This window comes from Folsomia candida, unplaced genomic scaffold (genome assembly GCF_002217175.1).
Source record: "Folsomia candida strain VU population unplaced genomic scaffold, ASM221717v1 Fcan01_Sc014, whole genome shotgun sequence".
Classification (NCBI taxonomy): domain Eukaryota; kingdom Metazoa; phylum Arthropoda; class Collembola; order Entomobryomorpha; family Isotomidae; genus Folsomia; species Folsomia candida.
The window spans coordinates 3,324,342-3,396,430 of NW_019091206.1; the positions used below are offsets into that span (position 1 = coordinate 3,324,342).

Here is a 72,089-nt window from a genome sequence, read left to right on the forward strand (position 1 = left end):
TTTGTCAATTTTAATCATTAATTTGATGTAATAGATCAACCACTTCAAGTTTGTTCGTACTACGAACTTCGTAGGCAAAAAATAATTTTTGAAATTGAGGTTAGTTTCAGCAATTTAAAAAAAATCTGAAAATGTAGAATGTCATCTTCAAATCGTAAATATGACTAATTTGTTTAACTTTATTATTTTTAAATTACACCAAATTAGTATATATTAAGCGTCACATTAAAATTTTTCTGAATATTTAGCACTGTTTTGAAATAACAGATGACGGTTCTCAGCTATGTTGTAGGTTAAAATTATTTTTTGAAATAAAAGTAAAATGTAAAAACTAAAAAATTTCTGGAAATGTAAAATCCCTTTTTCCGAATCACGAATAATTGTTTTTTGTTTGTTGTTTTTTTGTTTTTTGAACAGGTATGTGTGTAATGCGTCGTATTAAAATGTTTGTAAATGTTGAGCATCAATTTTAAGTACTAAATAAGTTTGTTGATTGTTCTCCTAGGTCAAAATCAATTTTTGAAATAGAAATAAATTATGAAATTTTAAAAATTCTGAAAGTAAAATGTGTAATTAAGCAAATAATTGTTGATGTATTTTTTTAGTTTGTTCACAAATGTGAAACCAGTATATGCAAAAAGGCAGCCTTTTGCTTTTTCTGCATGCCTTTTTGCCGTTTTGCCTTTTTCAATGCCCTTTTGCCTTTTTCAATGCCCTTTTGCCTTTTTTCGTGCCTTTTTGCCTTTTTGATGCCCTTTTGCCGGTTTCATGCCTTTTTCCTCGATTTTTGACGATTGAACCCGATTTATTGTCGTTTATAACGTATTAAAGAAATTTCAGAATCTGCAATACGTTTTTAAAATTGTATTGGAGGGTTCTGACTTTCATCAATACTCCAAATTAGTTGAATACTTTTCACTAGATATCTTCAGCGTTGTTTCTACATCGCTATCAGCATAATTTATCAAGTTTTGACTCTGATGATCATATTTGGAAAAGTATAAAAAATACCATGAATAACTTTCACTTTAATTTTATCACGGGCTCTCGTCTCATCTCGCCCCAAATTAGCAAAAAGGCAAAAAGGCAAAGAGGCAGGCAAAAAGGCACTGACTGCCTTTTTGCTCTGCACACACTGTGTGAAACTAACCTTGGATAAAATTATTATTCGTCAATTACAACGAAATCGTTAATGTAATGCGTCGTATTAAAATTTATATAAATGTTAAGCATCGATTTTAACTACTAGATGAATTTGCTAATAGGTCTCCTAGGTCAAAATTAGTTTTTGAAATAGAAATAAATTTCTAAAATTTTTAAAAATCTGGAAACGTAGAATGTCCAATAATCAATAATTGTTAATGTATTTTTTAAAATTTCTTAAATGCAAATTTTTAAAAATCTGGAAACGTAGAATGTCCAATAATCAATAATTGTTAATGTATTTTTTAAAATTTCTTAAATGCAAATGTAACACTAAATTTGATATTTCTCAGTTACAACGAATTTGTTAATATTATGCGTCACACCGAAATTTTTGGAAATGCTGGTTAAAAATTTGAAATAATAGATAGGGTTGAAAAAATTTAAAATTTCGATATTTTGTGCGAAATTGTATATGTATGTACTTAGCTCAAAATTATTTTTTGAAATCGAAGTAGATTCCAAAAATATTTTAATTTCTGAAAATATTAGATGTCTAATGATCAATAATTATTTCTCAATACGTATCCTTTAAATATCTTAGGTATGATTGTGACTCTAAATTTTGCTAACAATGGAACCTTTTTCAAGCTTGACCGGGATTATCTGGCGAGTTATAACAAAAAATTAAGCCAAAAATTAGGAATCAAATGGCGCTTATTAGCTCACCCTGCGTAGCATGAGAGCTATTGAATTCCTCTTGTCTGTCCGTCTGTCTGTCCGTCTGTTAACGAGTTTTTTGCATCAATTGATGCTATTTAAAACCCCCTTTACCATTATAGAATAAGTTAGGCGCACCATTGGTATTGAACAAACCGAATCGAATTTTTTAATAAATTAATAGCACCGTTAATATCTAACAACACAAAATGATGCGAAATAATTGGGACAAGGGATGCAAAACGCACCAATAGTGCAAAATATCCGAGAGAAATGGTCATACAATTTTGACAAAGTTTTCAAAATTATGGATCCCGAATGGTCGCTAATGCTGCAGTAATGGTGCAACGGCTAGCCGTCGTTGTTGCACCATGGGTGCAAGAATATATACGAGTTATGATCTGTTTTGCCGGCTTATTCCGCACCTTCGGTGCAAAGTTCTGTCTAATCATTATGACAGGGTGAGCTACTTCTAACGTTACTACGGTTTATTATCATTCCGTTGAATTTTTCCTAATTATTTTATTTGCGAGTTTACTCTCGCAAAAAAAAAATGTTAAAAAATGGTTTTTAAGTAATGCCAGTGGGAATTAGTAAAAATCTGTGATTCTTTTTAGCAAGTAAATTTTGCCAAGTTTTTTATCCTGCTTTTACTCTAGCAAAAATGCTAAATTAATTACAGATACTCCAAAAAAAGACATTCACAATACAACCTTTTTTCAAGCTATACCGGGATTGTGTAGCGAGTTATATAAAAAAAAATCAGGCCAAAAATTATGAATCACGTGGCGCTTATCATTCCGTTGCATGGCCCATTTGAAGAAAAATATTGGCGGGAAGGTTCAATTTATTAGAATAAAAGTAAATTCCATAAACTAATAAAATTCTGAAACTATTAAAAGTATTTTTCTAATTATCAAAAATTACGTCTTTATGAAATATTAATATGAGTTTAAAATTTGTTAAAGTTATTATTTCTTAATTAAAGGGAATTTGTTAAAATTATGCGTCGCACTGAAATTTTGTCACTGTGGAAGATTTATTTTAAACAATAGATCTGGCAGGGATACAGGCTTGATTATTTTCGTGAGTCAAAATTATTTGTTTTGTAATTATTTTTATATAAGTATTGTTTTATTTATGACTTTATATTAAAAAATGATAATTTTCTTTTATATTTTGATTAATTATTTTTATGTAAGTGATTTCACCGAATTTTGATTTCGTTAGCCAAATTATTAGCTGAATTAATTATTAATTTCCCTTTTCTACTGCTTATTATCGTAACTGCAACTGCGCCACCGAATTGACAGTGGCCGCGGAAGCGTGTGGACAGAGGGACAATGTCCCCAAGGTTATTCGATCTGAACATGTTATGTAAACCCTTCCTTGTCCTATCCGACCGACAATGACAATGTCCCCAGCATACCTGTTCACATTCATTCATTTGACTGGTTACGATAGTGAATGAAAATCAAATTCCTGCAATTTGACTAAAAATGATTGAAAGGATTCCGTCATTTCAGATGAGTGACTGTGAATGAAAGGATTTTTCACTCATTTCATTTTTCACCAAATGCTTAATACAAGGGGCGAAGTAAGAAATGAAGTCGGATGAACTGAAATGAAATGAATTTGAACCAAAATGACTGAATCAGGGTTGCAGAAATCTCATCTCACCTTCATAAATCTCATCTCACTGAGATATAGTGAGAAATAGTGAGACATGAGAAATATGAGAAATAGTGAGATTTATGAGCCATGCACTAGCGCCACCTAGCGGACGGGGTTATGAACTACAAGTTTATCTCATTATTTCTCATATTTCTCACTCAGCCCCAACTGAGATAAATGATATAAATCATTAAATCTCACTAAATGTCACTCAGTGATATATATCCCTTGTAACCCAGGACTGAATGTGAATGAAAATCTTCAGTCAAAAATTGGGATGACTGAACTTTGAATGAAAAAAGTTTTTTGAACAGGTGTAGTCACACCTGTTCCAATTATTTTTTGTTTTCCAATTACACAAATAAAATAATGTTCACGTTATGCGTCACATTTAAATTTTTGTCAATATTGAAGGTTAAATTGAAATTATAGATGAAATTATCAAGAAATTAATTAAAATTGTACGTACGATTTTTTCATAGCTCAAAATTATTATTTGAACTAGAAATAAATTCCAAAATTAAAAAATTCTGAAAATGAAAAGTATTTTTTTTTCTTCTAATAATCAATAATTGGCTTTTATTTTAATTTGTAATCTCTCTAAGGAGGAGAGCTTCACCACCTGCCCCTCTCAGATCTTGATGTGCTTTTGATATGTGGTAGGGTCCTATGAGTGTACTATAACCCTGAAGTGGTTTGACTCCATGGCCACATTTGGGCCCGCCACACCCACTCAAAGGGATGAAAACCACAAAAGTTACCAACTTCAAAAATCCACCAAAAATCCAATTTTGCTCGGATTTTGGTAAAATTGACATTTTTGTAATCCCAGATACTTGTTTGATCATATCCAGTAGCAATCTCAACTTTTTTGAAATTTTCGAAATTTTCGGGCATTTACCAAAATATGAATATAAGATGAATTATTCGAAAAAATTCAAAATTTCAAAAAAGTTGAGATTGCTACTGGATATGATCAAGCAAGTATCTGGGATTACAAAAATGTCAATTTTACCAAAATCCGAGCAAAATTGGATTTTTGGCGAGGGTTTGAACAAGTGAAAACAGGGCTTTTTTCGTGTTTTTGGCGTCTTTGAGTGGGTGAGGGGGGCTTAACTGTGGCCATGGAGTCAAACCACTTCAGGGTTATAGTACACTCATAGGACCCTACCACATATCAAAAGCACATCAAGATCTGAGAGGGGCAGGTGGTGAAGCTCCCCTCCTAAGTTTTGTTAAATTCATTATTTCTTATTATTAAATTATTCATTATTTTTTTTTTTTAATTTAGTAGTTCTTAATTATTACGAGCTAACATTATACGTCACACTGAAATTTTTGTAGATATTCAGTACGGTTTTGAAATAACAGGTAAATTCTAAGTTATGCACTTGGTTAAAACATTTTTTTGAAATAAAAGTTAATTCCAAAAATTAAAAAGAATCTGAAAGTGTAAAATCTTTTTTCAGAATCACGAATAACTGTTATAAAAATGTGTCTTTTAAGTATAAATGTTAACATTAAATGTGTAAAATTTGTTATTTTTCAAGCTCAACAAATTTGTGCTTCCAAATTTTTTAAAAATTAATTATTTTTTCAATTATAACGAAATTGTTAATATCATCCGTCACAGTAGCTTTTTTCAAATATTGAGCATCAATTTTAAACAATAGATGAATCATAAAGTTTTTCATAGGTCAAAATTTGGTTTTGAAACAGAAATAAATTCCAAAAATTTAAAAATTCTGAAGAAGTAAAATGTTTTTTAAAAATCTAATAATCGATAATTGTTAACGCATTTTTAAAATTTTTAAATAAATCGTACCTCTAAATTTTTTACGATTAATTATTTTTTCATTAGAACGATATTGTTGATATTATCCGTCGCAGTAAAATTTTTGCCAGCTAGGATAATTAATTTAAAATAATAGATAGATCGGTCGTAGGTCAAATTTATTTGTTGGAATAAAAGTAAATTTCAAAAACTAATAAAATTACAATTCTGAAAGTATTAAACGTCTTTTTCTAATTACCACAAATTGCCATTAAAAATTACATCTTTTTAAATATGAAGATGACTCTAAATTTTATTAAATTTATTATTTCTTAATTAACACGAATTTGTTAATGTTACGCGTCGCATCACATTTTTGACGAAGAAGATTTATGTGAAACAATAGATCAAGTATGACGGTACTTCGATTGACAATCGGCGATTGTTTTCGTTGGCTTTCAAAATAAATAAAAAATTTTTTAATTTCAAATTTGTTAAGTAATCGTGCTAGTGTATTTCAAATTTTATTTACTATATTTCTCCAAAAATAAATTATTTATTTATTTATTTATTTTGGTTAATTATTTTTATGTAAGTGATTTCACCAAATTTTAATTTTGTCAGTTAAATGATTAACCGAATTAGAGATTACTTTCCTCCTCATTTCCATTTTTGTAATGCTTATCGTAACTGTCCCACCGAGCTGCACAGTGACCGCGGAAGGGTGTGGACAGAGGGACAATGTCCCCACGGTTGCTCCATGTCCCCTATCATCTCCTCATGTTATGTAAACCTCTCCATCCCCTATCCTACAATGTTAATGTCCCCACAGCTTCCGCAGCCATTGGGAGAAAATTATATTTCCTAAGAATGAAGGTCTCCCAGCGTATGCTCTCCAATTTTGACGAAATTTTGAGTTTTTTTAATTTTTAATTTTTAATTTTTATTTTTATTTTATTTTTTATTTTTTTCCAATTTTTAATTTTTCCAAAATGACGTCAATCGATCACAAATTAAGACAGGATCCCCCAATGGGCACGTCTGGCGCAGATATTTGCATAATTAATTTCAGATAAATACAACTTTTTCTACTTTACTGGCACGTCAATTTTTGAAATTTGAAATGAAATTCCTATTCACCGTGTACTTGGTAAAAGTTAAAAAAACGTGGATTTTATGCATTGCATAAAATTTTGCACGTTTCATTTGCATCGATTAATATAAGTAAGTCAGGTCTGTATTTGCTTCCTTCTACGTGAATAACATAGTCTCATCTTGCCTCGTTCGTGACAGACTTTATCTAAATACTTCATTTTTTTCATGTTACATACTCTTGTCATAAAATTTTGTATAAACATAAGGGACTTTAAGCATACCTGTTCAAAAAAGCTTTTTTCATTCAGATTTCAGTCATTTCATTTCACTTCATCGGACTTCATTTCTTACTTCGCCCCATGTATTAAGCATAGGTGAAAAATGAAAGAAGTGAGAAATAATTTCATTCACAGTCACTCATCTGAAATGCCTGAATCTTTCATTCATTTTCATTCAAATCACAGGAAATTCATTTTCATTCGCTATAATTCTCTATCATAATCAGTCAAATGAATGAAAGTGAACTTAAGGTTCCATTGCTTGTGGGTTTTGAATTTAAATTTATCTAATAATCAATAATTGTGAACGTGCTTTTTAAAATTTTAAAATTTGTAAAATTGGGTATTTTTCAATTTCAACAAACATCTTTGTTAATTTATATCATCGTTGAGAATTAATTTTAAATAACAGACGAGACACTTATTCTGCTCGGCTAGGTAAAAATTATTTTTCGAAATAGAAGTAAGTTCCAAAAATTAAAAAATTTTGAAAAGTATCAAAGAGCACTTTTCTAATCACAGACGATTGCTGTAAAACTTACGTGTTTTTTTAAAATTTGAATATGACTCGTAAGGTTTTAACATTTTTGATTTCTACCTTACAACAAACTCGTTACTGTAATGCGTCGTACCAAAATTTTTGTAAATTTTGAGCATGAATTTTAAGTGCTAGATACATTTGTTATAGTTCTCACAGGTCAAAATTATTTTTTTGAAATAGAAATAAATTCCTAAAATTTTAAAAATTCTGAAAACGTAGAATGTCTAATAATCGATAATTGTTAACGAATTAAAAAAAAAATTCTTCAGTATGATTGTGGCCAAATTTATTGTTTGTCAATTAAAACCAAATTGTTAATCTTATGCGTCACACCGAAATTTTTGGAAATGTTGGTTACCAATTTGAAATAATAGATAGGGCTGAACAAAAAATTGAAATTTAGATATTAATGCAATAATCTGAAATTTTGTATGTATGGATTAAATCAAAATTATTTTTTAAAGTAAATTCAAAAACTTAATAAATGTCGAATAATCAATAATTGTTTTTTTAAATGTCTTAAGTATGGATCTGACTCTAAATTTTGCCAAAAATTATTATTTGTCAATTACAACGAATTAGTAAATATTATACATCACAATAAAATTTGAAAGTACAGATAAAATGTTCACTTCCGTAGCTATTTTTTGAAATCGAAGTAAATTCCAAAAATTTACAAAATTCTGAAAACTAAAAAATACCCTTTTGCTAATTATCAATAATTTCTATCAAAGTTTTTTAAATTTGAATATGATTTTAAATTTTTGAAAATTATTCTTTCTCAATTACAACGAATTTGTAAGTATAATACGTCAAACTAATTTTTTTTTAATTTTGAGCATTAATTGGAAGTAATAGATAACTTGATTCCGCGTTTCAATCGTAGGACAAAATTATTTTTTGAAATACAAATAAATTCCAAAAATTAAAAAATTCTGATTAAAAAAATTATTATTTCTCAATTACAACAAATTTGTTAATGTGATTCGTCGCACTAAATTTTTATCAGCGTTGAGAATTAATTTGCTGGAACAGATTCGATTGAAGTCCTTCAAATTTGCCATAGATGAAAATTGAAATATTAATAGAAGTAAAATCCAAAAATTCTGAAAACTAATAAAGTCTTTTTTTAATTAGCAATAATTTCTATGAAAGTTACGTTTTTTTTAAAATTTCAATGCGGGTATTCACGTCAACTTCGTAAAAGCCGTTACGAATTTTACCGATATATCATACGGACATATATATATATATATATATATATATATACATATATCATATACGAATTTTATCAATAATGTCGCTTTGCAACATATCTTCGCAAGTTTGCGATGTTTGCGAAGAGTTGCGATGCGACAACCAATCAGATTGCTTTATTTTTTTACGAAATATGCGAAGCAAAAGGGCTTCTATTATCGTCGTAAACTATTTTTCACAAACTCGTCGTCAAGTGAAATTTTATTTTCTCCTCATTTTTGGAAATGTTGCCAGACAACCTTACGCTTTTTCGTCAAATGAATTATTTTTTGCAAATAATTTAATTTACGCATTTTCATGTAAAATCAGTCGTTCACGTCACCGATTTCGCAAACACCGCAAAGTTGCGAAGATGTGTTGCGAAGCGACGTTTTTTAGTGACGTGAATACCCACATTATGATTCTAAATTTTTGAAATTTATTGTTTCTTAGTTACGATTCTACATTTTTGTAATTTATTGTTTCTCAGTTACCATGAATTTGTTAGTATAATACGTCAAACTAAAATATTTGGTAATTTTAAACATTTATTAAAAAGAATAAAATAGATGATATATTTCCGCATTTTCAATCTTAGGACAAAATTATTTTTCGAAATAGAAGTAAATTCCAAAAAAAAGTAAAAAATTCTGAAAACTAAAAAATGTATTTTTCTAATCACCACTAATTGTTCAAATAGTTAGGTTCTTTTAAAATTTGAATATCAAAATTCGAAAAAACTGATTTATTGAGATTATTGAGAAAAAACCAAAATCTCACTTCTAATTAGCGTTAAAAGTTACGTTTTTTGTAAAAACAATTTGAAAGCCTAAAATCTCTAATAATCAACAATTGTTGACGGTTTTAAATTTCTGAATTATGAATGTTATTAAATTTTTAAATTTGTTAATTCTCCATTACAACAAAATTGTTCATATTATGCGTCACAATAAAATTTTTGTTAATTTTGAGCATCAACTTTAATTTATAGATAAAGCTCTCAGTTCGAATTCTTTTCGTAGCTCAAAATTATTATTCAAATTCCTAAAACTAATAAAAATTGAAAACCTATTTCTAATTACTATAAAAATTACGTGTTTTTATGTATGAACATTATTAATTTTTTTAATTCATTCTTACAACGAATTTCTTAAAGTATTTAATTTGTCATTTTTTCAGAATAAATTTCCTGAAAGATGAATCCGCAATTTTTTTAAAACTGATAACTTTGTACTACCAAGAAGTAATTTTGCCTTAAAAAACAAAAGTTGCATTCATCTCAAAATTCATGAAATTGATGCCATCTTAGAAATTTACATGAAAAATAATTGAATGAGATTAAAAATCTGTGCTCCGTTAACTCGTCATCCATAAGATAACTCATCTTAATAAGATCTTCGATAAGACAAGACAATCGATAACAGGATATCTTCAATAACAATATAAGGTCTGGTGTCACTTTGCATAACGCATTTTGCATACAAAATTATCCCCTAACGCATTTAACCTAAATGGTCACTTTGCATACAAGGTCATTTCCCATACCGCTGCTTTGCATACCACTCGTTCATCTTTTCTCTATTCACAAACTCCACCCGATAAAATATTTAATAATCAAGTGATTCAGTAAAATTTCTGGGTTCGTCCATGACACCTACGTTGGATTTGAGTACGACGTCCGATAATTTTATGGAATAGTTACACAAGTTTTGAAAATTCCACTCCTTGTACCAATATGGCTGTAGTGGCTTGGCATTTTCGAATGAAAACAATTTGCAATCGGTCTCATCAAAGTATGTGGAATTGTGCCTAAATTTTGAAGTCTGGTCAGATTGGAGGTTAAAAATTGGAGGTTCAACAATTACATGGTGGGTATCAGGTTAATTAATATTGTTGAAATTTATAATGCTACAGTTGATATGCTGCAATATTTTCGACCAATTTCGTATTGTCTACACAATTTTAGTTTCCATTAATCAGAAATTGTTTTTTTCACAATTTATGAGAAAATGTATTATGGAAAGTGGTTGTTTATACCATGTGACTTTTATGGGATAAAAATTCTGCAATATAACCGTTATGGAAAAGGGATTATGCAAAGTGACCGGAGACGACAATATAATAATCTTGGATAAGACATGATGATGTTCAAAAGTGAGATTCTGGTTGTTTTACATAAATAAAATAAGAGTGTTTACAATTGTCACCGACTAAATATGAAGTTTCACCGACCTGGTATTAAATTGTCACCAGAGCTAATAAATTGATAACCAGTTGGTGACAAAGTCATAACCAGGGCGGTAGAGTCATATACGTTTATTTTTTGGTTATTATCGTAACCCCATTTCTAAGAGTGTACCTAACCCCGTCTCGCCTTTCCTCATCATGTCTTGGTCACAACCTGTGTATACAAAAATAAGATAAGTGTCATCTTGGATAAGTAAGATGATACAAAAAAGTGATAAAATAAAATATGGGGATGAAAGTGTAGTACAAATCCTGTTTAAAAATATGGCGATTTTTTTACATATCAAGAAATTTATTTATTTCGAATGAAATTTCTTTTATCCCAGAAATTCAGCATTTCATAACCGAATTTGGATCATTTTTCGCTTCAAAAAGTGAAAAAGATGGTAAATTGTAACGACAAGTAAAAAAAAGAGTTGCATTAGTGGTTTTATTTTCAGAAATTTTGTAAGCATTTTTGTCCATACATTAAAAACATATTTCAGCGATTTTTCGTAAGTACATCAATGGAAATATGTCCATATTTTGAAGAAATTATTTATATTTCGGAGAATTTTTTTATTAAGTGTTAGCTATATTTGATGTTAAACCAATCCTCATAAATCACATAGTGGCGAAACTGATGAACTCGGTGGGGTATAAAGTTCACAAGTTTCGGTGGGAATTTTGAATTTTTTGCAAAAAACTGCAAATATCATCTGGATTTGTTTACATTTTTAGTGGTTTCCAGTGGGAAGAGTATGTGTGGTAGGAACTTCCCACTACACATACTCTATGACCAGTTGAGACGAGTCACAAAAAGTGGTTAAATTTTGATGTTATTTTCACTTTGCGAGTTTCAAAGTGCATGCAAAAGTTTGAAATTTTCACAATATGATTATCAATAGTTTTGAAACAAACTACCTTGGACCGATTAGCAATTTTGATGATAGTTTTATTTATATTAATCAATATTTCTGTGATATTGGGATTATTGATTAATATAAATAAAACTATCATCAAAATTGCTAATCGGTCCAAGGTAGTTTCTTGCAAAACTATTGATAATTATATTGTGAAAATTTCAAACTTTTGCGTGCACTTTGAAACTCGCAAAGTGAAAAATCAGGTCATATTTCTGGACCCATGCGTAACATGGTGAGGAAATGCAGAGCGAGAGCTCTTCTCGCTCAATAGAGCGACGAGAAAAAATATAACGCAGGCTTAAGAACTGTATCGTCCATTCGAAGAAGTAATTAAATGAATTTGACTTCCAGACTTGGACGGGTTTAGTAAAAGAAAATATGCTTAATTAATGCTTATTATCGTAACTGTAACTGCGCCACCGAATTGACAGTGGCCGCGGAAGCGTGTGGACAGAGGGACAATGTCCCCAAGGTTATTCGATCTTAACATGTTATGTAAACCCTTCCTTGTTTTATCCGACCGACAATGACAATGTCCCCAGCATACCTGTTCACATTCATTCATTTGACTGGTTACGATATTGAATGAAAATCAAATTCCTGAAATTTGACTGGAAATGATTGAAAGGATTCAGTCATTTCAGATGAGTGACTGTGAATGAAAGGATTTCTCACTCATTTCATTTTTCCCCTATTCTTAATCAATGGGGAAAGTAAGAAATGAAGTCCGATGAAGTGAAATGAAATGAATTTGAAACAAAATGAGTGAACGTGAATGAAAATCTTCACTCAGAAATTGGGATGACTGAACTTTGAATGAAAAAAGTTTTTTTGAATGGGTATGGTCCCCTGCTGTCCCTACGGCTTCCGCGGCCACTGAATCCAACTGCAGGTAGTGCAATGCAATATAATAAATGTGACCACTCTTCCCTGATTTCACACAATTGCAACGTCTCATAAAATTCGTTTCCATTCCTTTATATACAGTGGCCGCGGAAGGGTGTGGACGGAGGGGCAATGTCCCCACGGCTAATCGATGTCCCCATCATCTGGCCATGTTATGCAAACCCGGCTCCAATGTTAACGTCCCCAGATGTCTCCACGGGTTCCGCGGCCACTGTGAGAAAATTATAGTCGCTAAGAATAGAGGTCTCCCGGCTTATGCGATCCGATTTTGACCAAATTAGTCTCAATCGATGGCAAATTTAATTAGGAGAAAATTTGCGAAAGACACGACCTCCCGATGGGCACGTTTGGCAGAGATATTTGCATCCCAAGAGGAGTAAAGTCGACAAATTTACACTTCCAAAATTTACAGCGCGTTTTCTCCTCTTGAGATGCAAATATCTCTGCCAAACGTGCCCAGGGGGAGGTCGTGTCTTTCGCAAATTTCGTCCTAATTAAATTTGAAAATAAAATATGCTACATAATTATTCCATGAAGTTCAGGTTCATCGTGAACTTTGTAAAGTGGCAAAACCACGTGGATTTGCATTTTGCATGTTTTACTTTACATTAAATGTAAAGTTGTATTTGTTTCTAATTTTGTAAGGAGTAATGAAAAGTAAGGTCTGCATTATTTCTCTTTTTTTCACTGAAAACTTTATAAAGTGAGCAAACAACGTATATTTTATGTATACTCGTGACGCCGTTTTGCACGTTTTGCTTTACATTTGCAACGAATAATAATAATTAGGTCTGGATTTCCTCTACCATAATCTCCTCTTGCCTCGGGATCAACACTCACAATAAGGTAGTAATGAATCATTACCATGCGGAATGACTATGTAGCTCTACCACGTCGGTAACGATTTGTCGTAGAAATGGTAACGATAAGTTCAAATTTAATACATAATGGTATTAACTTCCTTAATATTTGGTAATGAATTTGAATTTCCCTGAAATTATTATTACCATTTCTACGACAAATCGTAACTGACGTGGTAGAGACACATAGTCATTCCGCATGGTAATGATTCATTACTACCTTATTTTGAGTGAACTTTACTGCATCTTTTTGCGTATTTTTATTACACTTTTGTCGTAAATTTTCACCGTGAACTTGGTAAAAGAAGAATAAACCTGTATTTTATGGGTGAACCTCGTAACGCCGGTTTACGACAAGCACACCTGTTCAAAAATTTTTTTTTCATTCAAAATTCAGTCATCCCGATTTCTGAGTGAAGATTTTCATTCACATTCAGTCATTTTCTTTCAAACTCATTTCATTTCACTTCATCGGACTTCAGTTCTTACTTCGTCCCATGTATTAAGCATAGGGTGCAAAATGAAATGAGTGAGAAATCCTGTCATTCATTTGACATGGCAGAATCTTTCAGTCATTTTCATTCAAGTGATGGAAAATTCATTCATTTTCAGTCATCATCATTCACATTGTCATAATCCGTCAAATGAATGAAAGTGAACAGGTATGGTTGACCGTGTGACTTCACCCCTTTGCTACATTTCGTTTGCAACGGTTTATTATTTATCAATTTCGATGAATTTGTTAATGTTACGCGTCAGACTAAATTTTTTATCAGAGTTGAATATTAATTCGGAAATATAACAGATGAGATTGCTTTCTGCACGGATCTCCGTAGGTGAAAGTCTTATTTCTTGAATTAGAAATAAGATCAAAAAGTTTGAATATTTTGAAAACTAATAAGTGAATTTTGTAATAACGAATAATTAATGTAAAACTTGCATGTTTTTTTAAATTTTGAATATTTATGACTCTGAATTTTTAAAATTTATTATTTCTGAATTGCAACGAAATCGTTAATGTAATGCGTCGTACTAAAATTTTTGTAAATGTTGAGCATCAATTTTAAATAAGTACTAGATGACTTTTGTGATACTTTTCCTAGGTCAAAATTATTTTTTGAAATAGAGGTCAATTCCTAAAAATTCCAAAATTCTAAAAAATGTCTAATAATCAATAATTGTTCATGTATTTCTTCAAATTTCTTAAATACAAACATGCCTGTTCAAAAATTTAGTTCTCATTCAAAAGTCAGTCACTCCGATTTATGACGGAAGATTTTCATTCACATTCAGTCATTTTCTTAAAATTCATTTCACTTCATCCGACTTCATTTCTTACTTCGCCCCATGTATTAAGCATCAGGTAAAAAATGAAATGAGTGAGAAATCCTTTCACTCACAGTCATTCATCTGAAATGACGGAATCATTTCCTTTCATTTTCATTCAAATCGCAGGAAATTCATTTTCTTTCACTATCACTAAGCATCATAATTACACAAATGAATGAAAGTGAACAGGTAAATATGACACTAACTTTGGGTAAAGTTATTATTTGTGAATTACAACGAAGTTGTTAAGATTATGTGCCACACCGAAATTTTTATAAATGTTGGTTACTAATTTGAAACAATAGATCTAGTGTTTTGAGAAAATTTGAAGGTAAGATATCAATCCAAGGATCTGATATTTTGTGGGTTTAAGTCAAAATTGAATTTTGAAATAAAGGTAAATTTCAAAATTTTTTTATTTATTTTGAAAGCGTCTAATAATCAACAATTATTCAGGTATCTTTAAAATTTCTAAAGTGTGATTGTGACTTTGAATTTTGAGTTTTTCAATTACGAACAATTCGTTAACATTATGCGCCAGAATAAAATTTTTGACAAATTTGAACATTGATTTGAAATTATAGATTAAGGGGAAATCTGACACAGCTTCACCGATCTCTATCCGCTGTGTTTGAACTACGTCCACCCTCACAATACATAAGCCTTCGTGTAAATCGTTTTTTGACAAACATTGTAAACTTATGGGTTACAGACTATCAAATTGGTATATCTTGGTGTCATTCTCTTCATAAATTTATATTCAACAATAGTACGACCACAGTTGCGAGAACATATATGTCAATCTATGGAGAATTGGCTCTTTGCCATTTTTGCGGAATTCGCCACGTCAGTGGGCCACCTTAATATTTCCAATAGGCAACTGGTCGTACTATTGTAGTACAACTATTAATGATTCCAAAAATATCAAAACACTCGAGTTGGAAGGATTATTCGCAAAGAAATTAGAGTTTGAAGATAAAAAAATGCGTTTTTTCAAATTCCTGTAAGAGTTCCACTGAGTCCGCGTTACATTAGCCAAATGATCTGAATTACTCATTGTTTAACATCACATTTTTTTATTTTGGCGTTTATATTATTCAATTTTGTATGATTTCTACGCAAAATAGAAAAAAGTGGTGTTAAATAATAGGATAATTCGGATCATTCGGCTAATGTAACGCGGATCACTGCTTTAGTCAGGTAATTTGAAAGTGAAAATTTGCCTCACAATCGCCATCTGGTGACCGGCGAGTTGAGACAATATAGTTAACCCATCAGCCACTCGATGACATACTCTCCAAGACCCTCTTCTCCCACCCCCCTTAAGGAACGTTTCCAAGGAATGAATGTTTTTTTTTATTCCAAGAATTTATAAAATTCTGAAAACGTGAAATGTCTAAAACTTGGTAAAATAAGACAACGTACATTACATACACGTTACGCCGTTTTGCATATTTTACTTTTCATTTGCAATAAACAATAAAAGTCAGGTCAGTCTCAGATAAATTAATAACATAGTCTCATCTTGCCTCCATGACCAATTTTACTGCAACTTTTATATATTAATAAAATTTTTATCGTAAGCTTGGTAAAATAAAACAAAATGTATTTTATGTGACACCTTTTGTATGTTTTACTTTGTATTTGCATAAATTAATGAAAATTAGGTTAAGACTAGATGAGATGAGATGATGTGAGCATACCTGTTCAAAAATTTGATATTCATTCAAAAGTCAGTCATTCCGATTTCAGGCTGAAGATTTTTTCAGTCACATTCATTCATTTTCGCTAAAATTCATTTTATTTCATTTCATTTGACTTCATTTCTTACTTCGCCCCATGTATTAAGCATAGGGTGAAAAATGAAATGAGTGAGAAATCCTTTCATTCACAGGCATTCATCCGAAATGACGGAATCCTTCAGTCATTTTCCTTCAAATGACAGTTGTTTCATTTTCATTCACTATTTTAATCAGTCATATGAATGAAAGTGAACAGGTATGGAAGTGAGATAGACCTCATCTCATCTCGTTGCTTGGTGAGATGAGATTACAACCAAAATGAGTTAGTTAAAAAACCCTAACTCATCTCGTCTCATGTTCAGATGAGGTGAGATGAAATGCTCATTTAACGCTTTATACGCTATATGTTACCTAAAATTCTTTCGGATCTTATAAACTAATGATGTATTACCCGAACATTATTTTAGCAACCACTGCACATTTTCTTACACTCTTGGAAATGGGGTTACGATTATAACCAAAAGGTAAACGTATGTGACTCTACCGCTGTGGTTATGAATTTTCCAACTGGTTATAAATTTATTAGCTCTGGTGACAATTTAATACCAAGTCGGTGAAACTTTATAATTAGCCGGTGACAATTGTAACCACTCGATGACAAATTTATAACCACGGCGGTAGAGTCACATATGTTTACTTTTTGGTTATAATCGTAACCCCATTTCTAAGAGTGTATTCACAGGCTAAAATTTGAAACAAAACATCCACAAAAATGACTAATTTTTGTTAATGAGTTGATCTCGTCTCACTAAAACTCATCTCATCACAGCCATACCTGTTCAAAAATTTAGTATTCATTCAAAAATCAGTCATCCCGATTTCTGATTTTCATTCACATTCAGTCATTTTCATTTCACTTCATCTGACTTCATGATGATGATGAGATGAGATCATCTCACGGCGCAACCCTAGTCTCATCTTGCCTCTTAATGGACTTTACGTTACACCTGTCACCTGTTCAAATTTTTTTTTTTTTCCAATTACACAAATAAATAATGTCAATGTTATGGGCATACCTGTTCAAAAGAACTTTTGTCATTCAAATTCCAGTCATCTCTATTTCTGACTGAAGATTTTCATACACATTCATTCATTTTCTTTCAAACTTATTTCATTTTACTTCATTTCTTACTTCATTTCTTACTTCGTCCCATGTATTAAGCATAGGGTGAAAAATGAAATGAGTAAGAAATCCTTCATTCACAGTCATTCATCTAAAATGACGGAATCCTTCACTCATTTTCATTCAAATTACAGGAAATTCATTTTCATTCATTATATCCCTCACCATTATAATTACACAAATGACTGAAAGTGAACACGTATGGATGAGACTATGTTATTCATTCAATTTGAGCACAAATTTGAAATTACAGATGAAGTATTAAGCTTCGTTTCGGAGGTGAAAATTAGTCATTGAGATGTGTAGAAGTATGTAAAATTTCCAAAATTTAAAAAAATCTAAAAATGTAAACCAACCTTTTCTAATGATCGATAATTGTGTTTTTTTAATTTCTTAATTTTTTTCAAATTTATTATTTCTCAATTTCAACAAATTTGTTAATATTAGGCGTCACACTAAAAGTTTTATAAAAATCGGTCAACTCGTTCGAGAGTTATCGAAAGACAGACGGACAGACGGACATGACAATTACATAAGCCCTGGTTCGGGCTAAAAACTAATTATTTCTTAATTCCAAGGAAATTGTTGATATTATGCGTCGCACTAAAATTTTTGTAAATGTTGAGCATCAATTTTAAATAATAGATGAATCATCATATCTTTACATAGGTGGTTCAAAATTTGGGTTTGAGACAAATAAATTTCCAAAATTACAAAATTCTGAAAAAGTAAAATCTTGGTTTCTAATAATCTATAATTTGTTAGCGTTTTTAAATATTTAAATAAATCGAACCTCTACATTTTTTTTACAAATAATTATTTGTTAATTACAAAGAAATTGTTGATTATATGCGTCGCACTAAAATTTTTGTAAATTTTGAGAATTGTTTTAGAATAACATAGATCAGTTTTTCATAGGTCAACAAAATTATGTTTTGGAATAAAAATAAATTCCGAAAATTAATTAAATCAAAATTCTGAAACTATTAAACGTCTTTTTATAATTACGAAATTATAATTGTCATCAAAACTACATCTTTTTTAATATGAATTGGATTGAATTTATGATTTCTTAAGTAATTACCACGAATTTGTAAATATTACGCGTCGCACCAAATTTGTGTCGTCGTGGAGGATATATTGAAAACAATCGATTAAGTTAAAGTCACAGATATGGAGTGACATAGTGTCTCTCCATATCTGTGGTTAAAGTCTACTCCCAATGGTTTTCGTTAGTTTTCACAAAATTATTTTTTAAATTTTACAAATTTCAAATTTGTTATGTAATCATATATGGATTTGCATTTTGCACGTTTTACTTTACATTAAATGTAAAGTTGTATTTGTTGCAAATTTTACAACGAAAGTCAGGTCTGGATTACCTTTTGTCACTGAAAACTTTATAAAGTGACAAAACAACGTGTATTTTATGTATTTATTTGCATACACGTGACGTCGTTTTGACCTTTCTGATTTACATTTGTGACGATTAATAAAAGTGGATCTGCATCTATTCTACAATGAATGAATAACATGCTCATCTTGCCTAGTGATCAACTTACTGCAGCTTTTTTGCATATTTTTATTACACTTTTGTCGAAATTTTGAAACAAGAAAAAAACGTGAAAAAAAATAAAAACCTATAAAAATTTTATGTGTGAACCTCGTAACGCCTTTGATCTTACGTTTTGCGACAAAGAATACAAGTGACAAGTAAGATATCAATTTCCTTTATGAATGAATAACATAGTCTCATCCATACGTGTTCACTTTCATTCATTTGTGTAATTATAATGGTGAGGGATATAATGAATGAAAATGAATTTCCTCTCATTTGAATGAAAATGACTGAAGGATTCCTTCATTTCAGATGAAGGAATGACTTTGAATGAAAGATTCCTCACTCATTTAATTTTTCACCCTATGCTTAATACATGGGGCGATGTAAGAAATGAAGTCCGATGAAGTGAAGTGAAATGAAATGAAATGAATTTCAACGAAAATGACTCAATGTTAATGAAAATCATCAGTCAGAAATAGTAGTGACTGACTTTTGAATGAAAACTTAATTTTTGAACAGGTATGGTCTCATCTTACCTCGTGATCAACTTTACTGCATCACATTTTACATGGAATTATTAACATTTTCATTGGTAAAATAAATCCGTGTTTTTTTTTGTATGTGTGCATATTCGTGACGCAGTTTTGCATGTTTTACTTTAGATTTAATAGATGGATAAAAAGGTTAGATTTGCATGTGTTGGATTATGAATGACAAAGATCTCGTTTTGCTTACTGATCCAGCTTTGCGTCCTTTAAATGTTACTCTTGTCACAAATTTGAGAACAAAAAAAAATGAACTTTTACTTAGTGGAAATTTCCAAAATGGCAGCAATTTGGTGAGTTTTCGGGTAAATGCAAATTTTAGTAGTTTAATGTCATGTTACTTTTTGAAATTTGAAATGAAATAAAATTCTGGTTCACCATGAATTTGGTAAAGTAAATCTATGAGTATTTTTTATGAATTCATTACATATTCGTGACGCCGTTTTGCACGGTTTACTTTACCTTTGCATCGATTAACAAAAGTTGGATCTGAATTGAATAGGTTCGACCATTAATAAATGAATGAATAGTATTTAGTCTCATTTCGCCTCGTGATCCACTTTATCACTTTATATACTACTCTTGACCATACCTGTTCAAAAAAACTTTTTTCATTCAAAATTCAGTCATCTTGATTTCTAACTGAAGATATTCATTCACATTGAGTCATTTTCGTTCAAATTCATTTCATTTCACTTCACTTCATTGGACTTCATTTCTTACTTTGCCCATGTATTAAGCACAGGGTGAAAAATAGAAGATGTGAGAAATCTTTCATTCACAGTCACTCATCTGAAATGACGAATCTCTCAATCATATTTATTCAAGTGTCAGGAAATTCATTTTCATTCACTATCATAACCAGTCACATGAATGAAAGTGAACAGGTATGCTCTTGACACAAATTTGCGTAAAAAAATAAGGGGCCTTTTTAAGGTTACTTATTAGGATGCCGATTTGATGTAGCATAAATTCTTAATCTCAATCTACCCCAATTCAATCTGTTCAAGGGAAGATTTCTAAAATGGGATCAAATTCTTGAGTTTTAAGATAAATGCAAATAATGCAATTTTATCTACTTTAATGACACATTACTTTTTTAACGTTTTTAAACCTGTCGAAATTTTTATTTCAACCGTTTTTGATGTAGTTTGGGACATGGACTTCAGAAATCCACATAGTTTTGATAATACCGGTTTAAAAAAATTGTTTTCACTCATAAGTCATTCTTCATGATTACTGACTGAAGATTTTCATTCACATTCAGTCATATTCGTTCAAATTCATTTCATTTCACTTCATCCGACTTCATTTCTTACTTCGCCCCATGTATTAAGCATAGGGTGAAGAATGAAAAGAGTGAGAAATCCCTTCATTCATTTGACATAGCGAAATCTTTCAGATATTTTCATTAAAGTAATGGAAAATTCATTTTCATTCATCATCATTCATATTATCTTAATCCGTCAAATGAATGAAAGTGAACAGGTATGATTTCGACTCGCCATGATGACCTCGTGATCGAGTCGCTTCTCACCCCTTTGCTACATTTCGTTTGCAACGGTTTATTATATATTAATTTCAACAAATTTGTCAATGTTACGCGTCACACTAAATTTTTTATAAGCGTTGAATATTGATTTTAAATAACAGATCAGACTCCTCAGATCTATGAAAGTTTTTTTTCTTGAATTAGAGATAAGTTCAAAAAGTTTGAATATTTTGAAAACTAATTTTGTAACAACCGATAATTACTGTAAAACTTACATGTTTTTTAAAACTTTGAATATTTATGACTCTGAATTTTTAAATGAATTTAATGTAATGCGTCGTACTAAAATTTTGTAAATGTGGAGCATTTCATTAAGTACAAGAAGAATTTTTTAATGGCTTTGCTATGTTAAAATTATTTTTGAAATAGATGTAAGTTTACAAAAAAAAATAAAATTCTGAAAACGTAAAACCGTTAAGATGTGAATCTACAAACTCAAAAGATTAAAAGCAAAATCTGAAAATGTTAATAATAATTGTTAACATGATTTTAAATTCCTTAATTTGTAAAATTTGTTGTCTCAATTTCAATAAATTTTGTTAAACTTTTTGCTTGAAATAGAAGTAAATTCCAGAAAAAAAATGAAAACTAATTAAAAACTTGTTCTAATCACTAATAATTGCTCTAAAATTACATGTTTTTTAGGTTGAATTTTAAAAATTTACCATTTCTGAATTGCAAAGAAATCGTTAATGTAATGCGTCGTACTGAAATTTTTGTCAATGGTGGCCATTAGTGATGGTAATCCGTAACCGATCCTATCCTAGGATCGTAAAAACTCGGATAGGATCGGATTTTCACACGGATCGGATAGAGGATCCGAGGATCAGACAATCCGATCCGATCCTAACCGATGAGATCCTAGGATCACACAGGATCCTCGGATCATCCGATGTAAACTCGTTTCACATTTGGTGAGTTCATCACATGGCGTACATTACCCGAACGAGCCGAATTATGTTATTATTCTACACCAGTTATTTTTATTTTGGCGTTGAAATCATACTAAATTGAATAATTTGAACGCCAAAATAAAAATAACTGGTGTAGAATAATAACATAATTCGGCTCATTCGGGTAATGTACGCCATGTGATGAACTCACCAAAAACCGTTCCAATAAATAAAGAAAAGCAGCTGGTAAAGTATTTCCATAGTTAGACACAAGGTGTCTCACACATATCATCCGCGGATATCCTACGATCCTAGAATCGGATCGCATCGGATTTCGAGTAGAACCGGGAGCCGATCCGATCCTAAAGCGAGCAAATCCGATCCGATCCTGTATTTATCCGATCCTATCCTACGGATCGGTTAATTTAGGATACGGATTACCATCCCTAAGTATGATTGTGACTGTGAAGTTGTACTAAATTTTGAATTTTTCAATTACAAACAATTTATACTCCACAATTTTGTACAAGTTTGAATATTACTTTTTTAGTATAGATACAATGTGTAGTAATAAATCATTTCTAACGTTGTCTTTAAATTTCCGAAGTATGAATGTTTTTAAATTTATTAAGTCTCAATTGCTACGAAATTAGTTGATAGAAATCGTCTCCTCAAAGGTTGAGGATGAATTAGAAATTTTAGATTGAATATTCAGGTTGACTATTTTTGTAGGTCAAAATTATTACTTTTTTTTACTTTTCAAATACTACGAAATGTAAATATTAAGGGTCACATAAAAATTTTGGGAAATGTTGATCATTAAATTTAAATAAAAAGTAGATAGATCTTTCCCAGGCTGCACAATCACGAGATTATCACCAATTTTTAACGAATCTGGCGACCCCAGTTTTCGTGTTAGCGACGTGGGAGACTGGTATAGATTTGGTGCTCAACTGGGTGCAAGTGTCGCGATTTTTAACGTATCTTATTCGTTCTAAACACGTGTTGAAGGAACGAGTTTCGCGATCAAATCACGAGAATAACCCCAAAAAAACACGTATTAAAAAGTGAAATTATACGTTCAGAACACGAGATTTATTTGCAAATTAGATGCGGGAATTATGATTTATTACTGACCATTAACATTACATAAAGTTTTAAATCCAAATAACAATAAAAAATTGTGAAAAAAATCAATTGTCTGATTCTGGTCCAGTATTTCTTAATGGAAGAGCTGCATTGGACTTCTCCAACTTTTTCCTAATTAAATAAAGTAAAAATTATGAAAGTTTTATAAATAGGTACAAATAATATTGCATTTTGTCCTACCTATCCGATTCAATACGCTTGTTGGAATTTTTGAGCCAATTTTTAATTGCTTCCCAAATCTCGTCGTCGTCAGCGTTGCCCAAGTTTTCCAGTCCTTGAATTGCCTCTGAAAACACAGCAATTTCATTGGTGAATTTAATTTAAAGGAGCGCATTATATATTTAATTAATTCACATACAACTAATTCACCATATATAATGTGCTTCATCCATGATTTTGAAAAAGGTGACTTCGGTCCTCTTGAACCAATCCAGTTGTATGACGATGCATACTTATCTGTCAGCAACTTGGCTAGTATCCGCTGTGTAGCAATCTTTACATCCTTGGTCGCACGTATGCCTTACCATCCACTTTTAGAATTCTGTAAAATACAAGTTATTTATTACTGAGACATTACATAAATTGTCACACACCTACCTAAATTTCCTGCGTTTGGTGACGTGCCATTATCTCTGCCGAAAGTTGTATCAATGTCCTCTGCCTGAGGAATCGAACGGCTTTCCAATTCGTGAGAGCTAGATAAAACTTGCTCGCTAGAGAGTGTGCCTTGGTATTGCTGTGAATTAGTTGGCGATGGGGGGTCACTCGGTCCTGGTAAACTTGATTCGTGGCCGTCTTCCTTTTCTGATTGCAAGCCCTCTCCCACTAAACCTGGATAAACAGTATTATTTATTATACTACTTTTTTGGTGCAATGGAATATAAAAAATGCGCGATTTTAACTTACTAAAATATTGTGGTGGTGGCGGTATTGTCTTCGTGGGAATAGAACGATTTTGCTTCATTTTGGGCGGTTCTTCTTCACTATCGGAGTCGCCGGGCGGTGGTAGATGAACAGTTTTCTTGTGTCGTTGCCCTCGACCAGTTACTTCCAAGTCGCTCTCAAATTCCGGATCAGTTTCTTCCAATGCTTTTCCAACATTATTTTTTGCTTGATTATAAGAACCTTAACAAACAAATAAACAGCATTTTTCTTTCTTATAAATAACTTTATCAATGTATGCAATAAAAAAGACTCACCAAATATTTTGCCTCCGCCTAAAACTTTTACGTCAAACGATAACCAAACTTGCTGATTTGGCGTGTCCCCATTCATGACGGCCTTCGATTGGCGTTCTGAAGATTTGTACGGCGGCCACCAACATTTATTTTTACTTGCTGACAGCCAATTGATTGGGATAATTTCTACCTCGTCAGTTTCAACAAAATGAACTATAGAGTACGGCATTGTAAAAAGTCACTGAATTTCACTGTGAATCAAGGGATAGCATATAAATTCAGTCTCAAATGGAAGTACTACACATTTTGATTCGATTAAATTAATATTAAATCTTCGTACTGCACTCAAGTCGGAGATAAGTTGAACACCAATTAAAGAAGAAGGACAAGGAGATTGAAAAAAATCTTCACGTTTTTTAAACTTCTGTCCAAATAATTCTGAAGGTGATCCTCTAACAAAATGGTGAATTTTAATTATAGTTCCATCTTTTAGTTTGCAAAAATTGTTCCCTAATTTGTTGGATAATTCGAAATTTGCAAACTTACACACTTTGAAACACTCGGGTGAATTAATGTCGACTTGGAAAAACGATACTTGACAAACTGGCTGCTTGAAAGAGGACAGGTCTATTTTTTCTCTTTCAACTAACCGCCGGTAAACTTGTTGCAAGGGGAGAGATGGAGATCTCACCAATCTCTTTATTTGTTGTAACTTATTTTCAAACGGGAAAGCACTAAATTGGTCAAGGGGACCGTGTCGAATGCAATCCCGGGATAAATGTAGTAAATTATGAAGATTATGACTGTTATACTTTTTCCCATATAATTCACCAAAGTTATTAACGAAATATATTAGTAGCTCTTGTGCATAATTATTTTTACTCAGATAAGTGTTAGGATTTGCAAGAATCGTGATGGCTACGTGGAAACACAAAAAATGCTGGTAAAATTGAGGAGCAAGGATTTTCTTCAAAACTGTGGGGCCAGTATATAAAATAAACTGTCTGTATTCAGTTGCTTTCCAGTGTTCGAGATCTCTAATTGGACGTGGTTTTCTTGAAAATTCTTTTGCTATTGAGGTTTTGATTTTTAGCAAATTAGTGGATAATTGGTCAACTTGGTGAGGACGCAGACGACCTGGACATTTTTTTCCTTTCACCCATAAAAATAGTAATTTTCTGGTCACTCCCAGGCACACAAGATGCATAAAATCGACTGGCACATCTTCTACTAAATCAATGGGTAGTAATTCTATTATTGAGGCTTGATTATGATGTGCTGTATCTAATTTTGATCGGAAATTTTCGTTATTTCTTAAATTATAATTTCCTGGTGGAAAGGTAACTCTATTATCCAAATATTCACCATTTATGTCACACTTTCCACAAGAACTATAACCATTATGACACTTTGTCCCCAAAATAAATGATCTTGCTGGGACGTCACACACAATTGCAGATATTTTAAGTTTTAAATTCGAAGATTGCTCTATGGTGTTGAATTCGTTGACAAACTGTCTCAAAAAATTACTAATATTTGTAGGTTTTCCAAAACCAGAATAAATTCCAATTACAACGACCTGATTATATTCTACAATTTTCGCTAAAATGGGCCAGAATTGTCTTGTGCTGCTTTTATAGAGGGGGATTCCGTCAATATTAATTTGAATTTTAATATAGTCTGCTGTTGGAACTTGAATTAACTTTTCGACGGATGAAATCCACTCAAAATGTACGTATTCGCCAGGCTCCACCTTTTCAATTGTAGTCGATCTTGGAGTGCATAAAAGTGTTCTAGGATCTTTCGGTAAATCAAAATTAGGATGTCGATTCAAAATTTCCAGCAGATCTCCTAAAGCAGAGAATGTAATGTTATGCTTTAGTGCCCACCCCCTTAAATCACTTGCACTACTTTCCGTATTAGACTGTTCAGAATCACTATCACTTAGATTTGACTGCGTGGATAAATTATTGTCAGAATAATCCGAGATGTCATCTGCTTCAAAAATCAAATATTCGGGTGATGGTGAACTCTGTGTGTGTGCCTCTGGCAAGGATGACGAGGGCAGCGGTATTATTTTTTCTGCACTTTCTGAAATTAATGCAAAATCCGAATTTCCTTGCCTTACTTTTCGGAATATTTTTCTTGATCGTGCTTTCTCCATTACTCATCTCGAACTAAAGAATTGTCCCTCTTTCTTTACAACGGAGAGAGCAGCATTTAGGTTTCTGTGACCAACAACACTAGAAATTCTCGTGAATTTCTGGTGTTCGAAAACACGAGTTTCGGGTTGTTGTAATTCTCGGGTTGTACATGTGTTATGAACGAGAAAATTGGTGATAAAGAATCCGTTTGAAAGTCGTTTTTGTAATACGTGTTACGAACGTGTTTAAAAAAATATTTACACGAATAATGCCCCAAACACGAAATTGACACCGGGGACACCAATAATACATGTGATTTTCTCGGTTGGTGCAGCCTGGGTTAAATCAATTTGTTCGAAGGTTACAAATATTTTTTGAAATAGAAGTAAATTAAAAAATTTCAAAAATTCTGAATGCATAAAATGCCTTTTTTCTAATGACCAATAAAAATTACGTGTTTTTTACGTACTTATAATTAAATCATTAACATTTATTACTTTTGAAGTACTGCGAAATTGTAAATATTAAGCGTCATACTAAAATTTTGGGAAATGTTGAGCATCCATTTCTGAAATAATTTAGATATGATTGGGACATCTTCTTTCAATTCGCAATTGTTTTTGTAGGTCAAAATTATTTTCATGTAATTATAATTTGGTGAGCTATGTATTTGTAAGTTTTCAGAAATATACCCAGGTATACAAATATTTCCGCTATTACAGTGTTTGAAAAAAAAGTAAATTTTTCAACCTCTGTGTTAAAAACATATTTCAACGATACCAGACGAAATAGAATTTACTCGAAGTAATTCGATTGCAAAAAATCTGCAGAAATGAAAATTCTGCAAAAATTTTGATTTTTATGTTTTACACGTACACTCAAAATAAGGTAGTAATGAATCATTACCATGCGGAATGACTATGTGTCTCTACCACGTCAGTTACGATTTGTCGTAGAAATGGTAATAATAAGTTCAGGGAAATTCAAATTCATTACCAAATATTAAGGAAGTGAATACCATTATGTATTAAATTTGAATTCCCTGAACTTATTATTACCATTTCTACGACAAATCGTAACCGACATGGTAGAGCCACATGGTCATTCCGCATGTAATGATTCATTACTACTTTATTTTGAGTGTAGGTATATATTTCGTCCGTATTTTTCCGCTTTTTTAATAACTTATTTCCTCGATTTTGGTAAACACATGTCCGCTCTTGATTTACTTCATATCATACTTGTTCAAAAATTTAGTTTCATTCAAGAATCTGTGATCAAATTTTGAGAACGTTTGTTTTTATTCAAAAAATTCATCTTTGACCAGAGAAATAAGCTGATCTTCGAATCTTTCTTCAACTTTAAAATACCAGTTTTCTTTTAAATTATCTTTCGATGTGGAGCTCTCCTATAAAAATAAAAAAAATGCGAATTAGGTAAGAATAAATAAAATCATACCTGTTCAAAACCTTAGTATTTCTTCAAAAGTCACTCATTCCGATTTCTCACTGAAGATTTTCATTCACATTTAATCATTTTCTATCAAATTCATTTCATTTCACTTCATCTGACTTCATTTCTTACTTCGCACCATGTATTAAACATAGGATGAAAAATGAAATTAGTCAGAAATCCTTTCATTCACAGTCATTCATCTGAAATGATGGGAATTCTTCAGTTTCATTTGCAGTTTCAGTTCATTTTTTATGCTCAAAACTAACAAAAAATCTTAGTTCGATTAATCATAAACATAACAAATTCGTTGCTATTGAGAAAGGACAAATTTCAAAAACGCAGCATCATTTTCAAATTTCAGGAACGAAACTTTTATAAAAAATATTGATGATTAGAAAAGGGCATCATAATTTTTTTTTGTGAATTTAATTCAATTTCAAAAAATAATTTTGTCGTACAATTCAGTACACCGAATTATATCACCTATTGTTTTTAATTGATATTCAAAATTAACAAAAATTTTAGATTGACGTATTATACTTACAAATTCGTTGTAATTGAAAAAGACCAAATTTCAAAAATTTAGAATCATATTCAAATAAAAAAAAACTTTTATAGAAATATTGATGATTATAAAAAAATGCATTTTTTAATTTTCTGAATTTTTTGAATTTTCTTCTGTTAATATTTCAAAGACTAATTTTCACCTGTGCCAAAGCTAACCGACCTCGAATCTGTTATTCCAAATTAATTCTCAATATTGATAAAAAATTTAGTCGGACGCATCATTTTAACAAATTTGTTGTAATTGAGAAATAATAATTTTTGAAATTTTTGAAATTTCAAAAGGTTTGGTATTTCAAAATTTGGTATTTCAAAATTTGGTATTTCAAAATTTGGTATTTCAAAATTTGGTATTTCAAAAAATTTCTTTTCCAGATTAACTTCTGAAGCTATTTACAAATAATAAGGTTGACGATAAACGTAATAAAAATGGCATAGTCTCACCTTGCCTCATCATTCCATTTGACTTATTTTTATTTTCTTTGACACACCTCATGTTCAAATATGAGATACTTTTCCTCAAAAGATAACTGCTATTATCTTGGATAAGGTGATAAAAAGCAAGTCATAAAATAAAATGTGAGGATCAAAGTGTACACAAATTCAAAAAATTGTGATCTTTTACTTATTTATTTATTTTCAATGGAATCGTCCCCTTATCCGAGAAAATCCTTCATTTCATAATATCGAATTTGGATCGTTTTTCTCTTCAAAAAAGTGAAAAATATCGTTTCAAGTTAATTCTGTTTGTGACTAACGACGCCTAAAAAAAGAACTGCATAATTTGTTGTGTTTTCTGAAATTTTTTCAACATTTTATAAAAAATAAATATATACAAATTACAGCAATTTTTCTTAAATACATATCCGCCTTGAGGTGATGGAAGAGTCTCAGCTTACCTCATCATCATTTTATTCACTTTTACTTTACCATTATTTGTCACAAATAAAGATAACTGTCATCTTGGATAACATCATAAAATACGGGTCAAAGTGTAATACAAATCCTGTCTCAAAAAAAATAATTGATCTTTTACTTATTTATTTATTTTCAATGAAATCTTCCTCTTATCCTTCATAATATCAAATTTGCATCGCTTTTCTCTAAAAAGTGGAAAAAAGAGTATCGTTTCAAGTTATTTCTGTTTATGAATAACGACGCCTAAAAAAGAGCTGCATAACTGGGTCTGTTTTCTGAAATTTTTTCAACATGACAAAATAAATATGAAACACAAATTTCTCGTAAATAAAAATAGCAGTCTCACCTTGCCTCATTATCATTTCATTCACTTTTCCTCTTATTTGTCACAAATTAGATAACTGTCATGTTGGATAAGATCATAAAATAAGGGTCAAAGTGTAATAGAAATCCTTTCTCAAAAAAAAGGTGACCTTTTACTTACTTATTTATTTTCACTGAAATCTTCCCCTTATCCGAGAAAATCCTTCATTTCATAATATCGAATTTGGATCGTTTTTCTCTTTTCAGAAATATCCTTTGAAGTTATTTCTGTAGGTACAAATAAATTGTGTCTGTCTGTCTGTGACTAAAAAAAGAGTTGCATAACTGGTTGGTTTTGAAAATAAATGAAATGGGGTTTTATCAAAGGAGAGGGAGAAAAAGGGTGTGGAGAAAAGTGGGTGACGTGGATTTAGCCTAATTGACAGTGACATGAAGAGGAGGAAGATGACATCTCGTCCCCTCTGACCACACCACCAGCGACGAACTCATCTTCTCTGGATTTTCTAAATCCAAAGGAAACCACGACGTAGAAAAGGCAAACGTTAAATTGAAATTTAATTTCATCCTGGATGTTCAAATAAATAGATCGTGTACAAGCGAACGTAAAAAAGTGGTGGTATGCACAATTTTACACTAAACGGACTTGGTAAATTGTTATCGACCTTCTCATTAAACGTACATATGTAGGACTCATCCCTAAAATTGTCAAAATAACCGCGTTCTTAATCATGTCTCGCCTATGGGAATTTATTTTAAAATTCTGGACGACAAATTTGTAGGGCAGGTCGTTCCCAATTTTTTAGAAATTCTGGTCGACAAATTTGTAGGGCAGGTCGTTCCCAATTTTTTAGAAATTCTGGTCGACAAATTTGTAGGGCAGGTCGTTCCCAATTTTTATTAAATTTACAATCCAGATTTTGACACTTTTGGAAGGAGATCTCAAGTTTAAGAAGCCCTCAGAAAAATTGGTACTCGTCAAAACCGGTTCAAAAACTCGTCACCATTCCATTAATCAACTCACTGACTACAAATTTGTCGTCCAGAATTTTAAAATAAATTCCCAAAGCTGAAATAATTAGAAATGTGCTAATTTTGACGAAAAAAAAAAATTTGGAAAATTTATCCTTTAACGTCATTGGATATCAGATTGAAAATCTGGTTTGCACGATGAGGTATCGAATCTACATTAAGGCGTTCTAGATAAGTTAACGGACGGACGGACGGACAAAACGTTCCCAATAAGCGGATGACGCCACTTAATTATTTTCTGAGAAAACTTTCCCCACAACGAAGAAAAGTAGTAAACTTTCTTCCACCTCCCTCCACCCACGTTTTACTTGCGCATTTTATTATTCAAATGAGTTCCAGTCATGGCGTGATTTAATTAAATTTGTGGGAAGTAGATAAGTGACGTTAATTTTTTTTAAGAAAATGGTAAACAAATCCACGATCCACGCCATACGGCTGAGTGGCTACGTAGGTCACTCTTCGGCCCCCTTGGGAATTCTGCAGCCCAAATAAAAAGTCCAGACCCAGCCAGGTTTAGGCACCACTTTCTCCCGAGACATTCTCCAGACGGGAAGTAAAGATACATAAATTTTCTTCAAATTTTGAGAAATTTTGAAGATTTCCTACTTGAAATTTTGAAAATGTCGAAATTCACCGTATTCGCGACGATATTTGTACTTTACGCTTGTGCCGTGGCGTTGGGGTTGGGCGATCCGTCGAGTTCCAACTTGGGCGGGGGACTTCCGGGGGTCGTGTCGCCGAAAAATGTGCGCATTTTGAGCCCCGCAGCGACCAGGTTGTACAGAATGATTAGAAAAGGGGTGAGTTTTCGGGTGGGTCGGGTGTTTATTAAAAATTTTGAAGAAAATGCAGAAATTATGATTTATTTTTAATTACAAAATGGTGCAAGGAACGATTTTCTTAGCAAAAGGTTTTTGGGTATTTTTTGTTTAGAAATTTAAGAAATGTAGAAAATTGCATTTAAAAAATTGTAACAGAAAGAAATTTGATTTTTTTGCTGTGAGTTTTGGTGTGTTTTTTTTTGTGAAAATTTTTGAAATTCACGGATTTTGATTTATTATAAAATAGGGTAACTTTGATCTATTATTTATTTAAAAAAATGAAATTTTGGCGTATTTTTTCATATATGAAATTTTTTTTGAAAATATTCAATATATTGAATTTTTAACCGTGTTTTGTTTTAAATTAAAAATTGTAGACGTTTTGATTTGTTTTTTTTAATTGAAAGAATTGTTGAATTTCTTTTATATTGAATTTTTCAGTAGTTGGTTTTAGTGTATTTTATTTTGGTTAAAAATTTCAAAATACAGGAATTTTGATTTATTTTTAACAAAAAAATGGTATAAAAAAATTTAAATTTTGACGTGAATATATTTTTTATATGAAATTTTTCAGCAGCTCGACGACGACGACTTGTTTGCCGAGGACGAGAACAACTTCCGGAAACGTCAGTACGACGATTACGGTCACATGCGGTTCGGAAAGAGGAATCAGCCATCCAAAGACTTTGACGACTATGGTCACCTCCGATTCGGAAAGTAGACGAGAATTTTCACCCGGGTTTTTCCCTAGTCCCCTCACCCTATAATTCCTACTCACTCATTAATTAATTGATCAATTAATGTGATTAATTAACTAATTAATACGATACAGCTTTTACTTGATCTATTTATTACTTATTAATGTAAATTATTTCCGCACAATGGTAATTAATTAAATATAATGATGATGATGATGATGATGATATTAATTATTAATTAAACTCTTTACAAGTAATTAATTAGTTACATTTTTGGATAAATGCGAATGTGTGAAAGTACATAGAAAGTTAATGCTGCCCCAGTAAAAAAATTACTGAAATTATGAAAATTTTAATTCTGCCCCGGTTAAAAAGATATTTAAATTATAAAAAAATGAATGCTCCCCCATAAAAAATACTTATAATTGATCTTTAATGCCCACATCCATTCACTGCTACCACGAGCGAGAGACCGACTTGTATTTTATGGACTCTTGTTAACTTAACTTTATTGAGTATGAACGGAAATTAATAAATTTTTGATTAGCTTATTTTACCCGAGAAAAATTGAACTTTGTAAATATCAGGATAAAATTACATACGAAATAAATGATAAAATGTGTTCGGAAATTAGTTGAAATTGAAATCTTCTTCACCTTTCATTGTTTCTAGATTATTATTTTTTTCAAAATACTCTATTCGTCGGTTAGCTCGCTGAAAAAATTAATTTGTATTTGAATTTTTTGGTAAATTACATATGTCAAAGTAAAGAGACTCACAATAAAGAAAAGAGAATTATAAAAAGTTCATGCTGCCTCAGTAAAAAAAATACTTAAAGGAGGAGGCACTGTCCTTACGTGAAATGCCCCGCCGTGATATTCGCCCCAAATTTTGATATGTTATACATGGATATTTTGATAAAATATTTTGATATGTTATATGGATGGAACCTATATTTATATTGAAAAGCCGGCCGATTTTCACCTGCAGAAACTAACTTATTCTGGGCAGAAAAAACGCAATTTGATCAAACCATTCATGATAGTTCTTCCGTCAGGGTATATCTTGGCTGCGTGTGGTCCTTATTATGCAAATGGTAAGTGTATTTTAGCGGCAAAGCTGGAAGATGTAGCAAAATGTATAATCCATTGCAAGTTACATAATTGTCAAATAATCCGTAATTTTTAATTGCAGGTGCGAATAACGACGCTGGGATCTTAAAATCCATCTTGTCGGAGCTGCCACCTGATTCACCTTACTTGAAACCGGGCGATCACCACATTCTGGACAGGGGATTCAGAGACGTGATTCAGACTCTTCTTCGCCTTGGACACCTCACACATATGCCGGAACTACTAGACACCGATGATAAACAATTCACCACTTCGCAAGGAAATGAGTCAAGACGGGTCACGTTGGTCAGATGGTTGGTGGAGGCAGTAAATGGAAGAATCAAGAAAAAGTTCAAATTATTTCGAGAGACGGTTCCAGGAGGTAAGTCTATGTAATAATTTATGCGTACCAATGTCAATGTATGTTGGTACAAGTTTTAAAGTTATTACACTGTGCGATTAATTGCAGGATACCTTGAGAAGCTGCCCATGTTCTTCAGAATTGGTTGCGCCCTTATTAACTGTTTCTGCCCTCCTCTCTCCACCCACTCACCCAAGCATGATAAGATAGCCGAACGAGCATTGGAACTTGCTGACCAGGAGAATTTACTACAAAAGCGAGTGGAGGACGAGAAGATGGATCGCCGGACTAAGGAATGGAAGACAGCCTCGCTGAAAGAATTTCCAAAATTCCCGAAGCTTTCCGTTGACGATTTAGAGGACATTACCCTTGGAGTGTATCAGATTGGATTGGCCAAGAGATACGCTAATCTGCACATGAAAAATTCTCCAATCTTTGAAATTAAACTGAATTCAGAATTTCCCAACATCGTGCGAGCCAAGATTGAATCAAGATTTACAGCCAACAAAGCCCACGATCTATGGATCGAATATTCTTCGGACCCAGAAGTTAAAGGTGCTGATTTATGCATCTCCATAAATATGTATATACTATCTGTGTGTATAATATCTGTGTTATATGTACAAATTATATTGTATACAATTATAAATATGATCCTTAACATTCAAGTAAACGTCGTTATGAAATTAAGTTAACATCGGCTTTTGACATCTCGCTTCCAATCTCTTCAAATATGTACGTAAGGGGCCCACGGTTACCGTCAAATTCGATCACTGTCTTTAGAAATAAATGTGAGGAAAAAAAGAGAAAAAATTCATACGGTGTGCTCGGAAACGATAGGAAATTCATTCATATGATTTCATAAAACGTAACACAAATAATTTGAACTTTTAAGTAAACAAATAAACATGAAGATAAAATTATGTCGACATAAATCATAAATTCAAAATTGGGTTTGGAAATTGTGTCTGTAATGTATTATGATCTGCCGTTGTTCCAAAAAAATTACTTTTTTCAAAATGCTTTATTTGTCCTTTAACTCATTCAAAAATACCTGAAATTTGTTCGGAAAGTGTTTTATCAATGTTGAACAATTTATTTACCCAGAAAAATTGAATGTTGTAAATATGAGGAAAAAATTACATACGAAATTTTACGAAATAAATCGTAAAATGTGTTCGAAATTGATTTGAAATTGGTATTGGTGTTCAATACTATTGAAATTTGGAAATAAATATTAAGATAAAACGAAAATAAAATCTTATGGTACGCTCGGAAACGATTGAAAATTCATTCATATGATTTCATAAAACGTAGCACACAAAAAATTGAACTTTTAAGTAAATAAATAAACATGAGGATCAAATTGGGTACGAAATAAACCGTAAATTGGGTTCGGAACTTCTTTCAAAAAGGCCCATGATCTGTCATTGTTCTTAAAATATTGTTACATTTTTCAAAATACTTTAATCGTCCTTTAACTCATTCAAAAATAATTGAAATTTTTTCGGAAAGTGTTTTATAAATTTTGAACAATTTATTTACCCAGAAAAATTGAACGTTGTTAATATTAGGATAAAATAAATTTTAAAATGTGTTCTAATAAAAAGAATTCGGAAATCTTTTGAAAAAAGTGAACCTAAAAATCTGTAATTGCCTCAAAATCATTATTACAATTTTTTTAAAACACTTGCGTCAGTTAACTCATTCAATAATGATTAAATTTAAAAAATAAATAGTTAAATCTAAAAAAAACAATTAAATATGGAGAATTAATAAATTTGGAATTATATATGCAAGCACACACCTGTTCAAAAATTTAGTTTTCATTCAAAAATCCGATTTAGGATTTTCATTCACATTCAGTCATTTTCATTCAAATTGATTTCATTTCACTTCATTTGACTTCATTTCTTACTTCCCCCATGTATTAATTAAGCAAAGAATGAAAAATGATAGGGTGAAAAATCCTTTTATTCACAGTCATTCATCTGAAATGACGGAATCCTTCAGTCATATTCATTCAAATGACACGAAACTCATTTGCATTCATTATCATTCACCATCATGCACATTCACTTAAATGAATGAAATTGAACAGGTATGTGGTCATGGGTTCTGAATTATTTTTTTTTCGAAATACTTTACCATTGGAATTTAATTTAGATATTTGCATATCTCGAAGAAAAAACGTTTTCATTAATTTACAAAGTTTTAAACAATTTTAATTAATTCACAAATACACGATTGATGACCCAAAGCCCAAAAGTGATCTTTGTGATCTGAGAGTGTTATTAATTATTAAAATTTTCAGAAATTTTTTTATTAAGGGTTGAACCACACCAAAAAAGCATAAATTAACTAAATCTAAATAAAAAATCCAGTGTAGAATTTAAAAGTTTTGATGAATTTATTTTTAGAATATAACTTTAATAGGGAAAAGATAAAATAAAATGTTCTCGGAAAATGGTTTAATGTTGGTTTATTTATCTAAAAAAAGCAAGGTGGATTATTAAATTTTGATGAATTTATTTGAAAAAACGGTTTTAGGCGATGAAAAAAAATGTGTTCGAAAATTGGTTTAATTATAGTTTTTCGTTCCTGAAAATTGCAATCTATGATAGTTTTGTAGTCGCTATTTTTTTCAAAATACTTTATTTTTCGTAGTAATCTTACTAACTCTTAAAACTAAAATTTAATTTAACTTAATTTAATATAACTTAATTTAAAACTTAATTTAACTTAATTTAATTTAACTTAATTTAATTTAACTTAAATTAAAACTTAATTTAACTTAAATTTAATTTGTAAAATCTTAAAACAACAAACAAAACAGGATAAAAATTGTGGATCGGAAAGTATTCGAAAAAAATTAATTTTTCAGTTTTTCTTCGGCGTTTACTCTGGCAAAAAACCGTTAAATTAGTTTAATCTAATAAAAAATTAAAACGAATTAATAAATTTTGATGAATAAATTTTTTTACAATATAACTTTAATAAGGAAAAAATACAATAAAATTTGCACAATAAATTGGTTTGATCTTAGTTTTTCATTCTACTTAAATTGCTATTTCATCTGCTATTACTTTTATGTTAAGTTTATTTTCAAAATTTATCATTCGTCGCTTAATTCTTGCTTTCCTTTCTTCGATGAGCTAAATTCGTGTTGAGTCACAGGTAAGGAACCATAGCTGCTCACTTTCTTGAGTGATCATGATGGTGAGTGATAGTGAATGAAAATGAATTTCCTGCAATTTAATTGAAAATGACTGAAGGATTCCGTCATTTCAGATGAATAACGGTGAATGAAGGACTTCTCACTCATTTCATTTTCCACCCTATGCTTAATTCATGGGGCGAAGTAAGAAATGAAGTCCGATGAAGTGAAATGAAATGAGTTTGAAAGAACATGCCTGAATGTGAATGATAGTCTTGAGTCAGAAATCGGGATGGCTGAACTTTGAATGAAAATTTTTTTGAACGTGCTATTTTCGTGTGGCGGTAAAATCACCCAACGTTAACCAGAGTTTAAATCGAATTGTAAATCAGTTAAATGAGCTTGCAAGAAGTGTGGTAGGGCGCAACTTGTTCAAAAATTTAGTTTTCAATTAAAAGTAAGTCATTTCGATATCTGATTGATGATTTTCATTCACATTCAGTCATTTTCTTTCAAACTCATTTTTATTCGCATTTCAAAATCATTTCATCTGAAATGATCGAATCCTTAAGTCATTTTCATTCCAATTACAGGAAATTAATTTTCATTCACTATCATTCAGCATCATAATCAGTCAAATGAATGAAAGTGAACAGGTATGAGCTAAGTGGCGCATGTTTGTTGCACCCTGCATTCTAAACTTCCCATGTTTAAATTATCTTAACAAATAAATTTTTCAGAATTTTTCAGGTTCTGCGTCTGCTATCGCAAAAATACTGGAATTAATTTACTATAAAAAATCGTACTTACTAAATTTTGGTGAATGTGAAATCCCAGAGAAATTGAACTTTGTACGAGGATAAAATAATTGCATACAAAATGTGTTCGAAAATTGGTTTGAAATACAATTTTGAAGGTTTTGCAAGATCTATAATTGTTTTTAGGTGAATACATTTTTGAATTTTTTAAATTCGTCGTTTACTCTCTTAAAAATACTGAAATTAAGGTGAATTTATAAATTTGGATGAATTTGAATTTTTGAAAGAAAATTGGAACTTTGAAATCACACTCTTAGAAATGGGGTTAAGATCGTGACCAACAAGTGAACGGATATGACTCTACCGCCGTGGTTATGAATTTGCCACCAACTGGTTATAAATATTTTACCTCATGGTGACAATTTAATGCCAAGTCGGTGAAACTTCATAATTAGTCGGTAGCAATTATAAACACTCGATGACAAATTTATAACCACGACGGTAGAGTCACGTACGTTTACGTTTTGGTGATAATCGTAACCCCATTTCTAAGAGAGTACATATATATGTACGAAATAAATAATAAAATGTGTTCGGAAATTAATTAAAATTAGTAGTAAAGCAATTGCTCATCTGTCATTGTTTCTAACTTATTAAGTTTTTTAAACATATTTACTTCGTACTTTAACTCATTCAAATTAATAAAATTTTAATTAAACCTTAAACCTAGGGATGGTAATCCGTATCCTAAATTAACCGATCCGTAGGATAGGATCGGATAAATACAGGATCGGATCGGATCGGATTTGCTCGCTTTAGGATCGGATCGGCTCCCGGTTCTACTCGAAATCCGATGCGATCCGATTCTAGGATCGTAGGATATCCGCGGATGATATGTGTGAGACACCTTGTGTCTAACTATGGAAATACTTTACCAGCTGCTTTTCTTTATTTATTGGAACGGTTTTTGGTGAGTTCATCACATGGCGTACATTACCCGAATGAGCCGAATTATGTTATTATTTAACACCAGTTATTTTTATTTTGACGTTGAAATCATACGAAATTGAATAATTTAAACGTCGGAATAAAAATAACTGGTGTAAAATAATAGGATAATTCGGCTCATTCGGGTAATGTACGCCATGTGATGAACTCATCAAATGTGAAACGAGTTTACATCGGATGATCCGAGGATCCTGTGCGATCCTAGGATTTCATCGGTTCGGATCGGATTGTCCGATCCTCGGATCCTCTATCCGATCCGTGTGAAAATCCGATCCTATCCGAGTTTTTACGATCCTAGGATAGGATCGGTTACGGATTACCATCACTAGATATTGGATTTTCTACAAATTCTAATGCGCAACTCTGAATAATGATAGTTTTTGTTTGTCATTTGAAATGTAAAAGCTTTTTTGGCAGTTTTGCAATTTTGCAGTCAAATAAATTAAATATGACCAGACCCCTGTACTCAACTGTGAATAATGCATTGTCCACCACCGCAATCAGTTTTTCCCACCATCCAAACCAACGTCGAAAAAGGTTAAAAATTTAAACACATTAAAAATACAAAAACAATTATCCTAAAATAAAGTTTTAAATTTTGAACCTGAAGTTCTTCCGTTTTTTCAAATTTAAGAAGTTTACCTGATGTAATTTTGGTTATTTTTGGATGCCGTAGTGCGTGTGCACCACGGCCTGGCCCTTTGCACAAGCACCACGGCATCCAAAAATAACCAAAATTATATCAGGTAAACTCCTTAAATTTGAAAAAACGGAAGAACTTCAGGTTCAAAATTTAAAACTTTATTTTAGGATAATTGTTTTTGTATTTTTAATGTGTTAAAATTTTTAACCTTTCTCAACGTTGGTTTGGATGGTGGGAAAAACTGATTGCGGTGGTGGACAATGCATTATTCACAGTTGAGTTCAGGGGTCTGAATATGACATAATTCAAAAGCAGCTTACAAAAAATAAATTAAATTTGACGCAATTTAAAAACAAATTACAAAATGTTTTATATACATATTTTGGCGATTTGTTTACACATTTTACATGAAGATTTCGGGGTTTTTAAGAACACATTTATCCTCACTCTGGTAATTTATGTCCATAATATTAGGTATAGTTCGTAGTTATGTAGTTATATATATATTGCCAACTGGACCCTTAAGTGGTTGTAAAAAGACAATTAAGACACATCCGCTGGACAAGGCTCCTCTTTCATGAAACAAACGCATCTTTCCATCGGATCGTAAAATATAAATACATAGTTTTATAGCTGTTCGTGTCATACAGTTTTTAAACCAGTTTTGTAAACTGGTAACTCTTAACACATGAATAAAGGTCTACATAAATCAAAATCTCAATCGGAGCGGAAAAGGAAGGACCTTCTAACAAAATGAACAAAAAGCCTCTTTAGTTTGGGGCCAGAATCATTAAAATGACACAAAATGAACCAAATCTAAACCCATTTTAAAAAGAAGTTTTTCAGTTTTTGTATATATACACGAAATTATTTTTATTTTATTCATATTTAGTTTACGTTTGGAAATTATTTTGAAACATAGGTAATACAAAGACAGCTACTACCTATCTGAAACAACTTTTTGGAAATAAATTTTTCAAAATTTTTTATTCGGCGGATATTCTTACAAAAATACTTTTAAAAAATCAATGCGGATTAAAAAATTTTGACGTAACCAAACACATGCGGATACAAAATTGTATAAAACTAATAAAAATAAATCAAATCGAAGAATATAATTTAACATTATTTTGAAACATGAGCTAAAAGAGTTAACGAAGACGATCTGAAATCATTTTTAAATAGTTTTTTTTTAAATTTTTTATATTCGGCATTTATTCTCGCTGAAAATATTTAAATTAAAAAAAAGTAAGCTAATAAAGTTTGAAATAATCAATCCAAAATGAAATAATATGAGGACAGAAAATTGCATAAAACTGTAATAAATTTTACCCATTTCTTGATTTTCTCTCATAAAAATACTACAAGCAATTAAATCCGTCACAAATCAAAATAAATTAATAAATTATTTTGAGTAATAATATTAAGAGACATAATATGAGGAGAAAAAGCATAAAACTGGCATAAAAAACAAATAATGGAATATATTCGAAATTATTTTGAAACGTAATTTGGGATAATTCTTCGACCTGAAACTGCTTTTACTGAATAAATTTTTCAATTTTTGTTATTCGGCGTTTGCACTTACGAAAAATTCTTAAATTAATTAAACCTACACTCTCAATAATTTTTTGTCAATATTGTCACCGGCTGTAGGTACTATGCAATTCTACCACTTCGGTAATAATTTATCACCGAAGGGTAACATATACACAGAGGCTAAATCCCGCTCAGCCCCCATTGTGTCCGCTCGGGTAACAAAATCGGAGGCAATTTGTTACCCACAGAAGACAATTTGTTACTATAATGTTACCACGCGGTAGAATTGCATAGTACCTACAGCCGGTAACAATATTGTCAAAAAATTATTGAGAGTGTAAATAAATCAAGGTACATTACTAAATTTTGAAATTAATTAAATCTACAAATCAAGGTGAATTACTAAATTTTAAAATTATTTAAATCTACAAATCAAGGTGAATTAGTCAATTTTCAGGAATTTATCCGAGAGAAATCCAACTTTGTGGACATGTCGGAGAGCAAAATTGTACACAGGATAAATTATAAAATGTGTTCGGAAACTATTTGTGGCATACTTAATGGGTTTTAAATGAATTAAACCCACTGGGTTTTACCCATACCTGTTCAAAAATTTAATTTTCATTCAAAGTTCAGTCATCTCGATTTCTGAGTGAAGATTTTCATTCACATTCAATCATTTTCTTTCAAAGTCATTTCAGTTAACGTCATCTGACTTCAGTTCTTACTTCTCCCAATGTATTGGGCATAGGGTGAAAAATGGAATGAGTGAGAAATCCTTTCATTCACAGTCATTCATCTGAAATGACGGAATCTTTCAGTCTTTAAAATTGACTGTCCATCAAAATGTCTCATAAGTAGCAGGAGAAAATTGAAACAATGTGTAAGTGTTTATGTAGATAATATATTTTAAATTTTGCAATTCATGATTTTCTCTCGCAAAAATACTACAATTTTACTAAATGTATAAGAAATCAAGATAAGTTGATAAATTCTTACTCATAAACTTAAGAAACATAATATGAGGATAAAAAGCATAAAACTGCAATAAAAATAAATCAAATCATGGAATATATTCGGAAATTATTTCCATAATGCAAATGGATTCTTTCTGATCTGAGACCGTTTTAAGGGAATACATTTTTTAAACTTTTTTGTTCGGCGTTTGATCTCGCAGAAATATTTAAATTAATTAAATCCATACCTGTTCAAAAATTTAGTTTTCATTCAAAAGTCAGTCATCCCGATTTCTGATCGAAAATTTTCATTCACATTCAATCATTTTCGTTCAAATTCATTTCATTTCACTTCATCGGACTTCATAATTTTTTCTTCTCCCCGTGTATTAAACACACTGTGAAAAATAAAAGTAGTGAATAATCCTTCATTCACAGTCATTTGTTTGAAATGATGGAATCTTTCAGTCATTTTGATTCAAATGATAGGAAATTCGTTTTCATTCACTATCATAATCAGTCAAATGAATGAAAGTGAACAGGTATGACTAAATCTAATAAAAAATCAAGGTAAACTAATAAATTTTGACATAATCCATAAAAATATGATATCCTGAAAAATATGATATCAGGATACAAAGTTGCTTAAAAGTGTAAATTTAAAAATAAATCAAAGCTAGGAATATGTTCGGAAATTTTGAAACATAATGCTTACAGAATTGTTGTAAAGTTGAAACGGTTTTCAGAAAATACATTTCTGTAATTTTTTGTTTGTGCTTTAATCTCGAAAAAATACCAAAATTTATTAAGCCTACACTGTAAATAAAGTTGAGTAAAATTGCCACCAAAGCAACTATTGAGTAAAATTTACCCTGACAAAGGTAAAATTTACTCAAGGTTGAGCAAAAATCTTTCAACCTTGAGTAAATTTTACCTTTGTCAGGGTACATTTTACTCAATAGTTGCTTTGGTGGCAATTTTACTCAAAATTGAGTAAATTTTAATCAAATTTATTTAGAGTGTATACACTCAGAACAAAACTTAAGCAAATTGCTACTGGGCGGTGTCTATATATGACCTCACCGGTTTGGTAGCGATTTTCTACGGAATTGTAGCAAATTTGCTACCATCTTGTAGCATTTCCTTACCCTGCTTTTACGGTTAGTCAAAATGTGGTAGCAAATTTGCTACAATTCCGTAGAAAATCGCTACCAAACCGGTGAGGTCATATATAGACACCGCCCAGTAGCAATTTGCTTACTTTTTGTTCTGAGTGTACGTAAAGGAATGAAGGTGAATTAATAAATTTGGATGAATTTATCCAAGAAAATAATTTTAGAAGGGGATAAAGTTGATCGTAAAATGCGTTCCAAAATGGTTAGAAATTGGGTTTCGGATTAGTTTTGAATTTTGTTTTTAGACTAATTTTGCTTTCCAAAATTATTATTTATCGTTTTAAGAATAATTTAGTTTAATTAATTAAATCTCGAAAAATAAGATAATTGGTATTAGAAACATGACTTGAGGATTAAAAAATTACATGAAAATGTAACCACTAAATTCTGCAATAATACTTTCGAAAATTATTGTAATTATTGTAATATGAACAAATTTATGATCTATGCACAGTTAAAAAATAAATTTTTCGAAATTTTTCTTATTCGGTGTCCACACTCATAAAAATAAATCATAAAAATTAGAAAAATGTGTTCGGAACATACCTGTTCACTTTCATTCATTTGAGTGATTATGATGGTGATTGATAGTAACTTAAAATGCATTTCCTGTGATTTGAATGAAAATGAGTGAAACTGAAACTGTTTATACTAAAAACAATTTGTATTTTTTCTATTCGGCAGTTGCCAAAAATATTTAAGACCGTTTAATCTATAAAAGAAATGAAGGTGAATTAATAAATTTAACGTTTTTGACAAATTCAATATTTTTGAAAAAGTTTGACAAATTTTATTTTATTTTGAAATTTCTATTCGTCGTTCGTCGTTTACTCTTCGAAAACATTTTATAATTCATGTTATAAAGTTGTATACAATTTTTTATAACAAAATTAAGTATACAAAAGAAATAAGAAATTTCTGAAAACTCTCAAATAAATCTTACTATGAGTTCAGAAACGATACGCACGATAATTGATTAATCTGATTTTTCTGTTTTTAGTGATCAAAATTTTCAAAAATTTTCTTTACTCTCGTAAAAATCCGTACATTTATTTCGTCTAAAACATCAAGTGGAATGAATCAAACTTGATTAGTTTTGACAATTTTCGAATACACTGTATAATCTGTTACAGGTTTATGCAATTTTGTTATCTACATATATTTCAATAATTAATGTTTTTAATTTTAAAAAATTTTTAAATTAATTAATTCTTAATTTGTTATCTTTATTATACAAAATTGCATATACGCATTTCTACAATGCGTGAATATATGATGCCTAAGAGAACTGTAGGATTTGATCTTTAACTGTTTATATGGAATAAAATTTTCAAAATTTTTTTATTCGGCGTTTGCTTCGAAAAAATACGGAAACTAATTTAATCTAAAAAATCAATACTGATGAAATAAACAACAAAATGCGTTCGAAAATGTGTTTCGAATATTTACATAATGCAACAAAACCCACCGCCGATGTATAAATATTTTGAGTAAATGAATTTTTCACATTTTTTTCTATTTGGCGTTGTTCAGATTCCTAATATGTAGGAATATGTTTGTATTTTCGAGTCGGAATGTGTAGATTGCATTTTTGTCAGTCTGCATTTAAAGATGCAGATTGAGCGCAATTTACATAGGTATTGCGGTAGAAACATGCAAATCAATGTATATGCGGAAGTGATGGCAGGTATGTTACGCTGCATCACTTTCACATCTTCCAAACTCATCTTGGTTGGCTTGGCTCAACACTAACTCTTGGTTGGATTAGGTCTGAACCTTATAAGTATCACACTTTTGTAGCAAATAGAATTACCAAAATTCAAGAATTGATTCCGGCAGATAAATGGGGATTCGTTCGTGGAATTGATAACCCAGCTGATTGTGCATCGCGTGGAATAAGTGTCCAAGAATTTATCAACCATCCTTTATGGTGGAACGGACCGTCTTGGTTAAATGAGAAACCACCGGTACCAAGTTCAACAAGTGAAATCGTGAATAAACCTGAACCAAGCGAAGAAAGACGTGATACTTTAGTGTGTCATTTAACAAATGTTAGAACACCAAGAGACTTGATTCTAAGGTACTCAACTTTAACCAGATTGCAACGAATCACAGCAAGATTGTTAAGATTTATACAAAATGCAAGAGCAGCAGTCCAGAAGAAACGTGGATTTGCAGCTGAACCAATTAGTAACCCATGGCTGTCAACAGTGGAACTTGATGTCTCTCTTAGACGTTGGATTTCAATCGCTCAAGAGGAAGAGTTCGCTTCAGATCTGTTGCAGCTTAGAACCAAGGGAAATTACTCAATACAAGCAGTTTATTATCATTGAATCCATTCCTTGACAAAGACAACATTTTGCGAGTGGGGGGAAGGCTTCGTCATGCAAACATTCCTGTGCATCAGAAACATCCAATTCTGCTGCCACCGCATCATAGGATTACGGCGATGATAATTGAAAGTGCGCATTTATTAAACTTACATGCTGGAACACAAAGTTTGTTATCTTATCTACAACAAAAATATTGGATTGTTCGAGGAAAGGATGCGGTGAAAAGGATCATTCGAAAATGTGTCATTTGTACAAGAAATCGAGCAGAAACCATGCAGCAGATGATGGCAGATCTACCTTCATTTCGAGTAACTCCATCTCATACGTTTCAGAAATGTGGAATTGATTATGCTGGACCAATTTTAATTAGACCCATTCAACCCAGAAGTAAGGTGACACTAAAGGCATACTTAGCGATATTCATTTGCTGTGCGACTCGAGCCATACATTTAGAAGTAGTTAGTTCGGCCAGCACTGAAGTAATTATTGCTGCCTTAAGAAGATTTATTGCTAGACGTGGAAAACCATCGGATATATACAGCGATAATGGAACCAATTTTGTCGGAGCTGACAAGGAGCTAAAGGAGTTACAGAAACTTACCCACAGTGTAAACCACAATAATCATATCTCATTGACAATGTCTAAGGAAGGAATATCTTGGCATTTCAACCCACCTTCAGCGCCACATTTTGGAGGACTCTGGGAGGCAGGGGTGAAATCGACCAAATACCATCTTAGAAGAATAATGGGATTAAATCGATTAACATTCGAAGAATTGACAACTCTTACAAGCCAGATTGAAGCAGTGCTAAACTCAAGACCATTAACGCCTGAGTCAACTGATCCATCGGATTTAAGAGCACTGACACCTGGACATTTTATCATTGGTCAACCATTGACGTCGATTCCTGATCCGGATTTAACAGAAATCCCAACGACCAGACTCGTGAGATGGCAGCTAATTCAACAGATGCTACAACAGTTTTGGAAAAGATGGTCGCCCGAATATATAGTCAGATTACAACAAAGACCAAAATGGATGCAACCAGTGGAATCAATTAAGGAAGGTTCACTGGTAATAATCAAGGAAGACAACCTCGCACCATTACATTGGAAACTTGGACGAGTTATGGAAGTCAAACCAGGAACAGATCAGAAGGTCAGGAAGGTATTGGTGAGGACAGCTACTGGAGAGTACGAGCGACCAATCGTGAAGCTGTGCATACTACCTATTGAAACTGAACCCACGGAATTGAAGAAGGAGGATTAATTTAGTTAATATTAAGTAATATTATTTTTGAACTAGTTAGTCCAAGGGGGTCGGAATGTTCAGATTCCTAATATGTAGGAATATGTTTGTATTTTCGAGTCGGAATGTGTAGATTGCATTTTTGTCAGTCTGCATTTAAAGATGCAGATTGAGCGCAATTTACATAGGTATTGCGGTAGAAACATGCAAATCAATGTATATGCGGAAGTGATGGCAGGTATGTTACGCTGCATCACTTTCACATCTTCCAAACTCATCTTATGTAGATTGAGTTGTCCAGTTTTGCAGTTTGCTAAACAGGTAAAATGGTAGTAATTTATGTATGCATGTATTTGTTACAATGTTGAACAAACAATGATTTATGTAACTTACATAACTTGCATAACTTGCAAATAGATTTATTTTTAGTTGGAAAATGGAATGTATTAGTTAGCATACACGGGTGCTTTTCCGTCCGCTCTGCAGTATAAAGCTAGCCACGGACCAGAGCCCGCGTAACGCCCATTTAATATTTTTGTAACACAGGGTTGTTCTGCACAAGAGTGAATCGCAAGTCTCACATTGCCTCAAATGAGAAATTGAGATTGCAAAATTATTAGTATCAAATTACCCATAGGAATTGTATCAGTTTACCCATAAGAAATTAACGTATCACATTACCCCATATTAACCATTAATAATAGAAATAGTATCATGCAAGTCTGTATGTACTTATGAATTAATTACGATTAAAAACAGGCGTTTACTCTCGAAAAAATACTTAAATCTAGAAAAAATCAAGCTGAATTAATAAATTTTGAAATAATCCATCCGAGAAACACGTGAGGGAGGATACAAAATTTGAAAAGCTAAAATAGGTAAGTAAATAACTGAATGTGTTCGAAAATGCTTTTGAAGTAATGTTGAAGAATATTAAAAAATGAGGTTTATACTAATCCGGTCTTTAAACTTGTTTCAAGGAAATGAATTTTTCAAAATTTTTGCATTCGACGTTTCGTCATTTTTACTGTGGCAAAAAGGGTGAAATTAGTTAAACTCAAAAACTTAGGGTTAATTTGATACATTTATTTGAGAAAAAAGCTTAAAACTTAATAAATAAACTTCATAAATTAATTAAATCATAAAATTCATTCGAAAAATGGTTTAAAATTTGCCTTAATGACAGGAAATTCATTATCATTTACTATTGTAATCATGATAAATTAATAAATTTTGATTAAAATCAAAATGAGAAAGAAACGAAATGAGAAAACTGAAACCACTAAATCATGGAGTTCAACATGTTCGAAAATTGTTTTGAAGTATGATCCCGTAAAAATATGCATCGAATCTTTGAATATTTCAAAAACTGTTCTTTTCACAATTTTACTTATTCGGTATCTGCTATCGCAAAAATACTTAATTAATTAAGCCTTAATAAAATTCGACATGTATAAATAAATTTTGATGAAATTATACGAGACAAATTTAACTATCTAAATGTTAGTGAAGTTATAATTTTAATTCGCGGAAACAAATTACTGAAGCATATGTTCGAAAATAGTTTTGAAGGATGAAGCCCACCATACCTGTTCATTAAATTAACCTTAACTAAAATTGTTGTGCGTCAGCAAGTTAACTGAATTAAGATTAGAGAATGTTGAACTTGAATGATAATTTTACAAAAATGACAAACTGAACAGTTTCTATTAACAAGTTAACGATGTAATGCAAAAAATATTTAGAAATAAAGCCAAATCTCAAATAAGGTTACGGACCAGGATTTTAACAAAACTGTTCATGAGGTTTTCTTCAACATGATGAAGGCTTACTCTATCGAAAAAGAAAACTTGGTGATTGGGGTTCAGTAATCCAATTTGGTTGCTTATTTAATATATTGCTGTGCGTTCCTAATTTTGAGTAATTCGTTCTGATCATTGAGTAAGAGTCATCGGATATCGTTATCTATAATCAATTAATGATCAAACTTCTTACATATGATCCACATTTAAGAAAACTGAATTTTAAAACCTATCAGTACAGCTTTGCTTAGCCCGAACCAGGATTAGTAAACCCATATTTGTCCGTAGTTTTCTATAAAATTATGTGCTACTATTTTACATAATACACTAATTCTTGCATTAAGTAGCATCAATCCTTCGTATTACTAGGCTCAAAATTCTAAAAATATTTACAATCCCTTACACTTGCTACTTCCCAGTGGAGGTCACCTCTATAGCCCATTCGATTAATTTTTGTTCATATTTCACTTCATATTATTTCATGAGAAAGCAGTAAGGATCTCTGGTCCAAATTTCAGCTTTCTATGTTAATTTGTAAAAATCGGTACGGGTCACCCCTAGGGTCGCTCTAGATAAAAATGTTACCAATTTCATGTCATATTCTTCCATTAGGACCCATAAGCAACCTCTCCACCAAATTTCAGCTCGATATGACGATTTTGAAAAATCCGTATGGATTACCCCCTAGGGTCGCTCAAGATGAAAATTTTTCCAACTTGAACTGATTTTCATCTATTAGGAGCCATTAGCAACCTTTGTGCCTAATTTCAGCTTTCTACGACAATTTTGAAATTTTGGTGCACAAGACCCCACCCACCCCGATGACCCCCACCGGTCAACCACTGGACCGATTTGGCCCATCTTCGAACTCGTTTCCTAACTTTGTCCAATGTGCGTATGGTAAAAATTTCAAGTCAATCGGTCAACTCGTTCGAGAGTTATCGAAAGACAGACGGACGGACGGACTGACGGACATGCCAATTACATAAGCCCTGGTTCGGGCTAAAAATTTAAGCCTACATAAACAAATTTTTGAAATAGCTGGTCATAGAGGACAACATTATAATCTAATAGTGGCAAAGTTTAATTATTGTAAATTTTTCATATCAATATATGATCATCAAGAAGGTATATATCCATTAAACAATTGACAACGGCCCACGGTGAGGCAATGGTCCCTAATGCATTTATTTGTTGGGATATTTACCGAAATTGATAAATCCTAGGATGAACACTGATGCACCACATTATTTTAGTACACGATGATAACAGCTTGTTTTCTCCTTTTAAGCAAGCCTCACCTAAGCTTTTTTTTAAGAATTTATTTATTGAAATATTTATTAGTGGTTTTACCCTAGAATAAAGATATTTAATTAAATTACTTAAATTACAAAAAACAAGGCCCTAAAGTTTATATGCGGATAAAAAAATTTCATACAATTTTGTGTAAAGACAAATAAATTTTGAAACCTTTTCGAAATTCTTCCTTGTCAATTATGTAAATATATATGATGCCTGGAAAATGTAGTAATCTGTAACTGTTTTAGTACATACATTTTTCCAAAATTTTTTAATTTGACGTTTACCCTCGCAAAAATAGATTTAAATTAACTAAATCTTTTAAAAATCTAGGGGCATTAATATATTTAGATGCATTTATTTTAGAAAATAAAAGACGAAATTTCAAAACACAAAGCCAAAAAATTTGTTTGCGGATAAAACAATTTCGTACAATTAAAAAATAATAATTAAAAGATTTACATCTAATAGTCTGTAACTGTTAATTGTTCAAATTGAAATTGTCAAAATTGAAATTGAAATTGTCAAAATTGAAATTGAAATTGTCAAAATTGAAATTGAACTTGTTCATATTGAAATTGAAACTTAAATCTTAAATTTAAATTGTCAAAATTGAAATTGAACTTGTTGAAATTCAAATTCAAATTCAAATTGTCAAAATTGAAATGCAAATTGTCAAAATTGAAATTGAAATTGTCAAAATTGAAACTGAACTTGTTCATATTGAAATTGAAACTTAAAATTTAAATTTAAATTGTCAAAATTGAAATTGAACTTGTTGAAATTCAAATTCAAATTCAAATTGTCAAAATTGAAATTGAAATTGTCAAAATTGAAATGCAAATTGTCAAAATTTAAATTTTCTGGAAATCGAATTCTTTAGTAACATGTCGTCGCACTAATTCTAAAAAGACGTAAGTGCATTCGATGCTTAATTTTAAAACCACGTAAGTGCACTCGATGTTTAATTTTAAAAAGACGTAAGTGCACAAAAAAAACTAGTAAAAAGACGTAAGTGCACTTTTAAAATTATAAAGAGTAATTACTTGTTCAAAACTGTCCTATCAAGGGAAATTTGAACTTATTGGCCCCCGCAGGCAAGTAATGAAAAACAATTCAAAATTTAAAAACCACACCCTCAGGGGGTGTGGTTCTCGGCACCTAGCGTAAGGTGAATTAAATCCTGACGTATTTATTTCTTCACCTCGGTGACGCAATTCCTAAAGATTATTAAAAATTTAAAAACCACACCCTTTGTGGGTGCGGTTCTCGGCGCCTAATTTTCAATAAATAAAACATGGCAAGCAATATATCCTTTTTCTCATCTCGATGATCCATATTCGACGATACATTCAAAATTTTAAAACCAAAACATTAAGGGGGTGTGGTTCTTCAAGCAAAAATTGCATTTTGACGTGGTTACACCCCCAAAGTTTCAAAGATTGCACTTCAACGTGGTTACACCCCGAATTTTCTAAAATTGAATTTTGACTTGGTTACACCCCCAACGTTTCCAAAATTGAATTTTGACTTGGTTACACCCCCAAAGTTTCAAAAATTGAATTTTGACTTGGTTACACCCCCAAAGTTTCTAAAATTGAATTTTGACTTGGTTACACCTCCAAAGTTTCCAAAATTGAAATTTGACTTGGGAAAACTTTGAGGGTGTAAACAAATCAAAATTTTGATTTGATTTTGAAGTGCAGTGAATGTTTTATTCAGAAAAGACCTAAGTGTGCAGAAAAAAAGGACGAAAAGACCTATGTGCAAGTATATATGTATTTACGTATGGCTAAATCGCGCGATATATATGAAAAATCATTTTGGCAATATATAGCCATAAGTAAATACATACTTGCACATAGGTCTTTTATCCTTTTTTTCTGCACACTTAGGTCTTTTCTGAATAAAACATAGACTGGACTTAGGTCGTTTCTGAATTCAGCACCGGCTGCACTTAGGTATTTTCTGAATTAAGCATCGACTGCACTTAGGTCTTTTATGAATTAGTACAACGATATGTGTGTGTAGAATGTGTGTGTACTGGATGAACGATTTGCGTACGAAAAGTCATAAAATTGGAAATTTTGTGAGCCCGGCGAAGCCGGGTGAAACAAAATTGTAATTTTGTGATATCTTCCGGAACCGGAAGACATCACAATGAATAGTTCGTAGTTGTTGAGCCAGAGACTGGGGAAACACGATATTTATGCCTTTTTAAAGCTGCCGCAGAATAAAACTGATGCCATGCATGCACCACCACCACCAATGTGCGCCTCATAGTTTTAAAGCCGAATCGACGCTCGAATACTGGGGGTGGGTTGGAGGGTTGTGATGTCTTCCGGTTCCGGAAGATATCACAAAATTACAATTTTATTTCATCCTCCTACACCTTCGACATCACAATGAATAGTTCGTAGACTTTAAAGTAGCGTCGATGAGGGAAATAAAATTGAATAGAATGACAAATTCAGTAATGACGCCAATACGATTTATTTATCCACATTTATAAAATTTATAAAATTAGTCCCCTAATGACAAAACTTTCTCGGCAAATTCACTACTATTATCAATAGGTCGCTTATAAAATTTTGCGAATACTTTAGATTTAGCACTCCATCCAACTCGTTTTAAAATTGTATCCACATTTACGCCGAGTTGTGAGGCTTTGGATGTAGAGGAGTGACGGAAACTATGTGCACTAAACTTATTAATGTCAACTCCAGATAAATTTAAAACATAACTAGCCAGCGACTGACAGTTTGTGAGGAAATTGGTTTAAAGGGTTTAGTAGTAGCTATGAATAATTGGTCTGACAATCTAAGCTTCTGTGTCTCACTAACATACTTACTTAAAGCTAGGGCTGGACAGATTTGCTTATTCTCAAAATACGGTAAAATTAGAACGGGATTTGGATTACTAAAAGAAGTGGTTTTTAAAATACTTGTTAACCTAATTTGAATAGGGTTACCCCAAATAATATCATTTATCTTAATCGATACAAGAGTTTGAACACGTTGCCCTGTAGCTAGAGCCAACAATGCAATTGTTTTTAAAGTTAATTGTTGAAAACTACAACTATTAATGTCATATGTAACTAAATAAGAAAGTACAGTATCAGGATTCCAAACAGAAGAGTAACGCTGAGCTGGTGGACGAAGGCGAGCAACGCCTTTCATAAAATTGACCACCAATTTACGCTGACCTAGTGCTGAGCCATCCACATTTTCTAATAACGACGACAAGGCTGATCTGCTAGAGTTAATTGCGGAATAACTTAGTCCACTATCATATAAATGAGTTAAGAATAACAAACAATGCCTGACATTTGATTCCCATTCTGACCAACCATTTGCAACACAAAATAAATTCCACTTTTTCCATGACGATTCGTACTGACGCCACGTTCCACTAGATTTAGATTCTTTCAAAATTGATAAAGTTCTTTCGGGTAAATTTAATCCTGACATCGACTCCCGGATAATACTGCTGCCATCAATTGCAAATTCTTGTTGATTTGATGATAATCTCTGGAAATAGGATTAAACAGCAATTTTTTACTTGGACCGAGATAAATAATTTCTGATTTTATTAAATTCTTAAACATCGGATACCAAGGTTGGGTGGACCAATTTGGAACTACCAATATACCTTCAACCTGATCTTCAATTATCTTATTTATGACCCTTCCAATTAAATTAAAAGGGGGAAAAGCGTAAAACTTTGACTCCCACTTAAATGTGAATGCATCCTCACCTAATGCAAATGGATCTGGTTTCCACGAAAAATAACGCTCACACTGTGTAGTTTGAAATTTCATGCAAATTTTTTCAAAATACGACTTTGTTAACGAAAAATCTGAAAAATCAACTTTCATTCTCGAGAGCCTATCGGCATCAACATTATCTTTTGTGTTGATGTATGTAGCATGGAAAATAATATGTCGCTCCTCACACCAGATCCAAATCTTTTTGGCAACATTATACAACTCTTCAGACCTACACCCTCCGAAATTATTAACATATGCCATAGCCGTTGAACTGTCAACACGAAGGTGAATGTTCTCATTTAATGCATTTTTGGCAAATGAATTAATTCCATAGAATACTGCCATCAATTCAAGGACATTAATATGAAGTAATTGGTCTTCAGGTGAGAAATTACCCCTGGCTTCTTGACCGTTGCAAACTGCACCCCATCCAAGTGGAGATGAATCAGAAAAGATCACCTTGGTTAGTTTGAATTGGGATAATGAACGATATTCGGATTTTATATTACCAATCCACCATTGAATATCCATTTTAGCTATAGGCGAGAGAATAATTTGACCACTATATCTACCCCCACTAATAACTAAAGCCTTTGACTTCTCGATCTCCAATTGTCTTGTGTACAACATTCTGTACTTCGTCGCAGGTGACGCTGCAACTAAACTGCCTACCAATTCTGCAACCCTTTGAATTGATGTAACGTTAATTTCAGAAACTGATCTACACTTCGTTATTATTGTGTCGCATTTGTCCTGAGGAAGTACCATGCGCATTGCTTCTGAATCTATAATAAATCCTAGAAATCGGACCTGTTTTAATGGCCTTAATTGTGATTTCTCCTCATTTACAACTAAGCCGAGTCGAAGAAACAAATTTAATGCCAGTTTTAAAAACTTTTTACATTCAGATTCTGTCTTCCCGATTATTAAAGTATCGTCTAAGTATGAAACTAGAAAAACACCATGAGATCGAAGATAAGAAATTATTGGCTTATTTAACTTTGTATATAGCCAGGGAGCCAGGCATAAACCAAATGGAATGCATGTGTATTTATATAGGATTCCTTTCCATCTAAATTTCAAGTATTTTTGGAAACTTTCATGAACTGGAATGGCATGATATGCATCCCTCAAATCGATAACTGCCATAAAACAATCTTCGGAAACCAATGTCATTGCTGTTTTTACACTTTCCATTTTAAAATGAGGGTTAGAAATGTATGAATTAAATAATTTTAAATTAATGATGGGCATTCTGCTTCCATCCGGCTTAGGTACTGTAAAGATTTTTGAAACGAACTGATCCTGCTCCTCTGAAGATATTACAATAGCCCCTGTCTCGCTTAGCTTTTTAATACAATCATCAATTAATTTTGTATCCCTATCTGAAAAATTTTGCATGGATGGTTCTATTAGTTGGGACGGACAAGAAATCAATAGGATTTTAAAACCCCTAATAACATCTAAAATAAATTTGTCGTTCGTAATTTCACTCCATTCCTTATAAAACTTACTTAGCCTACCAGCCTCACATACCTTGTCAACATTTAATACTTTTGGAATCGATTGTATTGATTGTTCTGGCTGAAAAAACGGTGTCCCTGAGGTCTTTGTGAAAATCTTGGCTGGTTCTGCCCGCTGCCTCGGAACTGTGCTTGTTGCGGGCGACCCCAGTTTAAAGAAGGTCGAGGCTGGTTTTGAGATTGATAAGTAGGCCTAGGTTGAGAGTAGGGATGATAACGTCCACCACGATTCATTGTACTTCGCATTAAAGTGGATGTCGTCTTCGTAGATTTTAGCGATTCAGCCAAATCAGTTCCAAATAGCCATTCGGAACTGGGAAACTAGAATTTAATTTGACTTTGGAATATTTCTTTCAATTTTATCTTTAATTCACTTTAAATCTTAGTCTACCTGCTGTGAGCAAATTCCTCCATATTCTGGATTCAAATGTCGTTTCATTTCAAAACGGCGACGACTTGATATTGCTTGGAACTGATCCCCCAAAATATTAGCCCCGTCCATTGCTTGTTTTACAACCGAGCTAAGAACTTCTTTAGGAATGGACTCCTTGGAATTTACAATTGTATTTGTAATTACGGCCAGTGACGATAATCCAAGTATAAGAGATTGTTGGATCTGTTGCTGCTTAATATCGAGGATCTTTGCCTGGGATGGAAGCAGTCGCCAAATTTCTGAATTCACTTTTGGCACAAGAAATTCTTTGCAATTCTCGGGTACTTTGATTTTGGCTGCTAAAGTCGCCTTAGATTCTTTTGTTAAAGGTCTTGCTGCTGTCTTAGCGAATCCTGAACTGACATTTGGTAACAAACTTGGACCGAAATCGGTAGTATTTTCAATATCCTTCAAGAGATCGGTTAACTCGTCATTTAACTCTGGAATGAATAATTATTATTCTCATATCTTGCTCATTGCGAGAGAAATATTAGTAAGGAACAATAAATTTGTAATACGACTCTACCATCTCCGTTTCCAATTATTTTATTTGCCTCAGCATCAGTATCATTCTCGTCGTCCGATAACCCCAGAGACCAATCTCTTTGCTGCTCAGAACCACCAGCCATTTCCTTTTAAATAAAACGAGCATTAATATTAATTGAATTATTAGAGTTTAATTAAAGTGGGCCTATCAAGGTCACCACAGCCATTTTCCTCGTCGAGGATCTCTTGGCTTTATATTTTTATCACAAATTTAATGAAAACGTGAAATTGTATTTATTTATTTTTATTTTTTCGTAATTTAAATATTCAAGTTAAAACCTGTCATAAACTCGTGCTCCTCCAACCCAGTCCCCAGAAAAAACTTTAAGTTACTTTACCTTGATTGTCGAGCTCCAAAGAAGACAAAAACACTTATCACAATTACAATTTTAACTATTTTCCAAACGAATTTCGCGCAGGATAGTATTGTACGTGTGAATCCCCGTGTGCCTAAATCAACTATGAGGCGCACATTGGTGGTGGTGGTGCATGCATGGCATCAGTTTTATTCTGCGGCAGCTTTAAAAAGGCATAAATATCGTGTTTCCCCAGTCTCTGGCTCAACAACTACGAACTATTCATTGTGATGTCGAAGGTGTAGGAGGATGAAATAAAATGTGTTTGAGAAATCTTTAAATTTTTTTTTGCAATTGGTATTTATTAGTGATTATGACCAGTACGATCTGAACTTGTTTTTAACTAATTTTTATTTTTGTAAACTCTTTATTCGTCCTTTAACCCATTCAAAGATAATTAAATTTAATGATTTAAATCTTAAAAGATAAATACTAAAATATGCAAACTTAATAAATTTTGATTGATCTACCTATCCTAGAAAAATTGAACTTTATAAATATGAAAAATTGCATACAGAATAAATCATAAAAAAATGTTCGGCAACCTAAGGGTTTTTTATGTCATTTTTTCTGTGTTACTCCATGAGTTATGGTAATGGACCTGGGGCCCATTTCATCACACCCTACTCTGCACTCTAGATTCCGCACTCCGCACTTTACAAAATTTGTAGAGTGCAGAGTGGGAGCGTTTCACAGTGGCGACCTACTCCGCGAACTTTCGCTCCACAAAAATGAAAGTTTGCGGAGTGAAAATGCGGAGTTCGTTGACCCAAAGTTTAGAAGTTGTTAATTTTCTCATGTTACGCTTCATCTTCTACTTCTCTACGACTGACACCTTCGTAAATTTATTGTTTTCTTCCCGTGATCGTCCAATCAAGTGATAATATGGTAAGTTAATTTAATTACAAAAAATGCAGGATTAAATACATTCCATCATTTATTTATCATAGCCTCCCAGGGTTGCAAAATCTCATAAACTCTCTCTGTTGAACATGATCAAACAGAAGAAGTCGGTACTTTTTGGAAACTTCTTTAGTGATCTCGACAATCAAGCAAAAATTAATGCATGGAACGAGGTACTTAAAAGCAAAGTTGCTACAAATTGTCTTGGCTGAAAGAAATTATGCGTTCGTTCGTGACAAAGTTTACGGCGCATGGAAAACTAGAACTTTAGTGAGTAAAATCATCTTGATTATCCATCATTTTAGCAATCTGTAGCGTAATATTGACGATTTATTTTGTATTGCAAAGCTATGCAGCGTTATAATAGACTAGTAGAAATAAAGGTATAATTATTTTAGGAAAAGCGAGATAATAAAACCAAGACTGGAAAAGGAGGCGGACGCGAAAAGGTTTTAGATGACATGAATTTTTTAATACTGGACATAATTGGAAAGGATTCTGTGGCCGTCGACGGTTTGAATGTTGGCGAGAGTGGAGCGCCGGCAAATTTAGAGCAAGATCCTGACATCCCTATTGATACTGAAATTCTTAGCGAGCGTGCAGACATTTCTTCGACACACTCATGCACTTCAAACAGACCCAATAAACGACCGCATTTGAGCCAAAACCAATTAAATCGAAGAGAGGAAACGATCAAAAAATTAAGCTACAAAACCAATTACTTGAAATTACGGTATACAAAACGAAGCTGGAATGTTTGAAAATCGAGAGAGAACTGACAATGCGATGGTGTGAAGTGTAACCCTCCGATTTGGTTGAAATTTTGAAATTAGGTGGTCCAAGTCAGTACAACTAACGTTTCTTCAGCCAGTTTGTGCGATGGTTGGAGGTACTCAAAATATTTGAGGTCAAAGTTAAAAAAACGGCCGACTTTTTTCAGGCGGAGTGAGAAAACTCCACTTCCATTCTCTTCCCCTCGCATTGAGTTTATTCAGGTTTCTCACACATACGCCTTCATACACAAGCATAAGCAGTGATGCAAAATAACCAAAATAAAACATTATTAAATAGGAATTAACACCCCTCGTACTCGCTTAATTTAATTCATAATTGAATAAGTGAGATTTTTACTTCTTTGCATTAAAAATTCATACAAACATTAATGTATAAATTCATTAACGGCAAATAAACATGGAAAAACTTAACTTGCTTTCCATTTCGAAACCGTTGGTTATTCTGATTTCCAATTCATTTGAAAACAAAGACCAAGACCAATGTGCAATGAATAATTAATGTTTTTCTATAATAAATCAAGTTTAGAATTGATGAAATGAATTATTTTTCGGAGTGAAAATCAATGCGAGGAGAAGAGAATGAAAGTGGAGTTTTCTCACTCCATTTGAAAAAATTCGGCCGTTTTTTCAACTTTGACCTCAAATATTGTGAGTAACTCCAACCTTCGCACAAACTGGCTGAAGCAACGTTGGTTGTATTGACTCGGACGACCTAATTTTAAAATTTCAACCAAATCGGAGGGTTACACTTCACACCATCGCATTGTTAGTCTTCCTAAGTCTATGCACACCGAGACCCTCTTCAGTGATAATTGATTTGTATTCTTGCTTTTAATGTTGAAACCCGTTTTTAATTATATTTAATTGTTTTGAAATTTTCAAATAATTTCAAGTTGAAATATTTTAAAATTATTTTAAAATGTGTTTCTATAACTATGTTCAAAATGTATTAATTTGTGGTTAAACGATTAAACGTTATTTACTATCCAAATTATTTTGCATATATTTTTTTGTTGACTATGTACATAAACAAGGCGGTGAACAATTATTGTAGTTATGGAGAGAAGTATACCAGGTGCTGACAGGTGACATTATTTATTCGAAAAAAAATAATTTTTAAGAGTTTGGGAAGCTCGGATTTTTGAGTGGTTGCGATGCGTTGGTGTCACTGGAAATGGTAACAAATATGAAATCCTGAGAGGAATTATTCTGAATAAATATGAAATATCTCCAAAATATCAGTTTTTCAAGAATTTCACAGCCAATTCTTATGTCACAAAATTCTGTAATATATCAAATTGATCGTATGATCTAGACCAATTGATTGACACCCCATTCAGTGTGGTGTGGGCACTTGATCCGGATTTGACCTTTAGGGGGTCATTTCGATCTTTCAACTTAGCAACGATCCACTCACACCATTTTTTTCAACTTCGATCATCAGTTCTGTGATGAATGTTCAATCGAGGTGGACTTCGCTAATTTTAAAAAATTTGAAAACTAAGAATTGGCTGTGGAATTCCTGACAAACTGATATTTTTGAGATATTTCATATTTATTCAGAATAATTCCTCTCAGGATTTCATATTTGTTACCATTTCCAGTGACACCAACGCATCGCAACCACTCAAAAATCCGAGCTTCCCAAACTCTTAAAAATTTCAATTTTTCGAAAAAATAATGTCACCTGTCAGCACCTGGTATACTTCTCTCCATAACTACAATAATTGTTCACCGCCTTGGGGGGGGGGGGTCTGAAAATCCGATTTTTTTGATGACGTAATATATGAACGGGCCCTTATTATTATTATTTAAATTCTTTATGCGTCAGTTATACAACGCATTCAATAAGAATTCAATTTTATTAAATCTAACAAAAAATATGCCAAATGAATAAATTGCGATTAAAATCAATGTCCCGAGATGAGAGGATACAAAATTGCATAAAACTGTAACAAATAAATCATTAATAATCTGTTTGAAAATTGTCTTGAAGTCTGATCACAACTTGAAGATTTCGGATCTACGATGGTTATAATAAATATATTTTTCCACAATTTTCTTATTCGGTGTCTATAATAAATAAATTTTTCCACAATTTTCTTATTCGGCGTGTATAATAAATAAATTTTTCCACAATTTTCTTATTCGGCGTGTATAATAAATAAATTTTTCCACAATTTTCTTATTCGGCGTGTATAATAAATAAATTTTTCCACAATTTTCTTATTCGGCGTGTATAATAAATAAATTTTTCCACAATTTTCTTATTCGGCGTGTATAATAAATAAATTTTTCCACAATTTTCTTATTCGGCGTGTATAATAAATAAATTTTTCCACAATTTTCTTATTCGGCGTGTATAATAAATAAATTTTTCCACAATTTTCTTATTCGGCGTGTATAATAAATAAATTTTTCCACAATTTTCTTATTCGGCGTCTATAATAAATAAATTTTTCCACAATTTTCTTATTCGGCGTCTATAGTAAATAAATTTTTCCACAATTTTCTTATTCGGCGTCTAAAATAAATAAATTTTTCCACAATTTTCTTATTCGGCGTCTAAAATAAATATATTTTTCCACAATTTTCTTATTCGGCGTCTGCTCTAGCAATAATACTTAAATTAATTAAATCTTAATAAAATTCAAGATAAATATTTAATTTGATGAATGTTTCTGAGAAAAATTAAACTTCGTGAATATTACTGAACTTGCAATTATAATAAATGAATTTTGATTAATATATCAGAGAAAAATTTATATTTGTATGAGGACAAAATTGTACACGAAATAAATTGTAAAACGTGTTCGGAAACGATTTGAAACAATTAATGCTTTTATATCATTGGATATGAATTATTATTACCTTTAAAATACTTCATTTGTCAGTTAACTCATTCAATAAGAATTAAATTTAATAAATTACGTCTAAATAATTAAATCTAACCACATCTATTTAGGTAATTACGAGGATTGCAAAAAATATTCTTAATTAATGAATTAGGATTAAAATCGATGGAGGAAAGACACGACTTGAGAATTACAACTTGCATAAACTATTTCTGGAAATTTCAGGCTGGAATAATGCGTTGGAAATTTTTTTTGAACCATGATGCAAAACATACAAATTCTATAATCTTGAAATAATTGAAATAAATAAATTTTTCCAAATTTTACTCATTCGGCGTCTCCTATCGCAAAAATTAAGTGAACCTAAACAATACTGGGGTATTACTAAATTTTACTAAATTTATCTGAGAAAAATTGAAATTTGTAGATATATACGAGGACAAAATTGTACCCGAAATAAATTATAAGACGTGTTCGGTCGGAGACGATTTGAAACAATTGCTAGCCTATAGTTACTTGGTACTTATCCTTGTTTCATTATTCAGTTACACTCAAAATAAGGTAGTAATGAATCATTACCATGCGGAATGACTATGTGTCTCTACCACGTGGGTTACGATTTGTCGTAGAAATGGTAATAATAAGTTCAGGGAAATTCAAATTTAATACATAATGGTATTCACTTCCTTAATATTTGGTAATGAATTTGAATTTCCCTGCAATTATTATTACCATTTATACGACAAATCGTAACCCACGTGGTAGAGACACATAGTGATTCCGCATGGTAATGATTTATTACTACCTTATTTTGAGTGTATATATCTCATTCAATAATGATTCAATTTAACGAATTGCATTTTTTTTAATATGATAAATTACATAATTGTGATTAATATGAATGCATGAATGAAATTAAGCAAGGGTAAAAAATGCATAAAACTGCAACAAGTAAATCATAGAATAATTTGTTTGAAAATTATTTGAAGAATAATGCCAAATTCATTCTTTAACTGACAATGAAACCGTTTTTCGAGCTACACGGGGATTCTTTAGCGTGTTTTATTTAAAAAATCCCGTCAAAAATTAGGAGTCATATGACGTTTGTCTTTCCGATGAATCTTTAACTGTTTTATGTAGATAAAATTTTCCGAATTTGTTTATTCGGTGTTCGCCTTGCAAAAATACTTAAACTAATTAGATTAAAAAACCAAAGTGAATTTATTAATTTTGAAGAAATCTGAAACAAATTGGACTTTGTAGATATGTAAATTGCATATCAAGTAAATTATCTATAAAACGTGTTCGGAATCGATTTGACACATTTTCTCAGTGTCTCAAATTCATTTCACTTCATCTGACTTCATTTCTTACTTTTACCCCATGTATTAAGCATAGGGTGAAAAATGAAATGAATGATAAATCATTTTATTCAGTCATTCATATGAAATGACGGAATCCTTCAGTAATTTTCATTCAAATGACAGTAGTTTAATTTTCATTCATTATCATACTCCGTCAAATGAATGAAAATGAACAGGTATGGTACGATTAGGAGGAAAATCCGTGTAATCTTCAAATAATTCTAACAAACAAATTTATCAAATTTTTTCTTATTCGGCGTTTCCTCTCGAAAAAGTTCGTTAAACTGTGGGCGTTGGGGATGGTAAGGTGATGAGGGCGTCCCCCAAGTCTTTGGGCGTTGGTTGGACGAAGGGCCAGGTACGCCACGTCGGTGGCGTTGTGCGTCGATATCCCACGAGTCGCCACACAGGAGGAGTCCGTAGCTGTGATGTAGAGGAAGTGGGGCTCGCTTGTGGGGATGAATATCCCAAATGACGCACAATAGTTCGTATGTGTAAATGGGCACCAAGATTCGGAGGAGGATGTATAACACAGTTTATCGGTTCGGTCGTCAAATAACTCCCACGGCACACACAATAGTTATCGTTTATGCACAATTATAGGAGCATTTATTTATCGTGGCGCAATAAATATACAAGTAGACTTTAGTAAATTGATAAGTGTGTAAATGTGTACATTAAGGGGGAAATGAATTTATGACTGGGACTGATAGGTAAGTATAATATTGGAAATTGTGATATTTAGGACGAGTGGCGGAGAAGGAGAGAAGATGTTCTCCTGTTGAGTCCCAGCCTGCCACTGTCCGAAGTACAGTAGCGTCGGCTGTATTTCTGAAGGTGGATTCAAGGAGGCGATGTGTCCTTGAATCTTGAATATATAACGTTGAGTGAATGTCCGGTCACTTGATAGTGTGGAGAATGTGGAGACGGAGAAGAGAGAGAGACGAAGGGATGGTGCATGTTGTATGTGACATCCCTTCAAAACCTATAAAACCCAGGTAAACTTCTAAATTTTAATGAATTTATCCGAGAAAAATTAACGTTTGTAAATATGAGTGAAGTGATAATTTTATAAATGAATATGACATTGTTTCTGACTTATTATTATTTTTATATACATTTTTCGTCGGTTAACTCATTTAAGAATAATTAAAATTAACTAATTTAATCTATAAAAAAGGCGAATTAATAAATATTCAATATTATGAAATAACTGTTACATAAGGATATAAAATTGCAAAAAACTCCAACAAATAATCAAAATTTCCCATAATTTGCAGGAGAAAATTGAAACACATTATCTGTAGCTGTGTTATTGGGAAAAAAATTCAAAATTTTTAAATTCTGCGTTTACTAATACATTAAAAAATAAGGTATACTTCTAAATATTGAAATAATCAATCAGAAAACGTAATATGAGGATACGAAATTGCATAAAACTGAAATTTATAAACTCATGGAGATGGTTTGACAATTATTTTGAAACATACTCCTAACAGTTTGGAATTTTTTGATCTGAAACCGTTTTTTGTTTAAATTTCTCAATTTTTTTTTTAATCGGCGTTTACTCTCGCAAGAATTAATTAACCCTTAGCCGAGGAGAAACGGTAACTATGTTTGGCGTTGCTGCGGGGCGTTTCGATGACCACAATTGTGATCATTCGGGAAGCCAAAAAATAATTAAAATCTGACAAGTTCTAAATCTGGAGACTTTTATCATATGAGTTGCTTAGATTCGGGAGGATTTTATAAATGCTCAATACGGGAGAACGGCAAAACACGTTAGGAGAAAATTAGCTGCGGGACAACGTCAATAAATATGGTACTTAAATTGATGAGTATTCAAATTTTACAGTGTAACATTGTAAAGCAAAGTTGCATTATAATTAGAGAATTATGATGAACTAAATATGGTCTATGGTGCAAGATTTTGGGATGCAAAACTACTCAAGACATTTGTAAAATTTAGCTATTGGTCCCAAACCACACATGTTTGTGGATGTGCATAAGGGGTTTTTCTTACTTGGATCAAAAGTTCTTACTAAATTTATGCGTACATTTGTTATATTTTAATTTTTTAATCCAGCCAAGAACTCAATCAAGACGAGGAGATTAATTTGATAATTGATGAGTTTGATAAAAGGTTTATATAACCCCTTATTATTGGCGAAGCTAGTTTTACCTCATATTTTGTATCTTAAATGATCCCATATACCTTTATAAATTATCTTAGATAGTTGGTGCACTAACCAAAATATTTGTCGAGCTTCTGGAAAAACCCGAAACTAATTTCTCCCACTAGTTTTTCATCAACGTTGAAATTTAGCAAAAATGAACATGTCCTGGCAAACCAAGATTACACGAGATGGGTGTGCTTTGGCCTCAATAACTTTCCGTTATAAATTTCTTGAATAGTTTTAGCAGTTAGTGAACCAGAGTCAAAAATTTTGCATGCAACCCATCCTATGCAAAGCAGGGGCGAAGTTATATGAAAGTGACCTAGTGTTACCACGGACGATTCTGATCCAAGGCCCTAAAAATTTTAGTTTTTAGTGCCAACGTGTTTTGCCGTTTCCCGAATCAGCTAAATAATTTTTACCACGGAAATATCCGTTGTCCCGCACCTGACATGGAAACGTGAAAACGTGAAAAGCCATTGACCCCGAAGGCAGAGACTTTTCTTGTGAACGGCTTTTCACGGTCTCCCGAATTAAAGCAAAAAGTCTAAAACGTTTTAAAACGGTCTCCCATGGCTAAGGGTTAAGCCCAAAAAATCCAGGTGAATTATTAAATTTCCATGAAACAAATTGAACTTTGTAGATACGTAAGCCGGCAAAATTGTACACGAAATAAATTGTAAAATATGTTCGGAAACGATTTGAAACAATTGATGGCTTTTTTTGGTATCTATCATTATCTGCGACTTATCATTATTTCAAAAATATTTAATTCATCAGTTATGTAACTCATTCAATAATTTTATTAAATCTAAAAAAAAATATACCAAATTAATAAATTGCGCTTAAAATCAATGTGACATGACTATAGAGGATGAAAAATTGTAGCAAATAAATCATGGAGTAATGCTATCGAAAACTGTTTTGAAGTATCCTAATAAAACGCGAAACTTGTTCAATAATCTGTGATTCTTTTAATAAATAAATTTTTCCTAATTTTTACTATTCGGCGTCTGCTATCGTAAAAATATAAAAATTAATTAAAATTGTAGATACATTAATAAATTTTAATGAATATTTGCGGAAAAACTTAAAACTTTGTAAATATTTATGAAATTATAATTTTATAAATAAATTTGTCTAATACTTTATTCGTTAGTGAATTAATGATTTAATTAAATTAATTATATCTATAAAAAATAAGATAAAGTAATAAATGTTTGATTAAAATCAACGTTAGAGACAAATTAAGCGAGGATAAAAATGCATAAAGCTGTAAGTAACAGCTTTCTGCGATCAGTCAAAAATCGTGATGGCTTCCTTTTAATGAAAAAAATTATTTGGCACAGGAACCGATATAGATTCACTTTCTGTCACTTTTTCTAAGTCACCATTTTTTTCTTAAAATATTCTAAAAATGCGATGATGTCAAGTGTAACCGTCCGATTTGATTGAAAATTTAAAATTATGAGGTCCAAGTCAATGAAACCAACGCGTTGGTTGAAGTAGAAACGTTGCAACGTTTCTACCTGAGGTAGTTTGTGCGCTGGTTGGAATTTGTCCAAAATATTTTAGGTCAAAGCATACCTGTTCACTTTCATTCATTTGAGTGATTTTAATGGTGGGTGATAGTGAATGAAAATTAACTTCCTGTGATTTGATTGGTAATCATTCAAAGATTCCGTCATTTCAGGTGAATGACTGTGAATGAAAGAATTTTTTACTCCTTTGGTTTTTCACCCTATGCTTTGTACAGGGGGCGAAGCAAGAATGAAGTCAGATGAAGTGAAATGAAGTGAAATGACATGAGTTGGGAAGAAAAATGAATGAATGTGAATCTTCAGTCAGAAATTAGGATGACTGAACTTTGAAGGAAAAGAAGATTTTTTGAACTGGTATGCTTACATAATTAAATTGTATTTACAGTCAAAAAATCAATTTAATTAATTAAGTCTTAAAGCATGAATTAATAAGTTTGGATTTATGAATTTAATCGAGGATAATCGAATTTTGTAAATATGAGGGTTCAATTGAATATAAAATAAATCTTAAAATGTGTTCGACAAGCAGACTGTCTCCCATTGTTTCTGAACTATTATTATTTTCAAAACATTTCATGTGTCGGTTAACTCATTCAACAAATAAATAAATTATGGAACACTGGACGATTAATTTTCGTAAAGATGGACAAACTCGCTTCTAGAAGTAATTTTGATAAATAATTTTTTTCGAATTTTACCAATTCGGCATCTGCTTTCGGAAAAAAATTAAATTAATTAAATCTAAAACATTAATTAACGTGACCTAAATCAAGGTGAACCTATCAAGTTGGATGAATTTACCCGAGAAAATTGGAACTTTGCAATTATGTATATTATGTAAGAAATAAATTACAGGATTATGTGTTCGAAATTTAGTTTAAAGTGTTACGATAAGAAAAAAGAATTCAGAGTCTATAAGTGTTTTTTGGTAAATAAAATTTTCAAAATTTGTATTCGGCATCTGCCCTCGCAAAATTACTTAAATGAATAAAAAAATCAAGGTGAATAAATAAATTTCGATGCATTTATCCGGCAAAAAGTAAACTTTGTAAATATGTAATTTCGTATGAAATAAATCGAAACATGAATTCATAAATCATTTGAAATTGGCATTGGCCTTTTGATTATCTGTCTTTTTTCTAAATCATTATTTTTAAGATGAAAATATTTTATTCGTTGATTAAGTTATTCAAGAGTAATTAAATTTAGTAATTAAAACTTGAAAACGAGGTTTGATAAATTACTAAATTTGGATTACTCAAACTGAGGAAACAAAATTGCATAAAATCGTAACAAATAACTCACAAAGAATAATGAGTTCGAAAATGGTTTTGAAAGATGAAGTCCATCCAAATTTTTCTTAAGAATTTCCCTCAACTTATTATTACCATGTCTACGACCAATCGTAACCGACGTGGTAGAGCCACATAGTCATTCCGCATGGTAATGATTCATTACTACCTTAATTTGAGTGTGAGAAATCTTTTCAATCACATTCATTCATCTGAAATCAGGGAATCTTTCATTCAATTTGATTCATGTGAAAGGGAATTCCATTTTCTAATCAGTCACATGAATGATACTGATCATGTAAGGTGTTCGAAAATAGTTTTACTCAATTACAAGAAAACAAGGAAATTTTCCATCTTTAAATGTTTTTAATAAATAACTTCACCAGGTTTTTTTAATTCGGCGTTTACTCTAGCAAGATTACGTCAATTTGGTAAATCAAAAAAAAAACGAAATGCAAATTAATAAATTTTGAAATAATCACCTTTGCACAAGGGCAAACTTTAAAATAAAATGTTTCCGAAAAATGGTTTGAAATTCGTTATTCTTAAATGAAGACCATGATCTATAATTGTTTCCAAATTATTTTTTTTCAAATACTAATTCGAGGTTTTACCCTTGCATAAAAGCAGGGTATGTTACCCCGGGTTTTTGGAGTGTTGCAGGTTTTTGTGGATTTTTGGGGTACAAAAATGAGCAATACCCACGGGTAGTCGAGGTTTCCAAATTTTATAAAGTATGATAGCAGGGCTTTACTAACAATTCTACAATTTAATAAGTTATTAAAATTGGATTAATAACCAGCTGTGTGGCGAAATTGCTGAAAAAGCAGACTGTTTTCACAACTTAATACATGAGGTCGTGACTCAGTTTACCCACAAAACCCCGACTACCCGCAAAACCCAGGTAAAACCCCTGGGTATGGGTTTTCCACAGCAAAACCCCGGGGTTTTCCTTACCCTGCATAATTGCCATTGTCGATGGAGAACATTTTTGATCTGTATGTTTATTTAATACATAAATAGATTTTTCATTTTTTTATTCGGCGTTCACAAAACTGGATTAAATATTTATATGTAAAAAATCAGGGTGAATTAATCAATAAATTTTGATGAATTTATCCGAGAAAATATGTAACGTTAGACGAGGTATAAAAAACTGTACTTAATTAAATTTTAAACGTTATTAAGATCAAAATTTTGAAATAGTCAATCTGAGAAAGATAACACGAGGATAAAAAATTGTATAAAACTGGAACAACACTTTACCAAATACTTTATTCGTCGGTCTACTCCAATTTAGCTCATTTAATATTTTAAATCTCAAAAAACAATTCCACAGGATGACACGACCTGTAACTGTTAATTTACCAAATTGAAATTGAAATTGTCAAAATTGAAATTAGATCGAAGTCGGATTCTGGAGTAATGTGTTCAAAAATTATTTTAAAGTACGCCGAAAAGAAAAAAATGGTAATCTTTAAATGCTTTTAAAGTATGACTTTTTAAAAATTTTGATATTTGGCGTCTGCTCTAGCAAACATCAAGGTGAATTAATATTTTTTGATGAATTTATCCGAGAAAAAATTAACTTTATATGAGGACAAATTTGTACACGAAATGAACAATAAAACGTGTTCAGAAATGATTTGAGACGATAGTTGGGATCTATCATTGTTTGTGAATTATGATTACTTTTTAAATACTTTATTCGTCAGTTAACTAATTTAATAATTAATTACGACCACTCTAATTTAATTTTATCGATTTAATTAATTCCCAAATATTATAAAAAGCATGCTAAATCAAAAATTTTGATTAACATTAAGGCGACAAAAACATGACTTGAGGATAAAAAATGCATAAAACTGTAACCACTAAATCATGGATTAAACACCTTACAAACTATTATAAGGGGCCGTCCATAAAGTACGTAATGCAAAAATCGCTATTTTCTAGATCCCCTCTCCCATTTAACGTGTATTCATTCCTGTTCAAAACACAAAATTTCATTCAAAAGTCATTCATCCCAATTACTTACTTAAGATTTTCATTCATATTCAGTCATTTTTGGTTCAAATTACTGATCATTTCACCTCAATTCATTTCATTTCTTACTTCGCCCAATGTATTAAGCATAGGGTGAATAATTAAATGAGTGAGAAATTCTTCATTCACAGTCATTCATCTGAAATGACGAAATCTTTCATTTTCATTCAAATCACAGGAAATTCATTTTCATTCACTATCATTCTCTATAATAATCAGTCACATGAACAGGTATGGTTCGGAAACGATTTTAAACAATTGCGAGCTATGCTGGTATTATTCCAGAATTTATAAATTCTGTAATAATGTGTTTGAAAATTCGTTTAAAGTAGAGTTGCCGGTGAGATGAGTTAATCTCATGTGAAGATGAGTTTGAGATGAGATGACATGGCCCCGAAATGAGATGAGGACTCACATGAGACAGACAAAATTAGATGAGATGAGACGAGCCATGATGAGACGAGTTTTAGTGAGACGAGATCAACTCATTACCAAAAATTAGTCATTTTTGTGGATGTTTCGTTTCAAATTTTAGCCTGTTTGTATAAGAAAATGTGTAGTGGTTGCTAAAATAATGTTCGGATAATACGTCAATCATGAGTTTATAAGATCTGTAAGAATTTTAGATAACATATAGCGCATGATAAATTTGAGATCTTTCAATAATTTTAACAAATACATTTTTGAAAGATTTTTTATTCGGCGTCTGCTCGTAAAAATATTTAAAATACTTAAATCTAAAACATCAAGGTGAATAAATAAATTTGGAAAATTTGGATCCGAAAAAATTGAACTTTGTGGATATGTCGGAGGACAAAAATTGTACATGAAATAAATTATGAAACGCATTCGGAAACGATAAGTGGCTTATTTGTATCTGTCATTGTGTATGACACGTTATTATTTAAAAAATACTTAATCGTCAGTTAACACATTCAATAATAATTCAATTTAACTAATTACATGATGTAATTACCTGTTCACTTTCACTCATTTGAGTGATTAAATGGTGAACGATAGCGAATGAAAATAAATTTCCTGTGATTCGAATGAAAACGAGTGAAGGATTCCGACATTTCAGATGAATGACTGTGAATGAAAGGATTTTTCATTCCTGTAATTTTTCATCCTTGTAAGTCTTCGACTGTGTTCGACAAGGGTTTTGAAGAATGAAAATATTCACGGAAATTTCCCTGAACCTGCAGCCCGAATTTAAATAATCTTTAAGGTATTGTATAAAACTGGAACCAATAAATAATATAGTGTGTCCGAAGTGGTTTTGATGCATGATGCGAAGGGAAGTTTAATTGTTTAACGTAAATTTTAACAATTCAAAAATTCTTTATTCAGCGTTTACTCTCTCGCAGATCTGTTCACTTTCATTCATTTGACTAGTTATTATAGTAAATGCAGAAAAAATTCTTGGCATTTGAATGGAAATGACTGAAGGATTCTGTCATTTAAATGACAGAATTCAACTGAATTCAGTTGAATGACTGTGAATGAAAGGATTTTTCACTCTTTTCGTTATCACCCAATGCTTAATACATGGCGCGAAGTACGAAATAAAGTCCGATGAAGTGAAATGAAATGAATTTGAAAGAAACTTTTGAACAGGTATGGTGCCGATCTTATCATTTGATAACCCTTAAGGTTTTAGCATATACAAAAAATTTCAATATTTTTTTCAATATTTTTCACGCACAAATTGGGATGACTGACTTTTGAATGAAAACTAAATTTGTGAACAGGTCAGAGAAAAGTGGATAAGTAAAACCTAGAAGACTCAGCTCCATAAGGATCCTTAAGCCACATTGAGAGCCAATAACAGACGACGGCGAGGTTTTCCCAGTTTTTTCAGCTTCTTAAACAATCAAAAATATACATTTGTTTCGATTTTGGCGTAGAAATTATACAATTTACTCCATTTTTGACAAAGTCGCACTCCGAAAATTAAAAAAAGACATGGGTAATAATATTTAACTTAAAAAATTTCCTGTTTGGCTGGCGATGGGTGGGAGGGGTCGAAAACCACGCCGTCCTCTGTTATTGGTTCTGGCTTTTCAACGTGGCTTATGCATTCTTAATACACTGCATCTTCTATATGAATGTATGTTCAATGTGAACAGGTGTAGAATATACCCTATAAATTAAAATCAAAATAAAAAAAATTATTTTCTATAAAGAGATACAGATTTCCAGTCTATAAGCCAGTATTTTTATGTTTACAGTTTATCTTCGTCCAAACGTACTAAATCGTCAAATTTTATTTATCCATCTTGTTTTTTTAGATACAATTAATTTAACCATTTTTATGATGTATGAGAGTGCACGTCGAATAACAAAATTTTGAAGAATGTATTTTCTAATAACAGTCACAGATCATCACTTCTTTCTGCTGGTATTACTTCAAACCAATTTTCGAACACATTTCATAATTGATTTGTTTTAGTTTCATAAACATACCTGTTCACTTTCATTCATTTGCCTGATTATGATAGTAAATGATCGTGAATGAGAATGAATTTCGTGCCATTTGAATGAAAATGATTGATGGTGAATGATAGTGAATGAAAATAAATTTTCTGTGATTTGAGTGAAAATTATTGAAAGATTCCGTTATTTCAGATGAA

General features: G+C 31.7%; 4 protein-coding genes and 1 long non-coding RNA gene across 8 annotated transcripts; 2 read left to right on the forward strand and 3 right to left on the reverse strand.

Annotated features, from left to right (window-relative positions):
- Window positions 1-23,290: 23,290 nt before the first annotated feature.
- Window positions 23,291-23,849, reverse strand: LOC110856104. Its single transcript, XR_002548541.2, has 3 exons — window positions 23,703-23,849; window positions 23,514-23,619; window positions 23,291-23,444 (listed from the first exon to the last, which is right to left on the reverse strand). It is a non-coding gene; the product is annotated as an uncharacterized LOC110856104 (long non-coding RNA).
- A 46-nt stretch (window positions 23,850-23,895) lies between these two features.
- Window positions 23,896-25,562, reverse strand: LOC118437626. Its single transcript, XM_035856800.1, has 3 exons — window positions 24,533-25,562; window positions 24,240-24,458; window positions 23,896-24,164 (listed from the first exon to the last, which is right to left on the reverse strand). Exons 1-3 carry the CDS (start codon window positions 24,738-24,740, stop codon window positions 23,896-23,898), a joined length of 696 nt encoding a protein of 231 aa, XP_035712693.1. The 5' UTR covers window positions 24,741-25,562.
- Window positions 25,563-25,779: 217 nt separating this feature from the next.
- Window positions 25,780-26,980, reverse strand: LOC118437627. Its single transcript, XM_035856802.1, has 3 exons — window positions 26,640-26,980; window positions 25,891-26,557; window positions 25,780-25,795 (listed from the first exon to the last, which is right to left on the reverse strand). The coding sequence occupies exons 1-3, from the start codon at window positions 26,680-26,682 to the stop codon at window positions 25,780-25,782; spliced, it is 726 nt and encodes a 241-aa protein (XP_035712695.1). The 5' UTR covers window positions 26,683-26,980.
- A 4,494-nt stretch (window positions 26,981-31,474) lies between these two features.
- On the forward strand, window positions 31,475-33,036 carry LOC110855969 (callisulfakinin). 4 transcript variants are annotated; one of them, XM_035856727.1, is made up of 2 exons: window positions 31,475-31,757; window positions 32,341-33,036. In XM_035856727.1, the coding sequence occupies exons 1-2, from the start codon at window positions 31,566-31,568 to the stop codon at window positions 32,485-32,487; spliced, it is 339 nt and encodes a 112-aa protein (XP_035712620.1). In that variant the 5' UTR covers window positions 31,475-31,565; the 3' UTR covers window positions 32,488-33,036. The 4 variants fall into 4 exon arrangements, with proteins under 4 accessions (XP_035712620.1, XP_035712621.1, XP_021960100.1 ...); XM_035856728.1 differs by having other exon boundaries at window positions 32,344-33,036; XM_022104408.2 differs by having other exon boundaries at window positions 31,475-31,745.
- Window positions 33,037-45,778: 12,742 nt separating this feature from the next.
- Window positions 45,779-46,777, forward strand: LOC110855837. Its single transcript, XM_022104231.1, has one exon. The coding sequence runs from the start codon at window positions 45,779-45,781 to the stop codon at window positions 46,775-46,777; it is 999 nt and encodes a 332-aa protein (XP_021959923.1).
- The last annotated feature ends 25,312 nt before the right edge of the window (window positions 46,778-72,089 follow it).

Coding starts and splice junctions, on each gene's coding strand:
- LOC110855837 (XM_022104231.1), top strand. CDS start 45,779: ATGCAGCAGATGATGGCAGATCTACCTTCATTTCGAGTAACTCCATCT.
- LOC110855969 (XM_035856727.1), top strand. CDS start 31,566: ATGTCGAAATTCACCGTATTCGCGACGATATTTGTACTTTACGCTTGT. Junction 31,758..32,340: donor GAAAAGGGGTGAGTTTTCGG/GTGGGTCGGGTG, acceptor GAAATTTTTCAG/CAGCTCGACGACGACGACTT.
- LOC118437626 (XM_035856800.1), bottom strand. CDS start 24,740: ATGCCGTACTCTATAGTTCATTTTGTTGAAACTGACGAGGTAGAAATT. Junction 24,459..24,532: donor AGGCGGAGGCAAAATATTTG/GTGAGTCTTTTT, acceptor TTGTTTGTTAAG/GTTCTTATAATCAAGCAAAA. Junction 24,165..24,239: donor GCCACCACCACAATATTTTA/GTAAGTTAAAAT, acceptor CTGTTTATCCAG/GTTTAGTGGGAGAGGGCTTG.
- LOC118437627 (XM_035856802.1), bottom strand. CDS start 26,682: ATGAGTAATGGAGAAAGCACGATCAAGAAAAATATTCCGAAAA. Junction 26,558..26,639: donor CAAGAAAAATATTCCGAAAA/GTAAGGCAAGGA, acceptor CATCCTTGCCAG/AGGCACACACACAGAGTTCA.